Here is a 70,046-nt window from a genome sequence, read left to right as displayed (position 1 = left end):
ACTGGCTTTGGAGGTTTTGATGTTTCCAGGGTGATTTTATTTTAACTTTCTTCGGTTCACCAAGTGTTTCATGTTCTAAAGGCCTTCTAATATTGACTAAATGAACCATAAAGTAACTCCAACAGGTATTAAACATGTTAGGTGATGTCTTCTTTGTCTTTTTCTGGTAGTAAACAAGTCTGATATCGGCTCAGACCAGCGTGTGCTCAAACATCTAGCATAAAAATGTGTCAAGAAGTCATTAAAAGTATCCCATCTCTCCAGGTATGCCATCAAGACTCTGCTGAACCACGCATTCTTCCAGGAAGAGACGGGGGTCAGGGTGGAACTTGCAGAGGAGGACGATGGGGAAATGATCGCTATCAAACTGTGGCTCAGAATAGAAGATGTGAAGAAGCTGAAAGGCAAGGATTCGTAAACCTGTCGAGCATTAACTGTTCTGATTTCAGTGTGACAGCTGTTACGTGCTGCCTTAGTGTCAGTGGCTGACCAGCAGTATTTCATACAGGTAAATATAAAGACAACGAAGCCATCGAGTTCTCCTTTGACCTCAACAAGGACGTTCCTGAAGATGTGGCGCAGGAAATGGTAAGTTCAGGAAAACGAGGTGAACCGGTTTGGTTTTCTTGGAGGTGAAGTGGCTCGTGTCTTTCAACTCCCAAGGTGGAGTCTGGCTATGTTGCTGAAGCGGACCACAAGACCATGGCCAAGGCCATCAAGGACCGCGTGTCTCTGATCCTAAAGAAGAGAGAGCAGAGGCAGCTGGTGCGGGAGGAGCAGGAGAAACGGAAACTAGAGGCAGAACAGAAGCAGAAACAAGAGACATTCAAAGCTTCTCAGTCTCAGGTTAGTTGGTGCAGTTGGGTATCGCCGCAGCGTTTAGTTGTGTTTTTCCTGAAGTCCTCTCTTTGTTATCTCTAATCCACACGGGCCTTATTCTGTGGAGGTTTGTAGATTAATTCACTAAATCTGATAATCCTGACCCTTTCTGTGTTCCTACAGTCAAAAGCAGAGGAGCCGGAGCCGGAGCAGCACCTGATCCACCACCAGCAGACCAGCGTTTCTCACACATGTGAGATGTAAAAACCAGAAAGTCTCCTCCGCAGATGTCCTTGTTGCTTGATTTAGTTTGTTTAACCAAAATGTTTGTTTGTTTCTCAGCTGAAGGGGGCGTGGACAGCGGACAGGGCTCCTTGGTTTTCTCCTCGGACTCCCCCCACCTGGGTCAGCTGACCATGTCTTACAGCTGTCCCCCCTCCTCCCAGCCCCCTTCCCAGCCCCAGACCCCTTATCCCCCAACTCCCGCTTCTGCGTCGCAGCAACACCCAGGGTTTTCCCAGCCGCCGCAGCCGATGGTAAGTGACACTACTTCTGTGAGCTGTTGGATGTCTGTCAGCTCGCCGACGTGTTAGACACGAGTTTGTCCGTTTGAGGTGTTGTAGGCTGCAGTGAGTTGGAATGGAGTTTGCCGTGTTTGGAAGTGGAACTGCTGGAAGAGATTTAGCATTTTGAATTTAAAAAGGAGGAACAGCGATGCATGAAGTGTGCAACATTTAACTTATTCTAATAGACATTTTAACCAACAGGTAATCCAATCAACTGGTTCTTTTTTTTTTTACCCAGTTAGCTCGTTATTCACTTAGTTACCGAGCAGGTCAGATTGAGTCGGACATCTTTTCTTCAACTTCCAAGATGTTGCAACTTTTTTTTTCCGACATTTCAGAAATTTTATAATTTTCTGTCCACAAACTCTCCGTGACTGATTAGAACAAGACATTTATAGTTCTTTACTTACATTTTATTCAGTTGCTGTTTTGTTTTCTAACTTCAGTGTTTTGATTCTTTCGTGTTAAATGTTCATATAGTGAAAGATCAGGGATTTTAGTTCCTTATTTAGTGTTTGTTCTGATCACAATCTCTTCCTGGACAGTAAACAACTAGTGACGAGTCAAAGTACGGTGAGATGATTTTTGGTTCTGGTTGACGGTTGGGCCGATCGAGGGTCAGAGGCCGCCGGTCTTAAGAAGCTAATCGGGGTTTGACTCTTTCGCGGGCCGTCGTTAAGTAAAATCATGCAAACCATCAAAAGTTGTTTGGAGTCCACAAGGTTCAGAAAGTAGAAGATCTGTTTCCTTAGAAGACCTTCTCAATCCGTTTGGAGCTCTGATTTTTATTTATGGTGGGGTTTTTTCCCCCCTCCTGATTTAAAGGGGATTTTTATTTACCATTTTCTTCTTTCCAGGTTGTTTTTCTTTGCTGTTCTTGTATTTGTTTTTTTTCTATTCTTTAAAAGAATTGTTTTTACAAAGAAGAGTTCAGAACGTTTCTCTGTTGCCTTAATTTGCTGCTGAAGTGAGCAGATTTAAAGGCGTCCTTTAGAATTGGTTCATTTATTTTGATTCTAATGTCATTTTTTCCACACAACTGAAATGTTGATTTGTTAATATTTAAACGATTTATTTTTCTCAGTTAATCTGGGTTTCCCACTGCCCATTCTGTCATGTTCCCTTTCAGTAACTTTATTTTGTTTGTTGTTTTATGTTGGTCTCACCTTCTTCCTCCCCCCCCACACCCCCTCGGCCTGCAGCCTGTACCACACGGCAGTCGAAGTCGTAGCATGTCTATTTGCATCCCCCCATCCTCGTACTCCTTTTCTCATATTCCTTCATCTTTGGCGGTTCCTCCAAAACGGCCCGCCTCACCTCCTCCAGACCTGTCCTCCCACACCTCCGCCACCTCCCCCTGCGTACCTCTCGCAGCTGAGAGGGACACTTTTGCTGGCCGCCTCTCTAAAGCCCTGGAGACGGTCCTACCCCTTCACTCCGCCTCTTCTCAGCCCAGGGCCAGGCAGCGGAGGGCCAGCCTGCCTGCCCTGTTCTCCACCCCTGTAGGTTCACAAACGCAATCCCCAGTGGTGGTGAGAATCAAACAGGAAAGAGGGGAAAAGATGTGGAAGCTTTAACGCAGAAATTATTTTATAGACATTTTTTATTTGACCTTTATTTAACAGTGAAAAAGAGATTAAAAATCCCATTTTATCACAGAAAACACAATAAAGGACATTAAAGTGATCAAATATATAAACTCCAAGGAGTCAAACAACATACTCATGAGTACATCAACGTGAGTCTACGAAGTGGTCAGATTAGCAGAAATCATAAACAAAAGAAAAATCATTTTAATGATACTTTTAATCTCATTCAAGCTGTTTACGCTGCTGCTAACAGATTGATACACTTATATAAATGGTAAACAAAAACAGCTTTCCTTTTATTTCTCTACTGTGCAGAAAACAAGGAACAGGAACACGAGTATATTTTTATAAAGGGGTGAGCTAGCACACCTTGTTAATATCTAATGGCGTAATATTAGTAGAAATTTTTATTTTATACATTTTAAGGAGACAATTTGAAAGTTTTTCACATTTAAAATCACTTTCTTGAGCCGGTATGTGCTAAAATGACCCTTTACAGAGTAATGAAAGGCCACCCAGCCCCTATCTCCCCCCGTGGCCAAAATTTGTGCCGGTTCCGTCTGTTGGACTTAGAAAAAGATGGAGGTTACATACCTGGTGCTGCATTCTGCTTCTAGCAGTTTTCCTGCATGCTTTAGATCATGAACACAGCTGGTTTGTTTAATTTAGTGATGAATTACTTCTGTAGACACTAAGGAAGGCTGGGGAGTCGTTTCAGCTTTTAGATTAAGGTGTTAAAAAGACAAACGCACAGCAAGAAGATAAGTTTTGCTTTTGGATTTACAAACAGACACTAGGGGGTGCTAAAAGCAAGCCAAAACTGCCTAGTCTCCCTTTAAGTTTAAATTTTCTGCTCTGATTAGCAGTTTTTGTGTCAGGCTTCACAAAAATAGGACAGTTTTACTTTCTGAAATGTACATAACAAACACCCTAATACAGAGGCTAAAATCAATAAAATCATCCACTTTTCTTTAATGGAGCATTTTTTTTTTATTATTATTATTTTTATTGTTCTTTCAAACTTAATACAGAGAGGTTTATCCCAACCCACATGTGCTTTGGGGCATTTATTTCCCCAGAACTATCGATGTTCTTTCCAGAACTGCTTCAGATATTTCCATCGTAGCGCTCGTGTTCCAAAACAACGAGATCAGATCCATCTACAACGTGTAAAAAGGGAATTACGATGCTTCCATTTATCTTTAACTCTCTCTTCCTCTTGTAGGTCATCTTGTGCTCATGTTAAATTCAAACTGAGTGTCACAAGCCATAATTATGCTTGTTGGTACAGAAGTCTAATATCAGTTGCATCTACAATCAGAAAACTGCTGTTTTTCTGTTAAATAAACAAAAATCAAGCCAAATTGTGACGTAGGGTGAAGTTTTGTTTCATACATCATTCCAATGTTGATTCATTAGAAAATCTCAGAAAGGTCAACATTTTTCCTAATTGAAGATGCATCTGAATATTAAACTCAAAGACGACATTTTGTGTTTCTTTTAAAGCTTTTTACATTTTTTCTCATCTGTGAGCTTCTGGGTCTCTCCACCTGCCTGGCTTTTGTAAGGTCTGTCTTTGTGCTGCAGCTGTACCGGTGTTTGATTTGAACCATCTGTTTCTTACCTTTCTTACTGGCTTTTAATTTGAAGGATGAATATAAACCTTTTTAATTTGGTTTTCTTTTTATTTCCTACTTTTTGATTCTAATTTCTTTATTTCGTGTGGCCTTTGCTGTCGATTTGTCGTTCTCTTGAGCCTTATTTTGAAATCCATTGTATTTCGTTGTCACAGCAGCATTCAGTGCCACACCCCTTCAGTGGAGGAGCAAGCTCAGGTGGAGGAGGCACAGGAGGGAGCATCCCTCACCCAACCCATCCAGAACCTCCAACTATTTTCTTCCCTCCCATTCCTGAGCGCCCCATTTCCTTCTCGCCTCCTCCCACTGGGCCTCCAAAGGGCTACAACACCCAGAGACGCAAGAGCACCTCCATTCTCGAAGCGCATACCCGACACTTCCAGCCTGCCTACCCTCGCTACGGGAGCAACCTTCACCCCTTGGCGGGGATGGACTGTGCTGAGACTCCTCCTCTCTTTATGCTCAACCCCAGCTTTGCAGCAGCAGCTCAGAGACTCGGCGCTGGGGAACCTCTGCATCTACCAGGACAGTCTGATCCAAGTCTGTATGGGTATAAAGACATGAGGGCTGAACACGAGGAGGCAGTTAGGCGATTAAGTCTGAATCAAGCTGCCTTATTGGACCATTATGAAGCGATGGCGTATGGAGGATATCCCATGACTGCTCATCAGCTTGGCCAGTTGAGTTTCCACCATCAGAGGCAGGCAGCAGCAGCAGCTGCTGGTTTGGGCTTTGACTCTGGTCCTCCTCCTCAACCAGGATTCTTGCACCCCCACATTCTGCAAAGAATGAGCGCACACAGTCCAATACCTCCATCCTTCACACCCATGACTGCAGCAACAGGTGGCTCTGTTTCATCATCATCTGAAGGATGCTACCCACCACAGCATGCTTCCTCCTCTTCCTTCCCCATTTCTGCACCTCCAGTTATAGCGGATGCTCCTCCACCTACTGGAAGTGTCTTTGAGTTCCATCTAGCTGCTGCAGCTGCAGCCGCCGCTGGGGACCCTAGCCTCCTGGCATCCAGACTTTACCGAGCCAGAAGGAGCTCCATGGACCTCCCCCTGGAGGACAGCTCTGGGACAGGGTCTGGTGGTTCCGGATCATACAGTCGTCTCCAGCCAGTGACAGAGGAGCTGTACGCATATGTTAGTCCAGAGCTCCCATTACCACCTGGAAACCTTCTTCTTCACCACGCTGTTGGAACCTTGAAGGACAAAAGTCCCGAACCATCAAGTGACTCTCTGGCTTCCTCTGATGCCGGAGAGTTCCAGTCACCCCCTCCTCCACCTCTTCCCCCTCCTTTTGACTCCTCAGCAGCTCAGTCCATCCCTCGCTCTTCATCCACTTCACATTATGATTCGTCAGGCGGAGTACTTCATGGGGATCCCCAGGGACATCCGCTGTCGGTGCAGCACTTTTTTCCCCCCACCCCGTCGTCCGACCTCCCACTTGGGAGCTCTACATCGACTCAGCTGGAGTCTCTGATGCGGAGTGCCTGGCCTCGGCACGGAGGGGTGATACCAGCCCAACCTGACATGACGTACCATGAGTCATTGCTGGCCATGCAGGCTGCTAACCCCCCTCTGGTACAAAGTTTAGACCTCAGAAATACCCGCCAAACCTCTGGGTTACTTACTAAATTAAATCATTCAAGGGGCTTCTTTTATACTGCTATACAGGTTTAAAGGTATTGCTGAGGATTTTTCTGAATTTCAGGAAAGAACCAACCTCTCCACATTTTGAAAACATGCGCATAGGACAGAACACTCCGCTATCCTCGTGCACGCTCGGTTTGCAAGTAGCTGCCGGCCTTGCAGCACTTCTAGCAGTAATCTGACATGAATTTCTCCAAATAGCACGCCGAACTTTAGCTTACCTGTCGAGCAGAAATCTGGCAATGGAGGCGTCTTTGGAGAGCTCAACTTTCGCTTTCAGCGCACGCTATCGTTGAGAAGAGTCTCCTAATAAACTCTGGTCTTATTTATCACTTCGGGGGCCTTTTTCTTCTTATCATAGACTTCGAAGACACATTTTCTCTTGCGACTCTCAGCCATTTTCTAAAGAACCCGGTGAGAACAACTAGGAATGAAGGCATATTGCTCTACACGTAAACGGAATGAGCACGCGCAGGAAGTGAAAGCCAACCCAGGAACCAGCACGTACGACGACGGCGTTGCGTGAAAGCTTCGCCAGAATTATTTACAGTTAAGCATTCTAATGGTTCAGATGATCCACCTGGAAGAAAAAGATCCTCTACTTTACCTTTAAAATGAACTAAAGGAATGGTTTAGGATTTTTAATATTCTAAACGCACTCCTAACCATTCGTTATGGTTTTCCCCTTAAGGTCATCAACCACAACGGGAAACGGTAGAATCCGCTAAGTTAGACGAATCATTCCAAGAAGTAGCTTAATTGAATTACATTTAGTAATCTGACCCAGAGGCGGTATTACAAATCCCTGTTGTTTTACCCCCCACCCTTGACCCAACCCCCCCAAGCTATGCTTATTTGTCATCCTGTAGTTTCATTGTGATTTTAACCCCCTACAGTCAAATCAGCACCACAGAGAGAGTCTCACGGTCTACCATAATACTGTCTGACTTTAGGTGTCCTTTCAGTGTTTCCTTGCACTGGATGGAAATGTACAATGAGCTCAATGGAACGTGGCAGTCAAAGCTAATTTAATAGCTTACAGAAGATGACACAGCTCGTGCTGAATCTGGAAAAGACCAGAACATTTCATTTCATGTCTAATATAACAGTAATTATTGTTGATTAAACATAATAATCACTATTCAAAGTGTAGACTTTGAGATGTTCTCTGGTGGTAAAGCTTTAGACGCGGTCTAAGCCCCCTCCATGCTGTTCATGTTTTGATTTTTTTAGTCAGTACTGAGTAAGTAATCTTTTGTCTGTATGTTCATATATGAAAGTATATGAAAAATGTGTGTTTGTATAGGTATGCAGATTCTCTGTTATACTTACATTTTACTCGTACAAGTTCAAAGTCTGCTAAGTCATTAGTAAAGACTCAAACATGTGCTTCAGAAAAGATGAACGTCTTAAGTAAATACAAATTATTCACCATCCATCTAGGCCGAGGCTTTTAATGGGATTACTGAAGGGTAGTAAATCTGCAAGACTTTGTTGATTTGTACGAACAAACACACAGAAACATACAACAAAAACTGAGAGGGCTTAGACACAGTAAGCAGTGTAACCATGTAGAGATTCGTGTGTTATATTTGTGTTGGAAAGGCTGAGCAACCTGGCTGTTCAAAGCCTCTCTTTCATTATTTTCAGGCATGTTATGTTGCCATTTCCTGTCCAGACTGAAAGATTCAAAGATCACATTGAGCAAATTAAACCCTTAGAATGCTGGTGTTTGTTCTTCTATCGCTTTGATTTACTTTCAGCCACCTATTGTGACTGCACTTTCTTTAGATTCTTGTTTTTATTCAAAAAATAATAATTCAACATCAGTTTCATGTTTTTGTCTTGTTTTAATACCGTTTTTTGTACGGAGTTTGATTTTGTGAGCCTTTTCTCTGTTTACATTGTTGACCGTGGTGTTATATAAAGGTAGGTAGTGTCCGGTGCAACCTGCTGAACCTTTTTTTACACTTTAAAGTTTCATGTACAGCGTTGCACGCAGCCTTCTAAGGGTTCGTTTAACGTGTCCTGTACGCTGGCGTTCTTTAGAACCACAATCAAAACATTTGTCATCAGAAATGACAAAATCTAAAGGTTGTTCAAATATTTTAGGTCAGTTTCTCCCTTTTTTGTTTCAAGAACCACTTTTGAAATTATAGTCAGCCAAGATGAGGGAGGGTAGGTCAAACAGCAGGAAGTGCTTTAACATCTTCAAACATAGTTTTACATTTGTCTGTTTTAATACTGTACAGTACTATATTATGTAACCCCCACTTATTACTGCTGGCAGTCCCAGAAGTTCTTACCTGCATGTTTAAACTCCTACTGACACCCTGCCTAACCCCAGTACTGTCCTGTACCGTTGCTGTATATGGATACAGTAGATGTTGGTGTGCATACGACTGTTGCTGGATGGATTAGTGTTGTCTTTGTGCATGCGTGCATACACAAGACGAGGAGCTAGATCACTTGGAAGTACCTTGTGTTTGCACTCATGTCTACATTTTTGTGTTGGAAGCTACAAACATTGACTGATTGCTTCTTATTTTTTTCTTCTTGATATTTCTTGGTTTCTCACCTGCATCTTCCTTTTGTTTCTGCTCTACACCACACCATCTCTCTCTGTTCTTGCCTTTCTTTGAATCTGTTTCTTAGCAGCCGGTCCAGGTCCAGGTCCAGGTCCCCACCCCACAGCCTGGCCCCAGACCCCCTCTGGTCCCAGTCACCACCCAGTCTGATCTCCCTGGGACATCACAGCAGGTAAGAAAACGACCCAGAAAACATTTAATCATCCCACCTCCTACCTTGTACCATATATGTATGCAGAAAAACCTCAACCACATATTAGCAACTATTTACCATGTTTCAGAATGAGACTGTTTCCTGTTCTCACGTAACCCACCTCGCCTGCTGGCGGTGGTCGGAGGGACCGGTGGCGCCTGCGTACAGCAGACTCACCTCTGTCAGTGTGCCCCAGGGCAGCTGTGGCTACAATGTAGCTCATCACCACCGGGGTGTGAATCTGTGTGTGAATGGATGAACGACTGATTGCGTTGTAAAGCATCTTGGGGGGTTCCAGGACTCTAGAAGGTGTTATATCAAATACAGGCCATTTCTCAGTTTAAATAAACTAGAATGTATTATTTTGTTAGACTGGCAAACCCAGTCTGATTAAATTAATCATTAAGGGTTTCATATCATTATTTTTCCCTAGGAGTCATTGTTTTACTCGTTTATTTTTCCCTACCATCTGTTTTCTCCTGACACTGCGTTCTGTGTCTTCCTTCCAGGTTGTGTCATCTAGTCAGAGTGGTACATCTCTGCAGAGCCCCACACACACCCCTCTTCCACAGGCAACCGCACAGGTACTTGTAGTATTTATAGAGTCAGGTGTTTACTAGCATGTGCTAGGTCTTCATTAGAGCCTTGTTGTTTAAAGATGCTACATGAAAGCACGTGTTGGCATTCAATTTTATGCTTTTATGCACATTTACAAAATGGGAATTAAGGCTGGATGAGATAGAAAAACACATATCAATAAATTCATATTAATCAATATCATTAATTCTTGATTACTTAAAAAAATGTAGAATATATATTTTAAGTGCAGCCCTGACCATTTACGTCATTACAGTTGGTTGTGTTACCAGACCTGGTTTTGATCGATTCTCTGCAAATTTAGCAAACAACTGTTGTTGTTTTTATTGATTTATTTTATTTGGTTTGTTTTTTGTTTTAAACTTGTAAAAACAAAAATGTTGCCATGCTGGTGAACGACTGTAACCCCTTTTTTTTTGGACATTCTCCTCTTCTCCATTTGCTGTGACATCTTGTTTAAGTCACATGCCCTGTTTTATTGTCCAGCCTTAATGAGAATACACAGTGGGAAACCTGCATAGTCTCTAAATGTGTTCACATTTTAGTAAAAACACAATGTGTTTTGTGAAAGAGGTGGCAGATGGGATTTGATAACTTTTCAAATGTTACACACCTTGGAATATGCAAATTAGCAAATAAACTAGAGGCAATGAAATGAATGTACTTTCCTTTCATAAAGTTTGTTTGTGTTTTCTGCGTGTTCTGCTCACATCCACAGCTGAGTTCATTTCTTTTGCTTTTTTATCTTCCTGTATCTTACCTGGTTATGGTACCGCTGCCTGTGGTTGACCGTCGGGTTTGTTTCTCCGTGTTTTTATTTTATTTTTACATTTGTGTGTGTTTGTGTGTAGTTCTTCAGCCCCTCTCCCAGCATTGAACACCTTTATTATTTGTACCAAACAGCTCATCAAACTCTAGTTCAGGTATCACTGTGTCTGGTGTCACCATAATCAGGTGATTGTGTTTCCATTGTTGTGTGTCTGTGCATATGAGCACTGTTGAATGTAGTTGTAGATCCGTGTGATGTTTTTTTTTCTTTATTTCATTTTTCATTTATTGACATTAAAATAAAAATACAGAAAAAATTACTACAAGCCAAAATGAAAAAGGGGACAGAAAGAAGAAAAACCTATGTTATCTTCAATTGAATTGAATTGAATTGAATTATGTTATCTGCCCCTTTAAACTAAAATAACATTAATACAAAAAAAATTGAACAATATAGTTCCTGGACTGGTTGGCCCACACAATCTCAACCCATGAATCGAAAAAACAAGAGAAAACGAGTTACACAGAGAGAAGCATAAAGTTGTAGACCTCTATACATACATATATACACAAATGAATACATAGACTTGTTTCCTTTTTTTTTCTTTTTTTTTCTTTCATCCCCCCAACCCCCCTTCCCTCACACATTTATGTAACGGATCTATATAGGTTAATCATTTCATTTTTTATCCTTTTTTTTGAAAGTCAATATTGTTTTTGCATTCTTGATTTCAGTATTTAATTTATTCCACAATTTAACTCCATATATGGACACACAATGTTCCTTTATGAGTATCCGATGTCTAGGTATGTTAAATAATTCATGTCCTTTTAGATCATATTTGCTATGTCTTTTTGTAAATCTTTTGATTAATCCTGCAGGTACGTTCCTTTTGTTTGCATTATACATAAATTTTAAAATATTGTCATTCAATTTGTGCGATGGTGAACATGACACAATCATTCTTAGGTGCATGTTATTATAAATTAGAAGTAAATAATATAGACAAAACGAACCCTAAACCTGATCATCGAGATTAAACAGGACAGCTTTGCACATAAAGACTCTTTAACTCGGAGCTTTGGCAGAGTTTACAAATATCTATACAGCAGCATTTCTATGTATGGGTCTTTTTCAGATAGTTCCAGAAATGCCCGGCCCAAAAAAAGTTGCCACTTTGATTTAAATAGGCAAATAGGTAGGAGCCTCCTATTGGATCATTTTTGCTGGCCACAACTTATTTAACCCCAGCTGGCGCAATGAGTTGCTTCTCATTTTCTAAACAACCATGTGGAAAGTTAGTCCATTTGAGCAGGGTCAAATCATTGGCATCAAACAGAGAAAACGTCTGAGGAGGTTGCAGAAACGACTAAAACTGGGGTAAGAACTTTCCACGCATCATTAAAAACTGGTCTGATGAGTCCAGAAGGACCCTGTTCCAGAGTGACGGTGCATCAGGGTAAGAAGAGAGGCACCCATCATGCCTGTGGGGGCAGTGCTATGATCTGGGCTTGCCACAGTTGGTCTGGTCTAGGTTCAGCAACAGGATGTGCTCCAAGGATGAGGTCAGCTGACTACCTGAATATACTAAATGACCAGAGAAGACTTTGTGCAGCGGTCAGACTCTACCATCATCAATGCAAGATCTTGGTGGCACATTAATGCAACGCTGGATGGAAACAAGTCTGGTGACATAGCAGAAGCTTATTGAAACAACGCCACATCGAGTGGGTGCCATAATCACAGCTAAAGGCGGTCCAACAGAATATTATTGTGCAACCTTTTTTTTATTTGGTGGTGACTTTTTCTGGGCCAGGCTGTGTAGATCAAAAAGGCTAAATGTTAAGCTTAGTGTCTACTGTAGGGACTATTGAGCGTAGGTTTATCTACTTCCCTTTTATCCTTTTGGCATTGTTTCCTTTTTTTTCCTGGCTTCTCCTCCTTCTCAACCTCGTCTTTATTTCCTCTGCCCTTCCTATCCTTTTCTCTGACCATCCTTCCAGCCCAGTTTAACCCCAACGACCTCTACCATTCCCCTGGTGACCCTCCCTTCTCCATTGCCTGTTCCCATGGCCGTACCGAAAGCCGTCGTGGCCTCCCCTCCCTCTACTCTGCCAGTCCCTGTTGGGGTGGTACCTTCAGTTGTTTCCTCTCCTCTTCCTCCTCTTGTACCCACACCTGTACCTCAGCCTTTGGCCACTGTGGTGCCAGTCATCAATGTGGTCTCCGCCCCACCTGATACTCCCATAGAAGCCCTTCCCAAGGTACCGGTTATGTTCAAATCCACCACGTGGGTGTCATGTTGAGCACCTGTTAGAAGCCGTAGAGAATCCCGTTCTTGGCAGGTGGTTTCAGAATGTAATGGCAGTTAAAGGTGCTTCATGTGTGCTTTGTTAAAACATATTCTTGTCAGTATTTGGCCCAATTTGGATACATTTTTGTCATGTGTTAATTACTCTCCCTTAATTAACTTTGTTTTAGCCTTTTAAATAGTCTTCTTACAGCTACTTTTGTCCTCTTCTTTCATGAATTTTCTAATTTTTCACAATCCCCTGCTTTATTTTCTTTCCACACCATGGTGAAGAATAAAGCCCGGATGTTGTTATGGACATTTTCTTGTCTGTGTGTTTCAGTCAGCCTCTCAGTCTGCAGAGCTGTCGCAGGGCCAGCTACAGCCGCCTCAGGTTCTCTCATCCATAGAAAGGTAAGCTCAGAATTGCATCCAGTTCTGGGTCAGACTCGAGTTGTCTGATGCTGCCGCTCACGCTGGTTTTAACTGCACCTCAGCGGCCACTCCGAGACATCGGGCCTGAGTGACGGCAACGAGGGAGGAGGCGGCCGTCACGAAGGGCGCTCCACCAAACGACATCAGAGGCGTTCTGTGAGAAGTCGATCGCGCCATGAGAAGACATCAAAGGCCAAACTCCACGTCCTCAGTGTAAGAACACAGCTCAGACTTATTCAGATGACAATAAGAATTAATTTATTAAATAAAATATACCTACTGTACTCGTTGATTTCATTGTGTGTGTGTGTGTGTGTGCGTGTGTGTGTGCGTATGTGTGTGTGTTACTGAATGCAGATCTCCAACCGAGGCGACAGGGTAGCAGAGTGTCAGCTGGAGACGCACAACAGGAAGATGGTAACGTTTAGATTTGATCTGGATGGAGACAACCCTGAGGAGATTGCACAGATCATGGTAAACACAAAATGAATAACTATATTGGATCCTTTAATGTTTACTTAAAGGGATACTTTTCAAATTTTTCATATTTGCAAGACATTTTCTTGAGATAGTTTGTGCTAAAATGACCCTTTACAGGGTTAATGAAAGGCCACCCAGCCCCTATCGCCCCCTGTGGCCAGAATATGACACTTTTAACTGGCGGGCCGCTCTGTTGGGACTGTTTAATTTAGTGATGAGTCACTCCTGTAGACACCCAGGAAAGCTGGGGAGACATTTCAGCGATTAGATGAAGGTGTTACAAATAGCAAAGAGATGGGGTTTGCTTTCGGTTCCACACACGGCCACTAGGGGGTGCTAAAAGCAAGCCAAAACTGCTTAGTCTCTCTTTATGATGCAGGCTCTTTAATATTCATTTTTATTGTCTCTAATATATTTTTTAAGCATTCTGCTGTGATGTCCGAGACAAATAGATGGTATTTTAGTCTTTACACTATCTGACATCCAAATCAAACTCCAGTTTCACCTGGATCGTGTTCCACACACCTGACATAGATGTAACAGCTGTACTCTAATCCTTCCACCCTAATCGGGCGTCCGATTTCTTGGTGTCTGTATAACAATAATACATTAATTAAATAAGTATGTCATTTTAAATGAGTGTTTGTGTTTGTTCAGGTGGAGAGTGAGTTTATTCTGGAGAGTGAGCGGGAGTCCTTCATTGAGCAGGTCAGAGAAGTAATCAAGAATGCTGATGAGAAGGGTTTGGAAAGAGATGCTAATAGTCAGGTAAAGAGGGTTTTTGTTCCTTGCCAGTTTTGGAATTGTTTTTAAATGTGTTTGGTAAAAAGCCAAGTTCTGCAGCATCAGCCTTCCTGTTTCTCTCTGAGTTGCAAAAACATTTTCTGACTGATGTGCAGATGGTGGGCAGCTCAGAGCAGCACATTCCTGTGATGTCTACCCCAATGCCCGGTAAAAAATAAAAAACTTTAAAGTCACAAACACCTTGTGATGTAGCTTTTACTTTGCATGTATAAATTAGTATTTTCTCTGATACTCCTTTTTTCTCAGACATCCCTCCCAGTGCAACAGCACAAGTGGTTCATTCAGCTGGTCGCAGATTCATTGTTAGTCCCGTACCTGAAGACAGGCTGAAGGAACAAACGATTCCACCCTCACTTTCTCTTGCATCTCATGTTGAAGCAGGTAAATTAACTCGATCTTTGCTTTTAATAAAACATCCTCGTACCATTGTGAACTAAAATTTATGTTTACATGTTTTTCAGTTCGTCCAGCTCAGCCTCAGACTTCAGACCAGGTGTTGGGGCTGTCCCAGTCTGCAGGAACAATCACCTTACAGCAAGCCTTCTCTGAGCTCAGACAGAACAAAAATCAGTTTGACGCGGGTCCCAGCACGGCTCCAGCCTCCATCCACTCCACCCTTCCTCCCTTCCACCCTGCAGCAGCAGCAGCAGTCCCCTCTCTTAGCAGCACAGTGACTCCCACTGTGGATGCAGCTGATGGGATTTTAAATTTAAGTCAGACCAAGGAGCAGATCCTGGAAACCTCTCCTCCACCCTTTTCCATATCCTCCGCCCCCTCCTCTGTCCCTCCTGTCTGTCTCACTCCACCTTTCTCCTCATCTCCTCCCCCTACCTTGATACACCAGACCACCTCTCAGTCGCAGGCTCTTTCCCAGCCGATGATGCAGGCCGTGTCCCAACCACCAGCACAGATTCAGCCTCAGGCTTACACCCAGTCTCAAACACTTCCTGCTGTCACCGCCACATCACTACCTTCAACTTTACCAACAGCCAACATCGCTAGCATTCCCCCGACAGCTCTCACCTCTCCTCCCCCCAGCCAACCTCCTCCCGTCGTATCCTCGCCTCCTTCTTCCATCCTTTCAGCCGGTGAAGTCTCGTCAGATCACCCCTCAGCCTCTCCGACTTCCTCCCTGATATTTTCCCTCTCCCCCCCTCCCGTTATTCCCACCACCGCCATCCCTGGTCCCCAGTTTACACCCTCGACCCCTTCCCAAACCACTCCTCTTCCCTGCCCCCCCACCTTTGTGGGGCTCCAGCCGGTGACCTCAAATGTTCCTCTGGTCCAACCGACTTCGGTCCACTCCCAGCCACAGACAGCAGCCCTGCCGGGACAGACACACCAGACACACTGTGTAGACTGTGACACAAGGTGAGGGGTTTTAAACTTTTGCACATTTATAAATCTAAAACCTTTATTTGAGCATAGTTCAAATATGAGCAGCTCAGTAAACGATGTGTTAAAACTGAAGCTATTTAGTTGTAGTTTCATCATTAGCATCATTTCATCAGTTTGTTTTTGTTTGAACTCTTCTTTTGTCTCTCAGGAGCGACGCCTCCGAGTCCATAATCAAACCGGATGACATTCAGGCTCTGGATAAGAAGCTGCGCTCTCTCTTCATGGATCTTGGTGTAGGGGTGCCATCCACCCAGGGAGACATTCCAGCTGCCGATCTGGTCTCTGGAGCTCCTGTGACGGGTCCCACGTCCCCCATAGGCACCTGCTCTGCCTCCATCACGGCCGTCACAACTCCCGGTCCTCAGCCCCCCTCCAGCCTGACGCTGGGGTCAGCTGCACCAATTCAGGGTCCTGGGACGCCGATATCCACCCCTGCACAACCCAGTAAGTGTGTTTCTTCATCTGCTAAAGTTAGTTCTTCTGTTTTAGAAGATTTCTGACTTGATTTAAATCTCCAGTTATCCCGGCCTCGCCTTTGGTTCATACGACTCCATCAAAAACTCCCTTATCCAGGACATCAGTAAGTTCTGCAGCAGTTCAACATCAACTAAACCAAAGATAATACTTTTATTCATTTATACGTGTGATGTGCATGATTTAGATGAAACTGCTAAGTCATAACTAATGTAACTTGGGAGCATGCTCTCTTCCTCTTCACCAGGCATGAAAAATCCTTTTTAACATCCCACTCGTCTAATCTTCTCTGTTGTTTTTCTTTCTCTTACTTTCCTCTCATCACATCTTTTCCTGAGATTAGGCCTCTTCTCCTCCTTCAGAACTCCTGACATCCTTTCCTGGAGCTTCTCTAACACAGGTGTTTTGTTTTTGCTCGTTTTACAGTTGATAAATACTCTGCAGCACAGCAATTTTTATTTATTTTATTAAAACCTAATTTGGGGATCTGGTTTATGTGCTTCTGCTTAATCTTTTTCTGTAAGTGTGTCTTGTCAAACCTACTCCAGAGATCATTGTTTTGAAGCAGGATAATGGGAATTATCAGCGATTGTGATGTACGTTAGAAAGAAAAAGCTGCAGGATGAGAAACGGAGGTGGAAGACGCTCTAGGGCAAGCGGAGAGCAGACAGACTTTGATTTCCAGACTGTGTTGTTGCTGTGGCTGTGAATGTTGTGGCCTAAAAATAGATTAATTTTCATCCAAACTGTGCACTCATAAGGAAGACACAAATTCCAGCTCCTTTGTGAAAAATCTGACCTGTCATGTTATAAAATCCCTCTGCTTATGTATCTCCCCTGGGTGAGACTTGTCCTGTTTGATTAAGATAATCAGTCTGGAGCTGAAGTTTGTTTGGGATCTTGGTTTTGGGCTGGGCTGAATGATCTATTGTTTCTGGACCGAAATTGCGATTCCAAACAGCACGATCACAGGACCATCAAAGCTGCGGGTTTGTAGCGATTCTGACTGATCCGGGATCTGTTGTGTCAACTTCTTTTTTACATCGGGGTTTCCCCGTGTTACGGCTGCGGCAACAGCCGGCACGGGGGAGGGGGGTGGGGTGCACCATCTGGAGCCGAGCCCAATTCCACAGCTGACAGAGCTGCACATTTATGTTATTTTCTCAGTTTTATTTTTCTACACACAGCGCCGATAATGACACTGTAGGTGAGTTAGGGAGAGAGAGAGACTGTAGGTGAGCGAGTGAGAGAGAGAGAGAGACGGTAGGTGATTGATGGAGAGAGAGAGAGAGACTGTAGGTGGGTGAGAGAGAGGGGGGGGAGAAACTGTAGGTGAGCGAGTGAGAGAGAGAGAGGAAGGTGGAGAGAGAGAGGGGGAGGTGGAGAGAGAGAGAGACTGTAGGTTAACGAGTGAGAGAGAGGAAGGTAGAGAGAGAGAGAGACTAGGTGAGAGAGAGAGGGAGAGAGAGAGACTGTAGGTGAGGGAGTGAGAGAGAGAGAGACTGTAGGTTAACGAGTGAGAGAGAGGGGGGGGGGGTAGAGAGACTGTAGGTAAGGGAGTGAGAGAGAGAGGGAGGTAGAGAGAGAGAGAGGGAGGTAGAGAGAGAGACTAGGTGAGAGAGAGAGAGAGAGAGGGAGGTAGAGAGAGAGAGAGAGAGAGAGAGAGAGAGAGAGAGAGAGAGAGAGAGAGAGAGAGAGAGACTGTAGGTAGGTGAGGGAGAGAGAGAAACTGTAGATGAGTGAGAGAGAGAGAGGGGAGAAACTAGGTGAGAGAGAAAGAGAGAGAGAGAGACACTGTAGGTGGGTGAGGGAGAGAGAGAGAAACTGTAGGTGAGTGAGGGAGAGAGAGAGAGAGACTAGGTGAGAGAGAGAGAGGGAGGTAGAGAGAAAGAGAGAGAGAGGGAGGTAGAGAGAAAGAGAGAGAGAGAGAGAGAGAGACTAGGAGAGAGAGAGAGAAACTGTAGGTGAGTGAGGGAGAGAGAGAGAGAGACTAGGTGAGAGAGAGAGAGGGAGGTAGAGAGAAAGAGAGAGAGGGAGGTAGAGAGAAAGAGAGAGAGAGAGAGAGAGACTAGGAGAGAGAGAGAGAGACTGTAGGTGAGGGAGTGAGAGAGAGAGGGGGGGGGAGGTAGAGAGAGAGAGAGAGAGAGAGAGAGAGAGAGACTCGGTGGGAAAGAGAGAGGGAGAGACAGAGAGACTGTAGGTAAGGGAGTGAGAGAGAGAGGTAGAGAGAGAGAGAGAGAGAGAGAGAAAGAGAGTGAGGGGGAGAGAGAGAGAGAGAGAGAGAGAGAGAGAGAGAGAGAGAGAAAGAGAGTGAGGGGGAGAGAGAGAGAGAGAGAGAGAGACAGAGAGACTGTAGGTAAGGGAGTGAGAGAGAGAGGGAGGTAGAGAGAGAGAGAGAGAGAGAGAGAGAGAGAGCGAAAGAGAGTGAGGGAGAGAGAGAGAGAGACTGTAGGTGATTGAGGGAGAGAGAGAAACTGTAGATGAGTGAGAGAGGGAGAAACTAGGTGAGAGAGAGAGAGAGAGAGAGAGAGAGAGACTGTAGGTGGGTGAGGGAGAGAAAGAGAGAGAGAGACAGACGCTGCAGGTGAGAGAGCGAGAGACTCGTCCCACATCGAAGCAGGTTTAAAGCTTGGTTTATGTGTCATCAGCGTGCGTGCGGAGTCGCGTACTTTAGTTGACTTGACAGTTCAACTTCTCTTAAAACTGGTTTGAATTCTTCTGAGGGCGCACGTTATTTCACACAAGCTAACGTGTCAGAGTGTCTCTTTCAATGCGTGTGCATCTCTCTCACGGAGCCGACCGCAGCATGAACTAGGCTTTAGAGCGGAGTTTTAGCGAGGGAAAGACAGCTTTGAAAAATGTCCAGCCAGCCTGCCTTTGTAACGCAGAAAAACTGTGTGCACTTTTTGTTATTTAATACATTTGAAAGCTGTTTCTACCTTCAGAACATGTTTTTTTATAAAGCACCTCTCTAGATAAAAGTCCCGAGTTGCTTCACAAGCACATTAATAAACAAAAAAGATATAAATGTAATAATGGGAGAAAATATTAACTGTTTTTATTGTATGATTAGACAGTGAATATTAATGTGAACGATTAGTTGTACTAGATTAGAATCTAGACCATCTTCACTAATATGCAGGATGGCTCGGCAGGCTAGCGTTGTGACTTTGTTTGAAGAAAATCGTGAATTGAACTGAAATTGCAATTTCTGCTAGAAAAATCACAATTCAGTCTCTTCCTAAAATCGTTCAGCCCTAGTTTTTATGAAGTATTGTTTATTTTGGGTTAAGTTGCAAGAGAACAGAAATGTCACTGTGTCGCCGTTTGTTTCTGTGGTTTCTGGACGTATCGGAGCAAGAAAAGAAATCGGTAATTGTTAGGACGGAATCGTTTGCAGAGACACTGCTGCAGAGTTTTGTGCATCAGTGGGCGACGGTGGCACAGGAGTTAAGTGCTCGCCCCGTAATCGGAAGGTTGCAGGTTCAAGCCCAGCTCAGTCTGTCGCTGTCGTTGTGTCCTTGGGCAAGACACTTAACCCACGTTGCCTGCTGGTGGTGGTCGGAGGGACCGGTGGCGCCAGTGCTCGGCAGCCTCACCTCTGTCAGTGCGCCCCAGGGCAGCTGTGGCTACATCGCAGCTCATCCCCACCAGCGTGTGAATGTGTGTGTGAATGGGTGAATGACTGATTGTGTTGTAAAGTGCCTTGGGGGGTTCCAGGACTCTAGAAGGCGCTATATCAAATACAGACCATTTACCATTTACCATCAGGCCGTTGGGTAACCAGAGCTTTTGTAGTTTTAGGAAAACCAAAACTAAGAATGCATTTATTAATCCTGGTTAGTGTTTGTTTAGATTTAGCAGTAGCAGTGTGTAAACTCAGTAGAACGTTCTTATTTGTTTCTCCCTTTGAATTATTATTCTGTACATTAATGTATTTAATTCCAACTCCTTCAGTCCCAGCAGCCTCTGGAGGACCTGGATGCCCAGCTGAGGAGAGCTCTGAGCCCAGAAACTGTCCCTGTGAGCTCATTTAAACAAGAAAACCTTTAACTAGTGTACAGATCAGTGTAATGAATCTGCTCTCCTTCACCTCCTCCAGGCACCTCTCAGCAGCATACCTGCTGTAGGACAGACAGGTACGTCTAAGACAGGTTAGGCTGTTTTTGTGTGTAGAAAATGTTTATTGTCCTTCATTCAGTTCCCTTTTCTCCAGAAGAAGACAAACTATCTCCCACTGTTCCTCCTCCCGCCTGTGGAATTAAATTAGGAAGGTTTCAGGTAACGGATGGACTTTGTGCTTAAGCGTTTCAGATGAATGTTACACATTTGGGATTTGAACAATAAGACAGAATAAGTTGACTGTATGACGTCTGTCTGCTCAGGTCTCGTTAGCTACTGAGGAGCCTGCCGTCCTCCGCCCATCCCGCACTGAATCGTCGTCCTCCACCTCCTCCTCCTCCAGCCTTTCCAGCCCGGAGAACACTTTGCACAAAGACTCCTCGTCTCCTCTGAGAGGGGGAGGAGATCAAGATGTTGTGGATGGACTCTCACAAAAAACTCCAACAAAATCCCAACATGCCTCCCCCAAACCCACCACCACCATTGGTCGTTTTCAGGTGTTCACTATGTGCTTCTGTTCCTTCTTACTGCCATCCTTTCTTTCTCATCATCCATTCATTTGAGTCCATTTGTCCAATGTTACATTTTCCCATTTCAGGTCACCACCAACCCCGAGTCTCGCGTTGGAAGGTTCTCGGTAAGTCTCGCCCCGGAGAGTCTCGACCCGAATCCTCCTCCCGCCGTCCAGATCGTTAACGGACCCAGCGGCCTCGGCCAAGTTGTGTCACCCGACTCGACCCAGAAGGCCTCTCTGCCAAGTCTGAACAACAACTCCTTCAATAACTCCTACGTCAGCAGTGACAACGACTCGGAGTTTGAAGATGACGAGGACTTCAAACAGGAAGTCAGTCGCCTCAGAGAAAAGTGAGTTCTCACGATTAACCCAGGCTCTTTTATCTCACCTTACTGAGCATTTTTTCTATTGTTCTGGTTTTTATTATCTTAACCTACTGTTGTTTTTTATTTCCTGTTTCTTTTATTAGGCACATGCGTGAAATTCAGGCCCTTCATACCCGCCAGAAAGAGGAAATAGATCATCTGTTTACACGGCTGGGAAAGGTGACTTATGCAAGTTACTACCATCCAATCAGCTGTCACGTACAGTCCGAAACATGCTCTGGTGTTGGTGCAGGCTCCTCCAGCAGCAGTGCTCCCTTCACTCATCCCGCTGGCCGGCAGGAGGCGCAGACCGACCAAAAGCAAGTCTTCAAAATCGTCCAAAGCCAGCTCCGTGCACGGCAGCAAGAGTCCGTTACAGCCAGGTGAGCCCGTCAACAAAAACACACGAAAACTGAAATAGAAAGAGAAAACCCAAGTCTTTTTAATTTACACCCAATTGTGTCCAAAAGAATTACTCTGTTGTTGCACTCTCTCTGTGTTCATGCATTCTTGTGCATATAACTGTTGTGCGTTGATTGTTTTGTTCCGCGTGCGTGTCGGCGTTCGCTGAATCAGGCTTGGAGCTTGAACATTTCTGACTGCTCTTCTTTTCTGTTTTCTCTGTATTTTTCATGTCTTCTGTGTAATTTCTGATGCGCTTCTTTGTGATTTTATCGTCTCTGTCCGCTTTCTGTGTCCTGCCCCCTCCTGCCGATGCTTTGTGCGATCCTCCAGGCAGTACTTTATCCGCCCAGAGCGTCCCAGTCGTGTACCCCGGCCAGCTGCTTCCGCTGGCCCCCGGAGGTCTAGCTGATTCAGGCAGCAGCACCGTGCTCCAGCCCTTCAAACCCTCTCCGTCCGGTGACAACCTGTGTTCGGCCTACACCAGCGAGGCGGCCCTGTCTGTACCCAGCCTGTACGCTCAGACCCCAGGTAACCATGCTGCTGTGTGCTCTAGGCTGCAGCTTTGTCTCATAAGTCACACAAACAGCGTGATCGTAGCGTTAATAATCACTTCTTCACAGGAAAATCATCTTTCTTGGTCTGTTTGCTCTCAGTGTAAACAACGTGATGGATTCCTCGCCGTTAACATCCTTTCTGTTTTCTTACATCTTTTCCTTCGTTTCTATTGCCCTCCTCTTTTTGTGTTCTTGACATCCTTCTGCATCTCCCCTCCTGTTTTATCCTTCCTCCTCTCCTTTCTCCATCCTTCCTCTCTTCAGGCTGTGTAAAGTTCAGCTGGGGTTCCGAGCGTTTGGCCTTCAAGCCTGGCGGCAGGAGGACGCGCTTTCTGAGTACGCCCTGCTTGGCTCTTTGTGTGTAACGCTTTATTTCTTTGTTCTTCTCCTTTTATCCTGAATGACCTTGTTTTATTCTACTCCTGTATCTGTCAAGTCACGGCCATCCCCTCTTCCTGGGGGTTTTCAGCTTTTGTGGGGGAAACCCTCTCTGGATGAAACGTATATGACCTTCTGGAATTACTTGAAAATAAATGTGACCAAAGTCCAAAGAAAATCCTTCAATAATAAGAGTGGCTTTGTTCAGTTTGAGGATAACGTGCCTTTGCAGTGGGGCGTTCTATTTCTTCCTGCGTTTTTCTCTCCTCCCGTTTCAGTCTGAGTCTCGTCTCAGCAGAGAGTTACAACTTTAAGACCCAAATTCATCTCTTAATAGTAATAAAAATGACTGTCATCTCACCAGCTGAGAATCATCAAGCATAAACCTCAGCAAAACACAGCGTCTTGTAGCACATTTGCATGTACAGCAGATGTAGAAGACAAAATGTTTAGATGCTAATTGGGCTCCCATGTTGGGAAATAACTGTTTTTAAAGGGGCATTATGGAAGTTTGACAGCCAAAACATGTATAGAAATAATAAATCTCTTCTTCATACATTCTCCTGCAATGCCCTGGTCCTGTAGAATGAGCCCTGGCATTTTTACTGTGATTGCCTGTTTTTCTGTAAAATCACAGAAAAAGAGAGATGCTCGGGTCGAGCAGGCTGCTTCATGCGCGTTCACGCTCAGACATCGCCCGTAGCATTTGCTATCCGTAGCTTTAGCAGCAACGAGCGAGGCAGTGCCACTTTGTCGCTGTTCCTAACGCCTAGTGATGAACCTAGCTACATTTCTGAGGACCCTTAGCTACTTTCTTCTAGATATTTCCTGCAAATTAGCAACAAAATAGCCATTTTCGCTCCGAACCGTTCTTTGAACGTTGTTTCAGCTGTCATCAAGGATATTAATGTTACAGATACAAAGGACGTCACTGGCGCTTTAGCTCACCTAGTAAGACGTCGGACTCTTGTGCAGAAGACCCGGGTTTGATTCTAGATGTGAACATAGTTTATTTAGAGTTTCTGTTTTACATTAATGGTAAATTTTTTTACAGTAAGATGCCCAAATTTTTATTTGAGACTCTCTGAACGGCATTGAATTCACAGATAAAAAAAGATGTGGGTTCAACTTTCATTTTGAAACAATTTTTCAAGCAAGGGAAAGAAATGATCTGAGCATGCAGGAGGACTGACCCATCATAAACCTTTGTCGGCTGTGCTGAAGAGAAAGGTACAGAACCAAATTATTTAATTAATTAGCTGCGCGTTCTCCTGTCCTCTGTCCTCCGGGTCACACACACACACACACACACACACACACACACACACACACACACACACACACACACACACACACACACACGCACACACGCACACACACACACGCACACACACACACACACATACAGGACTGTCTCAGCTGTTATTTTCTTTAAGGAGTGTGCACGTACAGCATGCGCGCCTCGTGCACGAGCCTACTATTGAAGCTGCCATTATGCTTTTGGCCTGAGGGGGCAATCGCGAGCATAAAAATTCAAAACTCCGTAAAGTCCCTTTAATGCACTCAACAGAATTTTATATGTTAAAATATTAATGAACTCAGTTTAATGAACTCGCCTCTGTCAGAGCGCCCCAGGACAGCTGTAGCTACATTGTAGCTCATCACCATCAGTGTGTGAATGTGTGTGTGAATGGATGAATGAGACACTGTGGTGTAAAGCGCTTTGGAGTCCATAATCTGAGAGGAGCTATACAAGTGCGGGTCATTTATCATTTATGAAAATGAGAGTTTGTCTGTGAAAGTTTGGCTGCATGGAAACAATCCGGTCACATCTTAATGGTTCCGGTTCCATCTGATCACAAACATGATTCTAGGTGGTAATAAAGTCTGTGTTTTAATTACAGACACCAACAGCAGAGCAGCTGATGTGTCTGTTGACTGGGACTAAATAAAGACAGCCTCCTATAATAAAAGTCATCGGACCATGAGCAGCCGTGCTCTGATTTTAGTGCCGTGTGCAGCTTCACTTTTCCAACAACAAACCCTATAGGACTAAAACAAATGGACCAGTCGTTATTTATGCATTCCTGAGTTTTAAATAAGACATAAAGCTGCGTTTGTACCAGAAAACTAGTTAATGTTGTGAAAAGCTCAGCAGCTAAAAGTACAGGAGCTGAACGAATTGCTGCAAATTTCCATTTCTAATTCTTGTATTGATGAAAACAAACAGGAAGTGGTGACCTGGTGACTTGAACTCTGTTATGGGTAGCTTTGTTTTGGTCAGAAATGTTCTTTATTTAAATTGGGTCTACCGTTTGCTAGTTTTCCCCATATTGAGTGAATATCGAATGCTTTTTAAATCTATAGTGATGAACTGAATTTCTCTTTTCCGTTTTGCTTGATAAGAAGATGTTTGTGGAAGCTTCTGAACCCTCTGCAGCTCAAAGCCTTTTCTCTCCCTTCCCCTCTTTCTTTTCCTCACTCAGTCCTCACCCCCTTTTGACACCCTCCCCCTTACCAGTCCCTCCATCACTGCACTCTTAAGAAGGGAGAGAGACAGACCTGGGTCCTGGTGACCATCTCTGACAGACAATTTTACAGATTCTTGACTAAATTGGACTTTTGTAAGATGTTGGCAGCAGGTCAGAGGTTTGGGACCGAATCGTTTTACAGGCAGGAGCCCAGTTCTGGTAAAACCTGTTGAGCTGTAGAGAGGAGACCTTGAGGTTTGGTTACCCAAAAGCATCTTAAAGCATCAGACACAAGCAAATCCTTAGATTAGGAATAGTTTGTACTCTCAGCCTAAAAACGTCTTTTCTCGGCTGTTGCCTTGGATAAAGCTGTCTTGTGACTTTTATAGGTACTGTGTGCAAACACGAAAAGTAGAAAATAAGTCAGATTATCAATAAAAGCTGATTTTAAGATGCTAATGGTTAGCCAAACCCTCCAACGTGTTTTTATTGATCACTTCCAGTTCTAACAATCAGATGCACTGTTTGATTGTTGGGTGGGCGGGGCTTAACTGTGACTTTCTCCCAGTCCTCCAATTGTTGTCTTCCGGTCCCACAGGGAAGATGGTGAAAAAAGTCTGCCCCTGCAACCAGCTTTGTAGTAACTATCTCTCTTTTTGATCTTTCCTCCCTCCCTTCTCTCATCCATCCTCTCACCCTTCCTCACCCGCTCGGCAATGCCTCCCCTCCCTCCTGCCCTGTATGGAGTTAAAAGTGACTCTGGCACCGACGTGGCATCAGTTATTTCAGCATCTAAGATGAACTTTTAGTTTGAAATCCAACATTATTGGGGATGTTCTGTATTTCTGGGTTTAATGACTGAAATAACTGAAATCGTCCTCCTGTCATTAACTCACACTGCATGCACCTGCAGGCTCCCCCTAACACACACTCATTAGATTATACACACCTGAGCAGCTGCCCAGCCCCACCCCCATCCCCCGACTTGGCTTGACCGCATCGACCACATTCCTATTCTGCTGCTTGTGACTCAGCATCTCATTCTTATTTCCCGTTATTTTTCCAGCTGTTGATTGATTCCTTCCTGCCTGTCAGGTTTTCTTTGCTCATGTTTTATTTGATGGAAACCAGTCGTGCAAATGTTTCACACCCATGCTGGACCTGTCAGCACGGCTCTGGCCACTTTTTGTCTTAAAGGTTGCTGCTTTAGCTCTAACTCTGAAAGTCGGGGTGATTTTCTTTGCAAAATTCGTAAAGGAGAATATAAACGTAACATTTATTTGTGTTCAACCTTCTCAGTTACCCGCATGTTCTTTAAACCAGATTTTTCCGAATAAAACACGTTACTGGAACCTGACTTCTCCTATCGAGAATCTGGATCTGATTAAAAGATTAATCTTTATTTATGGGTTCATTTTCACTCGTCTGTTTGAGCTGATTTAGCTCCTCTTGCTCTCGCCAGTATGAATGAGCAGTCTTGAATCAGAGGGTTATAAGGCTCTTTTATTGTGTGCTGTAATTATGAGCTTTTATAGGCCTGCAGGAAGCCTGGCTGGATTGCAGTGTGTGCATTTTTCTGCAGTTTGTCTACATTTGATGCGACAAAATGCACAGGAGCTGCAGCGTCTGAGTTCCATCTAGTGGTTAGATGAGGAATTACTACTTAGAGAAACGTGAAACTCAAATCGGCTCACAATGAGAAGTTTGTAAATTAAAATTTGTGCAGTTTTTCTCATTTTTGTGTTTAAAAACGAGGTTTAATCATCTTTTATATCAGACGTTTGTTTCTGTAAGCATGTGAACCTGCTGACCTGCCCTAAAACTCCAACCAGACTGGGCCTGCATCCACCCTCATCATCATTATTATTATTATAATTATTATCTTAATTATGTCACTGTGAGCTTTCAGTTGAAACTGATATCATCTCACGTCATTTGCTCCTCTGCCCCTCCCCCTCCTTGTCTCTCCACTCAGGGACAAACAGCACCAACGCGGTGAGCGGATCAGGTGGTCTGGATCACAGCCAGGGGGGCTCTCAGTGTCTGGCGCCTAACTTGCCAGCCCCCCACCAGAGGAAGGGGACCTTCACTGACGACCTCCATAAACTGGTGGATAACTGGGCCAGAGACGCCATGAGCCTGTCCCAGGTTTGTTACCTTTGGGACGCGTTTATTTTAACAAGCTCATAATCGGTGATGACACCGAGGTGAGAGGAACTTTAAAACCACGGTTTAATAAACAAACAAGTGATTGATGACATAAACAAAACCACCAGCAAAGCCTTCTGGGCAGGGGCGTGTCCAGGGAGTGGCCTGAAATAGCACATGCCACCCTTGGAATCTGATTGGCCACTTCACTGAATTCCCTTTCAATAAGGGCTTGGGGTAAAACAAAACATAACCATAAAGTAGTGCCCCACCTGGGCCACTCCATTTTAAAAGATCTGGACACGCCACTGCATCTGGGATACGGATGCACCTTTACCTTTTGTTTTCATATCGCAGGAGTTTACGGTTAAGTCACTTCCAACTGAATTTTGTCTTTAAACACTTACAAATGTGTGTTATTTTAAGTTTCCTGATAAAAACAGGAAAGAACTTTTGGTCTGAGGAAAACTCGACTAACCTATTGGTCATTTTCATTACGTGATGTCTTACCCAAAGCGTTTTTAATGAAAAAAAAACAGACATTTTTTCTAACTGATTTGTTTTTTGATTGGGTCTGTTGAATTATTTTAGGGTAAAAGGAGTGCCAAACAGCAGCAACAGGTGCAGACACAAGGACACAGCTATGAGGTCAGTGTGAAAACACACAGTTGCCTTTTAGTTTAGTTAAAACCAGTGAGTTAATGTCAAAGATACTTTGTCGTTTCACTAAATATGCTTATCGTTGATCATGAAGTGCAGTGAAAATCTGGGAAAAAATAAATCAAAAAGAGAGTTTTGCTACTTGAGCAACTAGCTACTGACCCTAACCCTCCTAGGAAACTTTAAATGACCAGATTAAAACCGGACTCAGAATTAAAATGTAAAGAAATGAGGGACGACTAGAGATCTAGACCAATCGCAGTGCTGGCAGAAACTTTAGCTCTGCGGCCACCCTCCATATTTACACGGATGACACTGGAATGCAAACAAACTTTGCTCAGTTTAAAAATATTTCAATGTAAAATAATGTGTGACAGACTAATTTTAATCTTTTTTAAGTTTTCAAAAATGATATTTTAAACTAAATGTGTAGTAAAATCAGTGTTTCTCCTTAATCAGTCCGACAGTAGACCAGTGCTGCACTGGGGTGAACCAGTGTGACCGTCTCTTCCTCCACAGGTCACCCAGTCTGCCATTCTGGGCAGGAAGTTCTCGGCCCCCAGCCACCTCTGTCCCAGCAGCATGGGAGGATCCACCCATCTCCCTGCAAACCCCACCAGCGTCTCCTCCCTGGCTGCCCGCAAGAGCTCCCTGTGCCATCCTCCTGTCTCCTCCACTCCACCCCAACTCCAACCCGCCCAGTTTATCTCCTACCCGCCCTCCGCTGCCTACACTGCACAGTGGTGTGGTCCAGCTCACAGCATGTCCGCCCCACAGCAGACAGCGGCACAGCCTCTGCTGGTCAGCACCTCCCAGCCTCTGGGTCCTTACCCTACGTCACAGGGACAAATACCAGGACAGGGTCCTCTCCAGGCGTTCCACCTTCCCAACACTCTGCAGAAGTCTGTGAGCAACCCGGGAGGGCCCAACGTGAGGACCACATAGGGCTTGGTCTGAGGGCTGCTGTAGATGGCAGCCCGGCTGGACAGATGTGAGGTGGAAAGTTCTGAAACTGGAGGAGGAAACGGACAAATTAAATGCACTGGAGGGGAGAAATCCGGAGAAATGAATGAATCTGGTCACATTTACCTCCCTTTTCTTTTCACACAGTCCTGCTCTGGCCGGGTGGCAGCCAACCAAAGGATCAAAGCAAAAGTGTCTCGATGCAGTGTTCAAAGGAAAAAAGGTTCTGGCACAGAGCGGGCCGACGGTGTGTTTGTTTAGGCTTTTATGTCTGGGTCGCACTTGTTCCTGGTCATGTCTGATGTGATGAGTCAGCATACGTCATGCTAGTTGGAGTCAGGGCTTACAGAAGTTACCGTATCGATCCGGCCCACATTTAGAGGAGCCAGGGAGGATTACTGCTTTTTCATCAGGAAGCTGATGTGAGTGGAGAGAGCTGGATCACATATCAAAGAGGCTCCAGTTGGGAGAGCTTTTGACAGCAGATGAGTGCAGAATAAACATATCCTCATGATTAAAAGCACAAAACGCACCAAGATCTTCTCAAACAAAAGCATAAGGAGACCGCACGTAACCCAGCACTTTGTCTCAGTAAAGAACGGGTGGAGACAGACCGATCGGATCAAACCTCGTGTGTTTCACTCTCTCTCTCGCTCTCTCTCTCTCGCTCTCTCTCTCTCTCTGATCGCTCGCTTCACCACCACAACTACACCTCCTCCTCCGTCCCTCATCACCTCTCAACATTTGAAGCAATAACAGCGTTGACCTTTGAAAAGAAAAACCCAGACATGAGAGACCTCGGTGTAAAAAACATAAAAGAAGAAGTGGCCTTGTTATCAGAATAATATCAGAGTCCTTGTACAGTTTGTGTCTGTTTATTTTTTCAAATGTCAGTTCTGATGATTCCATTTTGTTGTTTACTCTGCTTTTGTTGGGTTTGTTTTGCTCGCTGCCCTCAGCTAGCAACCTCTAACACACACACACACACACACACGGTAGGAGGCGAAGCAGCAGGTGGAGCAACTCAAGCAGCGCCTGGTTTCTTACTGTTACTAGTTTCAACGTTTGGGTTGAAATCATGTACATTAATATTGTTAATGATTATTGTTCTATTTAAAAGAAACGGAAACAAACGCCGCGTTCTGTCAGCGGACCTGTTAAATGTGCACATCGCTGTACGATGTGGAGACACTGTGATTATTATTATTAGCTTAATGTTGTTGGACAACATCAGTTTTAGGGTGTTGTGTCACAAAAATGAAAGCATTCAGTTTCGGGGTCCCTTTTAACTTTCAGTTCAGTGGCTTTTCCAAATGAAAATGTGAAAGCTGACTTCCTGTGTTCTCGGTAATCGCCCTCTCGTCCACGTATGACCAACACAAAGCCTTAGCAACAGCCACCGCCCTCTGAACTGGTGGGACTGGAAGTGGACAGGGACCCCACACCGGCGTGAATGGCAGGATCGCTGACATTTAGATGATGAAATAATGCTAGCTATGTTTTCCTTTTTAATACAGTACTTGTATATCAGACACTTTAAACCCTCCCGCTCCCTTTCTGTCCCGTTTTTGTTGGATGAATGTGAATGTATAAACCAGTGGTGTCCGTTATAACGTACTTGAAACAAAAAGGTTTCATTTTCTCACGCTCTCTCGTTTCTTACCCTCTTTTTAGAGCCTCTGGTGAAAACGGAGGAACTTACAGTGCCTTGCATCCTTCCTGTTGCTTGGATTGAAGTTTGCCGAATGTGTCGGGATTTGTTTTCCTCATTTTTTTACAACAGACTGGTTTGTTGGTTTGGAATCGGTGGTGATGATTGGTAAGCTGCAGGAGCTTTGGCGTGTTTGATGTTTCTGATGGTCACCAAATCCACCCTCACTCCGCTGCCGTTCAAACCAAGATGGCTGCTTGTTGTTGGCGTTTTGTGGCGCTGCCTCGGTCATTAGAGCGTGGAGTTTGAAGCTTGGACCACTCTGTACTTACCAGGCCTGCGCCTGCAGGTGCAGCATGCGTTTTCTTACATTTTCAAGATGAATGCAAACTTTTTTTTTTTTTACCAACTTTTTCCGTCTGGTGTGTGTTTGACTCAAAGCAAGTCATTTTAATCTTCTAAATCAAAAATTCAAACTTAAACTGTTCTGATGTGTCTTTGGTTTTGTAAAGATCCAGGAAGTCTGTAAAATTAGTGGTTGAGTGCACAATTTTTGTTCAGTAAAAAAGTGAACATAAATCTTAAATAAGCCACTCCGTTTTATAATGGGAATACAAACTATTTAAGCACACTTTATACACAGAAATGGTTTAAAATCTGTCTGATAATACTGCTTTCATTAAAAAAAATAATATCGAGTCAACTATTGGGTCTGCCAGCTGTTTGTGAATGTTTTTATCCCACTCATGAATATATATTTTAAATGACAGCATTGGGAGATTTTAGTCACAGTAATGACTAAAACTTAAATGGATATGTGAAAGTGACGGGGTGGTGCTGTTGGTGGTAGGACATGTTGTAACTGGTGGTTTACTGGGGTTACTGGTGGTGAAAGGGGAGGAAATAAGTGAATTTAGACCCCTTATAGACTTATATTGTTTTTTTTACAGAGTTGATTTACTTTAATGGTTTTTTCATCATAATCATTTAGAAAAATTGTCAGAACTCAGTTTGACGTACTTTGTTGTTCTTTCTTACAAACAACATTTTTACTACTGGACAGGTTTGGTTGAAGCTGTGAATAATTATTGAGCCACTTTGAGTTTAGCTCTGAGTTTCAGTATTTCTCCTAAACGATTCCAACATACTGCCATTTTTCTTCTTAAAGGAAAAGTGTTGAAATAAACTTTATTGACCTGATTTATTCAACAAAGCTGCTTTAGTTGCCACATTTAGATTCTCACAGACCGCTTTAGGTGTGTCTCCACTTGATGACATCAGCGAGAGAAATCTCTGTGCAATAATTGCAATGCAGTCATTTTAAAGCGACCATAAATGAGATCCCTGCTCATGGTTTGGCGTTTGGCCCTAATCTGTGGAGTTTATTCTAGAAAACTACCAGTAGGTGGAGTTCTCGTTCAGTTTTAGAGGTTCACTTTAGGACTCATTTAAATAAAGCCTTTTGATGCACCGATAGGTTTTCACAAGCACACGTTATTGTACAGGAACCGATTACGTGTGTCTTGTTTATTTTTGTTTGTTTGTTTCTCCCTCCTGTGGAATGTTTAATCCTCCATCAGCTTCACCAGGCCTTTCTGATGTTTTATTACTCATTTTAAATCTCACTTGTTTTATGCGCCGTTTAAAAAGCCTCTAAAAAAGTAGGATTTAGTTGTTTTCTTTGGATCGTGTTGAACGTTGTAGAAAAACCTTTGCGTGAATGAGAGAAAACAACAAAATGACATTTGGAGTCACTGGCAGCCTTTGACGGTATGTTTTGCACTAAGTGTAGAGTGTTCAAGCTTCATGCTAAACAACAACATTGCGCTACAATACGATGACATTTGTTTCTTTATTTGTTCAAATAAAATAAAAGAATCTGAGATGAGACTGGTTCTGTGTCTTAAGTTGCTTAAACGTATCTCAGAGTTTTGGAATAACCCTTTTTTCTTTTGTTTTTTGTTGCTTTTGTCTCGTTAACAGTCAGCCACTTTAGCACACCTGTAGCTTGGTCTGTTCCATAAGGAGTTAGCGCTTAAAACAAAACGCCTACAGGATAAACGACAAAGGTCCTGTTGGGACCACACAGCAGAAGGAGCAGGTGAGTCTGCATCTCCTCCTGCAGTACCTTTCTTTTCCACATGGCGACACCACCCAACTATTTCCTATCAACTTCACACTGTTAACCCTTTATAGGACACTCATTAAAGTAGTTTACTTTTTTTTTCCAACCCCAAGGTGGTGTTGTGGTAAATAACCAAAGTATCTTTCAGTTTTATTCAAAACTATTTATTTTCATGCAGAAAATCTGAGAAAACGAAGAGATCAAATATCTGTGGCCTGTTCTGGTAAAAGTTATCCCACAATAAAATAACATGAACAAGTTAAATAAACATTATTGTTAAACAGTATAAATATAAGACACTTAAGAGTAATCTGCTAATGTTAGAACATATCACTGAAGAATAATACAAAATATATCACAATTATGAAATAATATAGCATATTTTTAGAAAAACAGATTAGGATATTTTTGAAAAGTTATTGAAGTATAGATACTATTTCTGATCAAATATAGGTTGTTAGAATATTTTATATTTGAGGATCTGCCTGAATGTCATCTTCCTGTTCGTCATCACTGATGGCGAGATTGGTTGGCGCAATAACTGTCCTCCATTTTCCAGAGAAATCGTAGTTTAAGACAGCAAAATATATTCCATGTTGTAATGGTTATTGTTACTTTCATTATGAATATTAAGATTATGTCTAAAAACAACAGATTTTACCTAAAAATATGCATAATTTGTGCACATGTGTAAGGTAATTTATTTGAGCTATGTTCTACTTTTAATGTTTTTACTAGTATTATTTTTTATGCTCCTTAAGAGAGAGAGTACTTTCAATTTTTGTTGTACATGTGCAATGACAAATAAAGACGTTCATTCATTCTTTTTACTTGTCCAGGGCGTATGTTCAAATATGGCTGCCTTGATTTTCATGGGTGATTTCACCAACCTTGTTGATTTCACAAGTAGTCAACTTTGTGATGTGATAGTTTCATAAACCTAGCATTTTAGTTTCAGAGATCTGACTGTAACCACGAGAGGAGACCAAGGAGTCTTCTGGCTCGGCAGACACACCATAACCACGCACTGATTGGTGGAATGGCGCCATGGCCCAAACCGTGACTAGCTTGATCTCTGATGATTGTTTTGGTGAAATCCCGTAATTCTAAAAGTGTGTGAAAATGCACACCGACATCCTTTATGATGTGAGTGGAAGTGTCTAAATATAGACGTTGGCCCTATAAAAACACCACCAATAGGTTTCTTGTTGAAGTGGAAGCCAGGAAGAATCTCATTACAAGCTGTGAATATTCCAGCTCCATGGATACACGGAAAACAACTCGGCCTGGTCATTAAAACGGAAGCCCGAGGAAGGAAAATGAGACTTACCGCCACATTAAAACAATAAACATCCCTCTAGCAGTTTTCCTGCTGTGCAATGAAAACCACACAGCTGGAGAAACGTGGTTCATCAGGGCAGCGTGGTGGTGCTGTAGGTGCCATTAGGCCTTGCAACGAGAAGGTTGCCGGTTCGAATCCTACTTTTCCGTGTGGAGTTGGCATGTTCATCCTGTTCATGTGTTGGTTTCCTCCCACCGACCAAAAGTGGCATATTGGGTTGATCAGCGACTCCCCGAGTGAGTGAGTGAGTGAGTGTGGACGGACCTTCTGGACAGAGAAGACAGATGGTTTGAGAGAGGAAGCTATCTATGTCAAACGGGAAAGACCAACATTAAACAGAGGAAGAGACCTCAGGTTTCACCTTTCCAGCACCTATGCAGCTCTAAACCTAACTCCTAATCAGCTTCAATTAAGTCACACCCTCCTGCTTAACCAAAACAACCATTCCAACACAATAGGACCTAAATGGCATCAACGACTCTTCAGGGGTAGGGAGGAGGGGTATTCATAGGTAGTTTCTGCTCGTTAAGCAACAATAAGCTTGGCTCTCCCATAATTCCACTCAGAACTGACAAAGCTCCTCAGATGAGAGCGAACATCTACCGAAGACAAATTCCATGTAAATGTACTTTTACTTGGCCAATAAATCTGAAATCTGAATGAGAAGCAAAACATCTTCAAGAAATCCAGTTGCCTTCACCTGAACCCCTTTGGTTTGTGTGACTGTATGTTGGTTGTTTGGCCCTGAGAGAGGCTGGTGGTCTGTCCAGGGTGACCCCTCTATCTTTATCACATGGAGTCGGGTTGCTTCAGACATATTTTCTCTTTCAATCAATAATATCCTCATTTAAAAACTGCATTTAGCTTTACTAAGAACACCTTTGTCTGATACTGAAATCTGCTCACTGATCATTGAACATTGTGCTCCAGGTGGTTTGGCATAAAATGATGGATGGGTATAATGAAGCTATGATTGATTCATGTGACAACATGGCATTATGCAACAGCCTGGCTGAAACAAACCACAACAGACCCATATTTTGGTCTGGACGTCATCCTCCAAGGTGAAAATGAAGTCAAAGTGTAAGTCTGTCATGTCCTTAAAACGCCTCATCCTTTGTGTAATGTAGATGTGTGCTTAACTTTTTTTTGCTTCATTAACACAAAATATTTAGTCTTCTTCAAGCTGCATTTTCAACCCATGAAAACAGGAGATGTTTGGGAAACTATGTGAAGAATTTGATGTAGAATATTCCTGCATGTGCATTTCTCAGCAGGGGAGTCTTCTGTCCTCACAGCTGCTGCAGAAACGTAGAAGACAGCTCTCCAACCGCTTATTTATCAGGCACCAGAGTATACATTCAAATTCTGCAAAAATGGCTATTAGACAAGTTTCTGTTTCTGGTTTTTCTGCAAAAAATAAATAATGCACACTAACTTGCCTAATTTTTAAACTAACAGCTGAAACATGTTCCTCTACTCCCATTCTGCTCATCCACCTTCAGGTGACCTAGAGTGAGACCTTTAACCTCCAGTTACCTGAGAAAACAGACCAGAATGCCACTGAGGAGAAGCATTCATGCTAACCTTTAATCAGGGTCAAACCTGCTCCGACTCTTACCCTGAGGAGGTGTGTGAGAACTAATCCATGGTTCTAAGGCACATAAAAGCTTTGAAGCTTACACAGCCTGACTGGCTTAAACAAGCACTTGATGTGCTTAAACTGTGTCCTGAAAACTAAATCAAAGTAAACACACGTTTTAGCCCCAAAATGTCTGAACTTGTCTGAAATGTCTGCAGGCTGCGCTATTTAAAACTCTGTTGAGATTATGAGAAAGAAAAAAAGTTGCTTTGTGGCAAAAGAAAATGGCAGCAGCACCGCATGCAGACCTGCAGCCTCTGCTTACACAGCTACATGATTACACTAAACACACAAAGCCTGCTGCAGCATCATTGCTGCTGCATGGGGGAAGCATTCCTGCAAAACAAGTCATCACTCAACCCTATTAGCAATGAGTATTAAGAACAACAGAATGTAGTAAAATAAGAATAAACAGACTTTCATTTGGTTTTTGGCTCTTCAACACAGTTGTTAATGATTCTAAAACCATGAAATAGTTGAAAAGTTGTTAGACCGCTTCTTTACATTCATCCTGAAACTTAATATATTTGTAAAAACTGTGTGGCACAGAAACCAGAAAATGGAAACTTTCAGTACTTAAAACTGTTGTTTTGTTCTTCCTGAAGAATCTTTTAAAAGATGAGCTTATGCATAGGTGGGCCCCATATGGGCAAACCGTATGGGTGCCAACAGGGTTTATCTGCAGTTTCTATGGTGGCCCCATAGGGATTTGCCTACATAGATTTTAGCAGTATGAATCAAACCATCTGGGTTCCTCTGAAAACCCATGTAGGGCCCGTTAAAATCTATGTGGGAAATCCCCTGGAAACCACAGACAAACCCTTTTGGCACCCTTATGGTTTGCCCATGTGGGCCATAAGTTAGATAATAAAGACCATCAGAATGTAAACTGAGCTATTTGAATTCATTTCCACACCAGCAACAGGATTGAAGGCTGCCTATGACTGAGCTGTATTTCCCAGATTCTTATGGGTGTGGATGTTTTTATGCTCCCAGGAACTTTGAACCCATCTGTCCTTGACGCTCCAACTTTCCCATTAGAAAGTATTCTTTATTACTTTCACAGGGATGGCCGAGAGCCACGTTTTCAGCCCGTGGGTGTGAGATCTGTTATCATTAGCCGAGCGGCAGAGCTGTAGCGTCTGCAGGCAGTAGAGCAGGATGATACTTTCGGCTTAGTGGTTATTGCAGAGATCAGAACATCAGATATGTTTATGTATTTAGCAGACGCTTTTGTCCAAAGCAACTTACAAGTAATAATCGGCATGTTGCCCTTGAGGCTAACAACAACAATAACAACAACAACTTGACATCAGTCATGGAGAGGAGGGAACAAGGATTGGACAGTAGAAAGGGGGGACGGGTGCAGGGAGGGTGCTAGTTAAGAAGATGCTCTCTAAAGAGCAGGGTCTTCAGGAGTTTCTTGAAAATTGAGAAGGAAGCTCCTGTTCTGGTAGTGCTTGGTAGGTCATTCCACATTTGTGGAACGATGCATGAGAAGAGTCTGGATTGTCCTGAGCGTGGTGTAGGCACTGCTAGCCGACAATCCTGTGATGACTGGAGCGGCCGGGCCGAGACGTAAGCCTTTGCAAGAGGATTCAGGTAGATGGGAGCCGTACCATCTCGGACTTTGTATGCTAGTGTTAGCAATTTGAATTTGATGCATGCTGCTAGCGGTAGCCAGTGGAGCTCAATGAACAGAGGGGTGACGTGTGCTCTTTTTGGCTGATTGAAGACCAGACGTGCCGCTGCGTTCTGGACCATTTGAAGAGGTCTCACAGTACAGCCTGGAAGACCAGTTAGAAGGGTATTGCAGTAATCGAGGCGGGAGATGACAGTAGATTGCACCAGGAGCTGGGTGGCATGTTGTGTTAGGTATGGTCCGATCTTTCGTATGTTATACAGCGCAAAGCGGCATGAATGGGCAACAGAGGCAACATGATCTTTAAAGGTCAGGTGTTCATCAATCACAACACCCAGATTTCGAACTGCCTTTGAAGGAGCCAGAGATAGGAAGTCAATTTGGATAGAGATATTGTGCTGCATGGATGGTTTTGATGGGATGACAAGTAGTTCAGTTTTAGAGAGGTTGAGTTGGAGATGGTGGGATTTCATCCATTTTGACATGTCAGAGAGACAGTTTGATATTCGTGCAGAGACAGTGTGGTTGTCCGGTGGAAATGACAGATAGAGCTGGGTGTTGTCTGCATAGCAGTGGTAGGAGAAGCCATGGAATCGAATGATCTCACCCAGTGAGGTGGTGTATATGGCAAAGAGAAGAGGTCCTAGTACAGAGCCCTGGGGGACTCCTGTGGCAAGATGGTGCATGGTAGAGGATTGTCCAAGCCAAGATACACTGAATAATCGTCCTGTGAGGTACGATTCAAACCAGGCGTGTGCTTTCTCTGTGATGCCCATGCTAGAGAGTGTAGACAAAAGGAAACCATGGTTGACAGTGTCAAATGCAGCCGATAAGTCTAGCAGGATAAGCACTGAGGATTTGGCAGTCGCTCTAGCTTCTTTTAAGGATTCTGTCACTGCTAACAGAGCAGTTTCAGTGGAGTGGCCCTTTTTGAACCCAGATTGGTAAAGGTCAAGCAGACAGTTTAGTGAGAGGTATTCTGTGATCTGCTTGAAAGCCACCTTTTCAATGATTATGGACAGAAAAGGGAGGAGAGAGATAGGTCGGTAGTTCTCCACATGATTTGGAGGAAGAGATGGGTTTTTTAGCAGCGGTTTAACCTGAGCATGCTTGAGAGAGAAGGGAAATGTACCAGATGTCAGTGAAGCGTTGATCACATGTGCGACTGCTGCGGCTACTGTAGGATCAATAGCTTGGAGCAGCTTAGTCGGAATGGGGTCGAGAGGGCATGTAGTAGGGCGGCTGCACGTGAGAAGCTTGGACACAGTTTTCAGTGGGATGTGAAAAAGAGGAAAATGAAGCAGTAGGGCTTGAGATGGTTGGACTAGAAGGAAGAAGAAGAAAATATCATTTCTATAGCACCTCTCAAGATAAAAATCACGAGGCGCTTCACAAAAACAAAAAAATGTTAAAATATAAAAAAGCTTTTAGAAAATGTTTAAAAATATATTTAAAATGAGCAAAAAAAGGAGTTTGTGGTGGCAAATGTTCAGGAGTGGCCAGTTGAGTAAACAGTTTGCTTATAGCTGCCACTTTGTCAGTGAAAAATGAGGCAAAGGTGTCAGCTGATAGATTGTTGGTAGGAGGTGGAGACGGAGGGTTGTGCAGAGTTTTGAATGTTGAAAATAGTTTCTGAGAGTCAGTTGAGCTGAGAATTTTGTCAGTGTAGAAAGCTTTCTTTGCATCAGTGATGCTGGCAGAGAATGAGGACAGTAATTCCTGAAATTTCAATTGATCACCAGGATCTTTTGTTTTGCACCATTTCCGTTCCGCAGCACTAAGATTGGTGCGTAGAGACCGGAGGGTATCATTTAGCCAAGGGTGCGACTGAGAGGATCTAGCTGGTCTAGTGGCTAAAGGGCACAAGTTGTTAAGACAAGAGCAGAGTGTGGAGCAGAGTGTGGAGCAGAGTGACTCGGTGGCATTATTCACTTCATAAGCAGAGAATGTGCTGGGAGATGGAAGAGTGGAAGCAACAAGAGAGAAGTGGTTGGGTGCCAGATTGCGGAGGTTGCAGTGGAATGAGACCATTGGGGAGGAAGCAGTGGTCCTAGGTGTGTTCTTGCTGTGTCGTGGTTCCATGCTGTCATTCTTTTTTTAAAACACAAACAGTTTCGTTACCTGTTTTCCCGCTACGTTTCGTCTGTGGCTGCAGACTTCCTCAGGCTGACGCTGATGGTGGCGTCACTTCCTTCTCTGTTTATCCGCAGGCAGCAGAGGACGTTGTCGCCCTCTGCTGCCTGCTCTCCCCTCTCTGATGATGCAGTCCCAGGCGCGGTCCAACGTGTAAACTCCATCGTCTCTGTTCATGGTCCCACATCCACGTCTCCTTATCTCTATTGCTTCTTTTATCCATCCTTTGCATTTTTGTTGTTCGGTGTTTATGATCCTTGTGTTGTCCCAGTCCATTATATGGTTTCCTCTTGTGCAATGATCTGTTACGGCTGACTTCTTTATTTTCTGTTTCTTGTTTTGCTGCTCTTGTGTGTTTTCAACTTGCCTCTTTCTCGCACTCCTTTCTATGTTCTATTGTTCGTGTGTTGAGTTGGCGTCCGGTTTCTCCTATGTATGTTTTATTGCAAAGTTTGCATGGGATTTTGTAAATGACTCCACATTTAAGTCCAGCTGATATTTTGTCTTTTGGGTGCTCTAGTCTGTTTCTAACTGTTGCGTATGGTTTTGTTGGTGTGTTTATGTTGTGTTTTTTCATTGTTGCTCTTATTTTTTCTGTTATGCCTCTGATGTATGGTAGGGTTATCACTGGTTTTGGTTCTTGTCTTTCTGGGTTTCTGGTTCTTTGCTTAGGTTCCCTAAGAACGACAAGCAAGAACGACAGCATGGAATTAGGAAGCAGTGGACCTCCCTTGTAGAGTCATGCTGAAATAGATGAAGTAATGATCGGAAAGATGCAGCGGTGTGACAGAGATTGTGTCTATGGCACAGTTTCTGGTGAAAATGAGGTCAAGTGCTTTTCCAGCTTTGTGAGTTGGAGGACTTTGTACTAGTTTTAGATCAAATGATGACATTAGCGACAGGAAGCCTGATGAGCTGGGACTGTCCAGGTGAATATTCATTTCTCCAAGGACCATTGTCGGACAGTCGTGCTCAGGAATGGAGGAGAGCAAGGTGTTGAGTTCATCAAGAAAGTCTACGAGTTGACCTGGTTGGCGATATATGACAATCAAAAAGAATGTACCATACCATACCACCTTTATTTATATAGCACTTTAAAAACACAGCCATACGGCTGACCAAAGTGCTGAACAGTCGCACAATAATAGAGATAAAAAACATAAAACAGTACTATAAAATACAGCCAACAATAAAAAAGACAAGCCGATAAAAAAGTACCAATAAAACCTTACAATGGATGATAAAATACGAGTAGTAAAAGCCAAACTAACAGCTAACTATTAAAAGCAAGGGTAAAATAATGTGTCTTTAGTCTAGACTTAAAATCTGCCAAGGTAGATGCCAGTCGAACTGTGGCTGGAAGTTCGTTCCACAGTTTAGGACCCGCAACAGAGAAAGCTCTTTGTCCGCATGATGTGATGACGTTTTTCGTTACAGTTACCTGGATGGCATGGTATTCAAAGGAGTTGTATTTAGTGACTGTTTATCCATTTGTTGGAAATTAACATGCCCGTTCCACCACCTCGGCCAGATGCACGAGAAGTGTGGGAGAAAGTGTGGTTAATTGAGAGAGCAGATGGGGTAGCATTGTCACATGGTTTGATCCAGGTCTCAGTGAGAGCCAGTGCATCAAGTGACAGGTGGTTTGCATATGCGGTAATGAAGTCTGCTTTGTTTACAGCTGATTGGCAGTTCCAAAGTCCCATAGACAGGTGGGTGTCTTCGGGAGGGGGAGTTGGTTTTAGCGAGCGGAGGTTTTGAAAGTTGCGAAAGCGGTTTGCTGTGTGTGACCTTCCTCTGAAGCCAGTGATCACAGGTAATGGCACATTTTGCAAGGTGTCGATGGAACAGTGTCTGGGTCGAGCTTGTTTTCTCTGTGTACCTGCTCTGTGGACACGCGCAGGTAGACACGTATGCCTTTAGCCCGGAGTGTCTTCACATCGGAGGGGCTGAGACACAAGGGCTGACGCTTCAGTTATGCCACCAAACTTATGCTGTGCAACTAGTTGGAAACAGGTGTTCATGCAGCAGCTGATTGCAATGGTTGAGACCTAGATCACCTGATGAGTGTTTTCAGGGAGGGGAGAAACGGCTCGTTCACAGCCCCTGACTGCACTTATTGTTTTCAGTTGGCCCACACCGGAGCTACTAGACAACAGGATTACCTACAGATGAGTTTCCTTCTCTTTCCCAATGGACGATAGTCGTCGTCATCTTCCTCCGCTTATCCGAGTCCGGGTCACGGGGGCAGCATCCCAACTAGGGAGCTCCAGACCGTCCTCTCCCCGGCCACCTCCACCAGCTCCTCCGGCAGGACCCCAAGGTGTTCCCGGAGCAGATTGGAGATGTAACCTCTCCAACATGTCCTGGGTCGACCCGGGGGTCTCCTGCCGGCAGGATATGCCCGAAACACCTCCGCGGGAGGCGTCCAGGAGGCATCCTGACCAGATGCCCAAACCACCTCAACTGACTCCTTTCGATCCGGAGGAGCAGCGGTTCTACTCCGAGTCCCTCCCGAATGTCCGAGCTCCTCACCCTATCGCTAAGGCTGAGCCCGGCCACCCTACGGAGGAAACTCATTTCGGCCGCTTGTATCCGCGATCTTGTTCTTTCGGTCATCACCCAAAGCTCATGACCATAGGTGAGGATTGGGACGTAGATCGACCGGTAAATCGAGAGCCTGGCTTTCTGGCTCAGCTCCCTCTTCACCACGACAGATCGAAGATAGTGGTGAAGAGGGAGATGGAAGATAGTGCAAAGTAAAAGTTTAAGAAGACAAAAACAGGCACTAACAGAAACCCAAGGCCCTTCGGTGCAGATTCAAGTTTGTTTGAAAGTGCTTGCAGTTGCTTTTTAAGCTTTGCTTCAGGTGAGAAGACAGCCCACCTAGACCACCTGATCAGTGTTTTCAGGAAGGGGAGAAACGGCTCGTTCACAGCCCCTGTTTGCACTTAATTTTTTTCAGTGTGCACCAGACCGAGCTGATTACTGCGGTGGAAGTCAGCTCTGAAGTCACGACACCTTATGAAAACTCCCACAGAGGTCATTTAGCCTTGTTTTTAGTGTATTGGTAGTTTGTGGTGAATAAAGCAGACTCTCGTGTAGAAGTGAAATCTGGGTCAAGCTTTCTGCTGAACTAGGTTAAACATAACCTGGTTTATAAAAGGTATTTCCTTCATATTCTAAGCCACACTGTTCTACTGATTTATTTATTTATTTATAGGAAGTTTGAGATGAGGGCTGGTGAATATGTCTGGACTTTCAACGCGACATAATGTAAGACCTTTTCTTTGCACGATTCAAATCTGCAGATGTGTTACAGAGGCTCGTAAAGAAAGTTAATGTTTACAGGACTTTGGCAAATTCCTCTAGGAAGAAAGTTAATGAATAAGAATCTGGTTCGAGGTCATTCTTCAGGTGTCTGACTTTTAAAACTTAGTTTTAGAAGAATGAGAAACAGCTTCAGCATCTTCACCTATCACATTGAAACCAGCTCCACCACTGGTCCTTGTATGGTTGCTGAACACTGTAAGTGGTTTCAGTCGCACCAGCCCAAAAAGTCCCTCCTCACAACCCCGGTCATTTTCTCACCAAGCAGCTTTGTCAGAATTAAACTGAATGCACTTAAGAAGTGACATACACATGATCCTAACTGCAGAATCTATGGATGCTTTATAACATCTTATCATCATCTTGTGCTTTCACGTTTGCTTCAAAGGTTGAAGTATTTCCTTTTTTGCTGACTGCTGCTGCACCAGTCTCCAAAATGATAAAAGAATGGATCGTCTTATAAAAGCATGTCTTTGATCACCCAAAAGGTTTTCATTTCTGGTTTTTGAAACCTATTTATAAAACAAACTAAACTTGTTTTAATTTCTGCAGCTTCATTTGAAGACAAGATGATCGTAAACACTTGAATTGTAAAGCGTGGTGGTGGGGGGTGTGAGGATGTGGGCCTTGAAGCTACCATTCTTTTTTCTGTATTAGACCACAACATTAATAAATACTGGTGGGCTAAAGAAGCTGTACATGAATAAAACCCTCATTGAGTGACTTTATAAAGAGGGGCGTGTTTTATTTTCCCAGTGAAACGTATGCATGAAAAGGAAGGATATTAAGTCAGTCATGGCGTTTTACTTCCTTTATTGAGCCTTTTCAGAACTATAACAGCAAGTTGTCAAACAACCACTTCCTCTCTGTCTTCTGTGGACATATGCTAGTGAAGATTCTCAGCCATCCGGTCTTAAGCAGGTTGTGTCGGTTCCTACCCACAACCAGTCTCATATTTTAGATTTAGTGATGTTTTATGGGATAAATGTTAATAATTTGTCTGTTGACGAAACTGTCATTTCTGATCATTTTCCAGTTTTGTTTGATTTTGATTGTCCGGTGAGCTTAGGTAACAGGTCTGTGGTGCTGCGCCAGACACGGGTTATTACCCCGGCTACAGCTGATAGATTTTGTGCTTCTTTCACTGAACTGCCGGCCTCCACTCTATTTTACACGAATCCAGATGATGCTTTGCGTGTTTTTCACTCAGCCTGTCTCATGGTGATGGATACCATTGCTCCTTTAAAGGTTAGACGCCCTAAACCAAAATTTGACCCTTGGTTAAACTCTCACACACATGAACTCAGACGATTATGCAGAAGGTGTGAACGCAAATGGAAGAAGGATAAACTATCCATTTCCCATGAACTTTTTAGAAATGCACTGGATGAATATCAGAAAGCAGTCAGGAATTCTAGAAATAAATACTTTGCCAGCATTATTTCTACCCATTCTGGGAACCAGAGGGCTTTATATAAAACCCTAAATGCAGTTTTGTCGAGTGATTACTCTCCTACGGTTGCAATCACAGATGATCTCTGCTCCCAATTTTTAAGTTTTTTCCTTGATAAAGTCTCCAATATTAGGAGTCTAATCATTTCCCCTGGAGAGGTTCTGCTACCTGCATCTGTTTGTACCGGACGCTTTGACCATTTTGAGCCGATCACACTGCCTGCCTTGGAGAGATTAATATCTTCCATGAAGCCATCAGGCTGTCCTGATGACATTGTACCAGCCAGACTCTTCCAGGAGGTTCTTCCAGTGGTAGCCCCTCATGTGCTCAACATTATTAACTCCAGCCTTGTTTCGGGAATTATACCCTCTGTTTTTAAACATGCCGTGCTTCAACCACTACTGAAAAAATCAGGCCTAGACCCAACTGACCTCGGGAACTTTCGCCCCATTTCAAAGCTCCCCTTCTTGTCAAAAGTGATGGAAAAGGTGGTTTATAATCAAATTATGCCACATCTGAACAATTTTGGGGTCTTGGATAAATTCCAGTCTGGTTTTAGACAATATCACAGCACAGAATCCGCTCACATCAGGGTTTTTAATGACATTATTTTAGCCACTGATTCCGGTTCCCATGTTGCCCTGGTAATGTTGGACCTCTCAGCTGCATTTGACACAGTTGACCATGACATTTTATTGTCCCGCCTTGAGAATTTGGTCGGTATTAAGGGATCCGCGCTTGACTGGTTCTGCTCCTACTTTGATAACAGGTCTATTAGAGTTAGAATGGACGACTGTTCATCTCCCGCTGCTGCTCTTCCTTGGGGCGTTCCACAGGGGTCTATCCTCGGCCCCCTTTTATTTAGCATTTATATTATTCCACTGGGACTAATCTTCAGGAAGTTTAATATTAACTTTCATCTTTATGCGGACGACTGCCAGATTTATGTTCCATTGAAGGCTTTTACCTCCATCCAGCCGCTCCTTGACTGCCTGAGTGAGGTTAAGGACTGGCTGTCAGCAAATTTTCTGCTCCTGAATGATTTTAAGACCGAGTTTATTGTTTTTACTCCTAATGGCTTGTCTTCCTCCGCTCCTGATTTTTCTGCTCTTCCTTTTAAAATTAGTCAAACAATTGTTAATCTTGGAATTAAAATGGATGTGGCTCTAAAAATGGACCCTCACGTTAATCAAATGGTTAAATCATGTTTTTATCAGCTGAGACGTCTTTCCAAACTAAAACCCATTCTGAATCGGCGCCACCTCGAGACAACCATTCACGCTTTCATCACCTCAAGGTTGGACTACTCCAATGCAATTCTGTTTGGCATTTCAAAAGCCGCATTATCTCGCCTTCAGCTGATACAAAATGCGACAGCAAGATTTCTGACCAATACTGGCCGTCGGCAGCACATCACTCCCATTTTAGCAAGACTTCACTGGCTTCCTGTGCACTACCGTATACGTTTTAAAATTTTATTGTTTGTTTTTAAGGCACTGAATGGCTTAGCACCACCCTACATATCTGAGTTACTCACTCCTTATGTGCCAGGCAGGACTCTCCGTTCAGGTGACCTACACCTATTAAAGATTCCCCGTCAACGCTGCAAAACCCGTGGTGAACGAGCTTTTTCTGTCTGCGCTCCAAAACTCTGGAATGATCTCCCGCTGCATATCAGACTCTCCTCCTCCATTGGGGTTTTTAAGTCTCACTTAAAGACTTACTTTTATTCTCTTGCTTTTACTACCTAGCTATTTTATCGATGGTTTATTTACACTGTTCTTTTACTGATTTTATTGACTTCTCATTGTTGGTTCTTTGTGTTTTGCTCTAGTTGTTTTATTCTTTTATATTATTCTTTTAACCTTATATGTTTTTACCCCTGTACAGCACTTTGGTCAGCTCACATGCTGTTTTTAAATGTGCTTTATCAAATAAATGGAATGGAATGGAAATGGTAACCCTAAGGGGTTTGAATGAAGGCAACTGGACTTCTTTGGTTTCTTGAAGATGTTTTGCTTCTCATCTGAGGAGCTTTGTCAATTCTGACTGGAATATGGGAGGGTCAAGCTTATAAACTGTAGCAACTATTGTTGCTCAAAGAGCTGAAACTACTTGTGAATAACCCTCGATGAGTCATTAGCCTCTATTGTGTGAGAGTCATTGTATTGATAAGATGCAGGAGGGTCTCTGCACATATTACTGTAATAAGTGTTGTAAGTGCTCCCTGCCGTAAAACACTCAAGAGTGCCAAACACCAGATATGACAATGTATTTATTTATAAACTTACTGTGTATGACTTGGTTTCGCTAGTCGTCTGGCGCTGATCCCTAACTGGCAACAACTTTGAAACTCAGGTGAGTTGGTAACTTTTTGCCCGCAGTAACAAAATTTGACCACAGGACGTCCTTCTTACTTCAATCCTACATGCTGCACCTTCAAACAATACTTGTTTGGCCATGCAGGTGACACTAACTATTGCTTCTCTCTCTCTCTCTCTCTCTCTCTCTCTCTCTCTCTCTCATGTCACACACACATCTCTCTCTCTCATGTCACACACACACACACACACACACACACAGCCTCTCGGTTTCACGCTGCTCACTTCCTCCCTCCTGCGCGCGGACAGCACAGCGCTGGAGCTCACGCGACGAACCTTCCGTGCGCAACTTCCTCACCGCGAAGAAGCTCGTAACCCTGACAGAAACACTTGTGAGCCTTGTGACGGTAACACTCGGGAGTACACCTGCTGTGAAAGTGAGCGAAGAGGCGACCAAGAAGTGAGTCAAAACTTAAATGATGTGTTGGAAACGTTAACGTCCTTCATGTCTTTGCCACCATTGGCTCATCTTCTAGCGTCACGTGTGAAGCTGTTAAAGCCCACCATGTCTCCCACGGTTGCTGTCAGTCCTACAGCAGGTCCTCTAGCTGTGGCTCCTGCCAACGCTGCTGGTAGACATTTATTTTAGCACTTGTCTGCTGCAGGGTTATAATTTCTCTGTTGTGTGTGTGTGCGTGTGCGCGCGCGTGTGTGAGAGAGATTATGGGTGTTCGTTTTCAGCAGTGATTCTGACATCTGCCTGCTGGTGTGTTTCTAAACAGGCTTTAAATGAGTTACTGGTTTAACTTACTGAAATATTCATGGAGATCTGGACAAGCACCCTCCATCTCCCTTAACCACAAGAGTAGAGATGTCAACATAACCTCTGTGCCCTTTAGCAAGCTGGTAAACCACGGTGTGTGTCAGTAGGAGAGATGCTTGGACCACTGTCATGGGTTGGGTTCACCTTGCTGTTCCCAGGTTGGACACATATTTACCTCCAGAACTGCCTTAAGTTCTTCGTGGCATAGATTCATCACAATGTTAGAAGCATTCATCAGAGGTCCTGATCCCTATTGACACGATAGTGTCGTAACTGCATCCATGATGAGAATCTGCTGTTCTACCGCATCCCAACTTGAGACTTGAGGCCGTTTGAGTCCAAGGAACTTGGTGCTGTGTTAAAAAAAACTGTTTGATATTTTTCGAGCTTTGTAACCATTTTCCTTCTTGAAGTGACCATCAGAAGATGAGTCCACTGTGGTATATAGTAGTAGTAGTTTATTTCCAACAAACAAAGAAAACATACATAATTTAATTTATGTGTCTCTACCCCTCTTATACATATCATCCTTTACTTATTATACCAAACTTAACACAAGCCACATCAAAACTACAAACTAATACAGATCACTCAGACGACCAAACCATACAGGACACAACAAACAAACAAAAAAAAAACATATCTTTAAACAATTCATGAACCAAAAGTATCTTTCTTTAGAATAAAAACAAAATAAATCATCTATTTTCCTCTCTACACTTATTTAGAATATGCTTTTTATATTTATGTTTAAACATGTTTATATTTTTACTTGCTTTAATTTCTTTTTCTAAGCTGTTTCATTATTTAACCTCTATGATTGTGGTACACATACTTTTTAAAGTTGTTCTAACATTATGTATCTTTAAATTTAGCTTTCCTTATAAGTTATGTCCTCCTCCTCTTTCTGTTTTGTATCAGGTATTAATTTATTTCTTACCTTTTATATAATTTCTGCTGTTTTATATAAGTCCTGGACCTTCATTGACTGTGTTTTAATTCAATTCAATTCAAGTTTATTTATAAAGCGCCAAATCACGACAAGAGTCGTCTCAAAGCACTTCACATAGTAAACATTCCAATCCAGGTCAATTCATTTAGCCAATCAGAAAAAAAATGTTTCCTATGTCAGTGACTTTACAGCAGTCCTCATACCAAGCAAGCATTTAGCGACAGTGGAGAGGAAAACTCTCCTTTAACAGGAAGAAACCTCCAGAGGATCCTGGCTCAGTATAAGAAGACCGAGCACACACACACACACACACACACACACACACACCAAGCAATGTGTCTATGGTTACATTGTGATTTCTTAGTAAATATTATATTTGGCGAGAGATAAACTTTGTTGTATTTATCGTAGTGAATCTATAATTATACGGGTAAACTAGTAGTAGCACTAGTAGTATTTTTTTTAAAAAAGATCATTTGTGTGATCCCAATATCCTGCGATTGATATTAATATGTACACTACTTTTGTACGTATTTTCCCAGACCTCTACACAATAACTCAAATATGGCAGTAGCATCGTATTGTATAATATGTAAAGTGCTTTCTGATTAAACATATACTTGTTTTCCCCATTATAGCAATGCCACGTGCAAGCTTCCCCCTAACATATTTAATGTGCGGCTTCCAACAGATTCTGCTGTCTATGATCACTCCAAGAAATTTTATTTCATATACTCTTTCAATATTTACTTTATTAATTACTATTTCTACTTCATTGTATCTGCTTTCATTTCATATAAGGGATGGACTTGGCTAGGCTCAGTAGCAACAATAAGCTCTGGAGCTTTGATGATGCGCATTGGTACTTAAGAGCCCAAAGTGTGCAACGAAATAGATGATGATCAAGAAAATTCTTCTAAAGTGGCTGTGATTGTAATATTCACTATCTCAATTTACTATAGCGCCACTTCATAGCAATAATAATCAGTAAACAATAAGCAACAAGCCCAGATAAATAAAACCAGGTTCTCATGTAAAGCTAGTTGAATACAAAGGATGGCTGGTGACTGTGGACAGAAATGACTGCTTTTTAACAAGATTGTTGTTTTTTTTTTAATGTACGGTTAGTTCTGGGTATAAAACAGCAGCTTTAGGCTCACGATCTCACCTCAAGTTTCTCTGGAACATTTGTTTTTACCAAAGTGCCTCAGCTGCAGATTCATGATGTAACAAGCACAGTGACACAGTCTTCTGGACCAGTGGATAGTTTTTGCTGCTCTGCAGGACAAACACACAACAGACTTAAATAACCCTGAATGACACTGTAAAAACAGACCCCCCCCCCCCCCACACACACACACACACACGCACACACACACACACACACACACACACACACACACACACACACACGCACACACACACACACACGCACACACACACACACACGCGCACACACACACGCACACACACACACACACACACACACGCACACACACACACACACACATATCCTAAAGGTCTGAGTGTGACAGCTCTGCCTGCATGCACGCTCTGCAACCTGAAGGCTAAAGCCACAACTGAAACGTTGAATCGGCTCACACACACACACACACACACACACACGAACATGTACGCACACACATGCACATGTTGCACATTGTGAAATTCTCGGAGTTTAGTAGTTTAAGTTGCATGATTTTGTTCATTTTTGCATGATTTCTGTTTACATTTGACAGTCCTTGTCAGTTTTGAAGGACGGGAGTACACCTGCTGTGTCGACTGTGAAGGATGACAGTTCTGCTCTCCCTAGCATTTCGTATTAATGCTGGTCCAGAACAAAATCATGCAACTTAAACTACTGAAATACAACAATTTCCCACTGTGCAACACATGCACACACACACACACGAGCATGCACGCTCACACGAGGATGCACACACTCACACACCTCCACAAACACACGCACACGCACAGAAGGGCTTTAAGGCAATACAAAGACCCTAGCTTGTTGATTTGGATTGCGCGTAGCTCTTGAAAAAACCTCTACTTTACCTGGTTTGATTTGCCTAAAATGTGTGTCACTCAATCTGTGTGTGTGTGTGTGTGTGTGTGTGTGTGTGTGTGTGTGTGTGTGTGTGTGTGTGTGTGTGTGTGTGTGTGTGTGTGTGTGTGTGTGTGGGCAGGAATGAACAGGGGGCATTTGAGTTTGTGGTCGGATCAAATGTCCGTCTCAGCTACTTTCCTGTAATTTGATTAGAACACTGTGTCTAGTTATCCAGACGTGCGTCTCAGATGGTCAGTAGGTTTACCTCATCTGTCCGAGAACTGCTTCCTGTTGCTGCAACAGTTTCAGTTAGGGTTCGGGAAATGTTTCTTTATCATTAAAACAATTATAGTTCCATCATGTACCACTGATATTTCCTGGTGATCAAAATATTTGATATATTGTCACACTGACTTTGAGGTCACACATGCACACCGTCCCTCCTTCTAAATCTAGCTTGATGTCGTCTTTAGATGCTGCTTCGCTGGTTACAGTCACACAGCGGTTGTTAGCCATCTGTCGGGGCTAGCATGGACAGAGAGGGTTCATTTAGGAGGTAAGAACACACACATGCGCGCACACACACACACACACACACACACACACACACTCACATGCACACAATCAGTGCACTTCAGCTCCAACACTCCTTTTCTCATGTTGCTCGGCTCTTTAGGCTCTTGGGCTCACAAAGGTGGATCAAACTGAAAAACACACACATTCATGGCCGTGCATTCCTGAATGACATCATTCATGCTTTCACTCATCCTCCTTTGTTTAATGGTTGGACTGCAGCCTTCCTGTTCAGTAGGGGCAAGCCTTCAAGTGTTTAACTTCCTGCACACATCTGATCTCTTTCTAATGTAAGACTAGACGACATCTCTGACCTGTCTACGCAGTTTTATTACTCAGTCATCCGTTCATCATGAGAAAATCGCTTTTACCTTCAGCGGAACAACTCTGAAACTGCTTTAAACTTTTTCCCCTCTCTTTCTTCCTCTTTCCACTTTTCTAATTCCTCTGATGTCCGTTCTCACCACAGCTGATCAGTAACCTCCGTAAACAGCTTCTGTTCCTTCTGGACGTGACACGGAGACACAGAGAGGAAGATGGAGTGAAATGCATGACACCTTTAAACTCTTCCCCCTCCCTCTTGGCAGCGCTTGAACCTCAAAGCGTTCCTTTGTTGCCCTGGCACAAAAGCACTCTTGGTCACATGGTGGCCAACATGGTGGCCAGCTGGCACAGTGTGGCAAAGAGGGGCAGAGAGAGCTGCAGAGGGAGGAGAAGTGCAAAGTTAGGAGGATTTAAATATAAAAGTAAGGAAGAGGTTTGGCAGAGGGGGTGTTTAGTTGAGATCAGCGATGCAGCAGGGATGTGTTACCCCTTCACGCTTTAGAGTAAGCCCTTTTTATCCGTAGAGAGGAAATGACTTTACTGTGAAATATTAAATGTTAAATTTCAGTTTCATAATCTTTTTTTTTATGTTTCTTATTCTCTGTCTCTCAGTTTACTTTGTGTTTATCGATCTTTTGTGTAAAAAATCAAAACTTCAAGGATGTTTGGAGTTTTATAAAATAACACCAGACATGACAGTTTCTTGATGTGTTTTTCTGCTCATCTGCTTCTAGTTTAAATGGTCTGATAACAGTATTCTGATCTGGCATTGACCAAGATAATTAATATTTGTTCTCTACAAACTATAAATATTATCAATATTAGCTTTCTGGAATTTACCTTAAAATTTAAATGTCTTGAAATTAAAAAGGAATTAAAACATGTTTTGTTAAAAAACAAAAATTCAGGTTTGTTTTTTTCTCAGCTGCTGAAGTGAAATAAAAAGCATCTAACTAATACATTTACAGTCATTTCAGATGATCTGCATATCAACATGTTTTATTACACTTCACAACATTAGTCTATATTAATGTTTAAATGTGTTGTCTTAGCAGCCACATTTCTGAACCTGTCGGACATCATTACGTTCTTTCTGCTTGCAGCGAAGCATTTTCTGTGTCCTTTTTCTTCTCGTTGGATTTCAAGGAGCCTTCACAGCAGACTGAGGTTAGGCACCAGCTCGTCCTCCAGCCTGACTGACCTCACGCAGGTGAAAAGTCCCACAGGGGGAGGAGGAGAGAAGGGAGGAGCAGCTGGAGGGCTGGCGGAGGAGGTAAGTCGGGACAAAGGGACCCAGCAGAGAAGAGCCGGTGCTAACGCCACCTGGAACAGGTCAGAACTTTGGAGAGTCGTGAGCTTGTTTTCAGTTGTTCTGAGTGTGTTCTTATTCTGTTATTTGCATTTATTTTTCTAAAAAAAAATTTTTTTTAACTGGTTTATCATTCTGCTGAAGGCCAACACACTTAAAGGGATACTAGGCAGCTTCAGCTCGCTTTTAGCTCCCTCTAGTGTTCCGTTAGTGAAACCAAAAGTGAAACTTATCTGTGCGTTCTTCTTTTTAACACCTTGATCTAAAGGCTGACATGTCTCCTCGGCCTTCATTAGCTTCTACAAGAGAGGTTCATAACTAAATCAAACAAATCAGCTGTGTTCATGCTCTAAAACGTGCTGGAAGCAGACTCCAGCGCCACCGTGTTTGCTCCACCTTACTAAGTCAACAGGGAGCAGCCCGCCACTCTGTAGTTGCAAGTGCGATATTCTGGCCGCAGAGATTGGTGTCGTTTAAGCACATACTGGCTGAAGAATATTATTTAAAATTATGAAAATTTGTATAAAAGTTTAAATTCATCCTTCGTGCTCCATCCCTACTCTCTCCTCCTCCTCTTCCTCCTCCTCCTCCTCCTCCTCCTTCTCCTTTCATGTCAGTCTGTCTCATAGTTTCTTACCTGTTTCCTGGAAGCGTGATGTTGAAATAGAAAACATTCACTAGACAAAAATAGATAAATGTATGCCTCCTGTATTTTTATTTTATTTTTTATGTTAACTTGAAAAACAGAAATGACGTGCATTTACATAGAGGTGGAGATGATAGTATTTTTATTTGTCTAAAGTCAGTTTTTGTGGTTCTTTTGCAGCATCTACAATGCAGTGATTTCAGTTTTCCAGAGGAAGGACCTGGGAGAAAATGAGCTTTACACTCTGAACGAAGGTGTCAGGTTAGCTTTAGAGTACATTTGGCAGTTTTTCCCATCTGTAACTTTAGTTCTTTAGTGTGTTGTAATGTTAGCAACCCTAACCTGAAACGACAGGTCAGAGAGGGGTCACTGCTGTGTGTTTAATTTCTGTGGAGCTGAGAACAGTTGAGACAGGCCTGGTGGCACCAGGCTGGTGCAAATATTACAGCAGATAAATATGCTCACTTCAACATGAGTTAGTGCAAATGTTCTCCTTGACCTGCGCATAAATGCAGGTAGGATGGGCTGTCTGCAAACACTCAGCTGTTCCAGTCATTGTGTGTGTGCAGCTGAAGGATTAAACTGCTGTTTTTTAAATGTTCTCAGACTCATTTCCTGAACCTGCTGCTGTTTAAACATCACTGTTTGCAGATGCAATCTCTCTATGCTGCAGTTAACAAGACATCTCCACTGATGCGTGTGTGTCCTTTCATGCGTACGTGTGTGTGTGTGTGTGTGTGTGTGTGTGTGTGTGTGTGTGTGTGTGTGTGTGTGTGTGTGTGTGTGTGTTTTACAGGCAGCTGCTGAAAACAGAGCTGGGCTCATTTTTTACAGAGTACCTCCAGAACCAGCTGCTCACCAAAGGCATGGTCATACTCAGGGACAAGATCCGCTTCTATGAAGGTACGCAAAAAAATGCATTTGGTTCTGAGGGGAGTACGTGTTTTTACTACTTATGTAAAGGAAATCTCAAAAACCAGTTCAAAGCAGGTGTCTCAACATTTAGAGGAATAGTTTTTACAGTTTATGGTCTCCTCTTTTACCAGTGGTGTTATAGTGCATTTATATACTGACACGCATTATTTAACCAATGCATCTGAATGCATTTTCTCTTTATTTGAGATAGAATGCACAAAAATTAATAATTACTAATTTAAACTTCGAGGATGAACCATTTTTAATCAGTCCCTCTTGAGTTTTTCATGCAGGCTGAACATGAAAATAGTCTCCTACACCCATCTCTTGCATTAGCTTCTGATAGAAAATCGATGGTGAAACTCTGGGATTAGTACATCCTGACAGATCTACGACACACCATCACTTAACATTCATGGACTCACCCATCTTGACTCGTGACGGGGAAGGCTGCTGTTGGTTTAGCATCCAGGACACAGTGGAGAACGTCTCAACTAGTAGAAGCTAACTGTTAGCATTAGCAACTCCACCACACAGCAGAACTCCTCCAGGCTTGTTATTTGTGGAGATAAAACATCTACGTTGGAAATCAAGCAGATTCGGGTAGAATCAAGCTGCTGTGGAGTTGTCAGGAAACAAGACTACTTATCTTGTCGTCTGAAGCTCAGCTCTGACGTGGCTCACATCTAGTTCCTGAAACGGGCGCACTGAGTACAACTTACAAGGCATTTATTCCTACCAGAGACCTCTCCAGATATATTGATTAAACGACTGAAGCACACCTTTTAACAAAAAGGCTGTCATTGATTTTGAATGGAACAACTTCAGTGTGTCCCAACATTTGGTCAAAATAAGGAACTTTTGAAAAGTTGTAGTTTTAACGTTTTTCTGTCTCAAATCAGCAAACCCTTCGATTAAGTTTTCACAGCTGGGTTGACTCTTTTAGAAAGGACTCCAACATCAGTGTTTTATCTAAAACTGTGCGAGCGAGCGAGCGAGAGAGAGAGAGAGAGAGAGAGAGAGAGAGAGAGAGAGAGAGAGAGAGAGAGAGAGAGAGAGAGAGAGAGAGAGAGAGAGAGAGAGAGAGAGAGAGAGAGAGAGAGAGAGAGAGAGAGAGAGAGAGAGAGAGAGAGAGAGAGAGAGAGAGAGAGAGAGAGAGAGAGAGAGAGAGAGAGAGAGAGAGAGAGAGAATACAGCTTTAGCGCTGCTGTGAATTCAAATGGAGGACATTTTCCTGACACAAACATGGATGGAGACACATTTAAAGGACAAAATACACACTCAAAGACTACCAAGCACACCAAGTATGACCCATTCTCAGCACGGTTGTCACAGAAACCAGACAGGAAGTGAACCTTTGCGTCAACGTCTCATTTAGACGGTGAGAAATTTTGGATATGTCAAACCACTGAAACTCACAGACCCGCGTTCGCGTTTGGGGGAAAGAGTTGCACGTTGAATAATTTATCACCAACAAAGACTTGAGATCAACTGCTATCATGGTTGCATCACAGGTCAGAAGCTGTTGGACTCTCTGGCTGACACCTGGGATTTCTTCTTCTGTGATGTTCTGTCCATGCTGCAGGCCATCTTCTACCCTGTGCAGGTTTGTGCACCAGCGCTCACATTCGTCCGCTAACTGCAGTATCGTTGCTATGGTGACACATTTGTTTGTGTCCTCAGGGAAAGGAGCCGTCGGTGCGACAGCTGGCTCTTCTCCACTTTAGGGACATCATCACCCTGAACCTGAAACTGGACGAGGCGCTGTCTCGACCGCGAGCCAGAGTCCCGCCATCCATCATACAAATGCTGATGATACTGCAGGTACACACACCTACACACACTTCCTTTCCTCATCAGATTAGTTTACATTCTTAATGATCATGAGAGCTAAATAAAGATCTGCTGGTTTCTTCTTTTCTGATTTGAAACATGAAGAGTTGTCCAGACAGCTTTATGTTTGATCTCTTCTGGATTTGTCTCTATTTTGAGATTAAAGTTAAAATCTAGAGGAAATAAATATAATAAGAAGAAGTGAAAACATCTAAATGTTGAGGAAGAAGGAAAATATTCAGAGAAAAGTGAAAACAGGAAAAATGAAAAGTTATTTATAAAATGAAAAAATGTTGAAGATAAATGACCAAATGTAGTAAATAAATATTAAAAATATTTTGAAAATGATCAAAATTGCCAGTAAAAAATGGGAAACAATTGTGAATATTTTTTACCTAAAGTTCACTAAAGTTACTATTAGTTGTTGGAGATGATTTTGATGTTCTGTTCTGGTCCTGCTGGACCTGACTGCAGTCTTTGACACTCTTGACCATCACCTACTGGAGAGGCTGAGAGACTGGGGAGGCCTGTCAGGAACTGCTCTGGAGTGGTTCTCCTCTTATCTGTCTGAGCGTTCCTTCTCTGTGGCCGTCTCGTTTCGGTCCTTCACCTTCCTTACCCATGGCGTCTCACAAGGTTCTGTGCTGGAGCCCCTACTCTTCTTCCTCGATCTGCTTCCTCTTCAGCACATCCTGAGCTCCTTCAAAGGAATCTCCTACCATCTTTACGCAGATGACATCCAACTGTACATCTCCTTTAAGCCCCATGAGATGTCTAAGCTGCAGCTGTTACACACCTGCTTAGACTCCATTAAAACCTGGATGGCTGGGAGCTTTCTACAGCTGAATGAAGATAAGACTGAGATCCTCATCTGTGCCCCAGACAAGCTGGTTCCCAAAGTTTCTTGGTCAGCTTGCTTCTCACACCAAACCCTCTGTCAGGAATCTTGGTGTGACCTTTCACCCAGCTCTCACCCTGGATTCTCATGTCAGTTCTCTTGTTCGCTCTTCCTTCTTCCATCTCAGGAACATTGCTAAGCTGAGTCCCATATGTTCTTCTGGCTCTTGGAGAGTACGGATGCTTTTTTCTCCTCTCCCTCTCTCTTATCCCAAGGCTCTTTGTCCTGTCTGTGCACGGCGCTTTCTGCATTTTTCCTGGAAACTGGAAATTATTAAAAATGGATCTGGTCAGTTGGTCTCTCAATGCGATTGACAAAATTATTTCAATGATGAGAATGGGAGAAGGGGCTCCCGCATGCCCCTCTGGGACAGAGCCAGCTGGGTATATCATGGACTCCTGGAAACAGTGGAACCTGATCTGCCTCTCTCAACTGTCTGTAGAGGATTCTGAAGATGTTTGGATATTTGCCGTTTTGGTGTCGGGATTCCTGCTGTTTGGCCTGAGCGGTTACCTGGCTTACCGGAAAATTAACGAGCTTTCGAGGAATATTGGCTCAATCCTGGAGCTCAGGGATGGAATGCATCGCGCTGTGAACGCACAAACTCATATAATTTTTGAGATGAGTCGAAAGCTTGGAACTTTGACTGAGATTCAGGCTCTGGCACAAAAGGTGGATTCTATCAAGGAGTGAGTGGACGGATCAGCATGGATTGGGATTGATTAATTACGCCATTATTGGATCTAGAGGGGTTGTAGACCAACAGAACACTAAGGCAAAGAGGAAAGTATCTCTGTCTGTCTCCAAAACAATTTTTATCTGAATCTGGTACATTTGAGCCTGTGAGGCTGAAGCGAAAACTCCCCCCTCAGAAGAAATGTGGAATGTTGCCGTAGCTATGGAAACTCTTTCTCCCTCTCCCAGCCTGGGCGGTACTGTGACCAGTGAAGGCAGTGGAACCGTATCTAGGAGTCAATGTGCTCTCTAACCCATTATCTCCCTCCCCTGTCCAAACAGAGGTGACGAGTGCTGCTTATCGCGGCTGCACGCACTGAAGTGAGGAGAGTCCCAACCCTACCTCCCCACCTAGTGGACACTTATGTTACGTAATGTCTGAAGTCTGTGTGCATATCTGTCTGTGGTGTTTTTTTGCATAGCAAAGCTACCCTCTCTGTCAGGGGTAACTCCGAAGTGCCTTTTTTTCCCTCCCCCTGACTCTATCCTCATATCCTCTTGATCTATTACGGCTGCGCGATTCAGGTTGCGAATGACCACAGTCACCAATTCTTGTCATGTGTCTATGTATGTATGTCTGATCTCAGAATTGTGCTCTGGGATCAATAAAGTATTTTTGAATTTGAATTCTGTCCCGCTCTGAACTTGAGACTGTTCTCCACACCTTCATCTCCTCACGCTTAGACTGCTGCAACTCTCTTTTCACGTGTCTGAGCAGAACCTCCCTGAACCGTCTACAGGTGGTTCAGAATGCCTGTGCTCGGCTTCTGACCAAGTCCTCCAAACACACCCACATCACCCCGCTTCTCCTCCAGTTTCACTGGCTGCCAGTCAACTTCAGGGTTCATTTCAATATCCTGGTTCTGGTCTACAGGGCCTTACATGGACAAGCACCATCTTACATTGGTGATCTTCTTAGTCCCTACACCCCCAGCAGGTCCCTGAGATCCAGTGACATAAGCCTACTGGTTGTGCAGCGCACCAGCCTAAAGACCAAAGGTGAAGATCATTTGCTGCTGTGGGGGTTGCAGGTTTCCATCCTGCTCTGTCTGTGTTGAATATGTTGTGTCCTTGGGCAAGACACTTCACCGTCCTTGTCTGCTGGTGGAAGTCAGAGGGACCGGTGGCGCCTGTGCTCAGCAGCATCACCTCTGTCAGTGTGCCCCAGGGCAGCTGTTGCTACGATGTAGCTCATCACCACCAGTGTGTGAATGTGTGTGTATGAATGGATGAATGATGCACTGTAGTGTAAAGTGCTTTGGAGTCCTCGCGCTATACAAGTGTGGGCCATTTATGAGGTGGTTTTAATAGACTGAGTATAAATGAAATCTGAAGAGTTATAAAGACCCCCCCCCCCCACACACACACACACACACACACACACAGGAGGGCTCCTGCAGCACCTGGATAGACAACTGGCTTCTACAGGACTTGATGTCGTGTGGTGATGTTCCGCAGCAGTAACTCTAGATGGAACTGGAGGATCACTTCTTGCTGGCTAGAGGAGTCAATTGGGACAGAGGGAGTGAAAGAGGGTCGTTACTTTTTTAGGCTTTATAAAATCCATTCATCCATTTTCCTCCGCTTATCCGGGGTCGGGTCGAAGGGGCAGCAGCCTAAGCAGAGAGGCCCAGACTTCTCTCCCCAATCACTTGGGCAAGCTCATCTGGGGGAATCCCAAGGCGATCCCTGACCAGATGAGAAACATAGTCTCTCCAGCGTGTCCTGGGTCTTCCTTTAGGTCTCCTCGCTGTTGGACATGCCTGGACAACCTCACCAGGAAAATAAAATCCCATAAAGTCAAGTCTGGGTCTTTATCCATTTTAATGGATTAATTATTAGACATGTTTCCATGTTGCAAAGTTTCCTTCTCCACACGTCAACTAAGAGCTTTTAACAGCTGATGTAGAGTTGTGTCTGTTTTGTCCATCAGGGTGTCCATGAATCTAAAGGTGTAACAGATGACTATCTCCGTCTGGAGTCTCTCATCCAGAAAGTGGTCTCTCCCTACCTCGGGACTCATGGATTATTCTCCAGAGATGAGCCTTCCAACCAGCACTGCTCATACTGCCTCTTAGGTACAAAGTCTGTGACTGTTGGTGCTTTGGTTGTTTCTTCTTCTGTTTTCTTGCATAATTTATTATATTAAGACAAAAACAACCCACTTTTTTATCTCTGTTTGTAGAAAAGCAACTGCAGCAGTCCTGGACCCCCAAACCAAGAAAGTCCCCCGCTGTCAAAAGTCGAGTGGTCCGTTCTAAGAGCTACAACGTTCCCTTGCTAACCCCGGTTGTTGAGAACGACGCCGACCCGTCTGTAGGAGGAGGCACCAGCGTCAGGCGCCACTCCGTCTGTGAGATGCCGTCTTGTGTGGAGGAGAGCAGTCCCAAGGTCAGATCTGCTACCAGGACAAAAGACACCAGCGCTACCTCCAGCTCCTCTCCAGCTTCTGCTGCACTAACAGGTAGATTTTAGTGCAGCATCAGGATGTCCTCATTCAACTAGATCTGAATTTATTCAGGCAACTGATGAAAGATGATGCAATGAGCTCTGAAATGTTTTTTTTTTTTTTGTGAAGGCATTGTGTCGTCCTGCCAGGACCCTCAGCCAAAGGAAATGGACAGAGCGGCATTGTCTCGCCCTCTTCATCCGCAGCATCACTCGCCCTCCATCCTCCCAGAGCCTTCTCCATGCGAGGAGGCTCAGAGCGCCGGCTCGCTGGAGTCCGACTCCTCCCCCAAAGCGCTGGCACAAGACACGAGCTCTGATCCCAGCTCGACGTCCAGCATCGAGATCATCACAATGGACCTGAACAACGAGTCTCTGGAATCGGAGCAGGAACATGACGGTATCTTTGTAGACTTTACACGCCATCGTCCTGGAAACTCAACACACAGCCGGGACAGCAACAGGCAGAGAGTCGTCTGACACACACACATCCACACACACACCACTTATTTAAGACATAGATGCTGCTGAGTCATGATAGACTTTCCCCTCCTGGTTGCTCTACATCATCAGGGATTCTTTCAAACTGAATTATTTTTCTACATAATATTTTATCACAAAGTAATCAGGACCAACATCTTTTTTAAATCTGATTTTAACTTCGTGAGTTCTGAATCTTGGGAAAAACACAGAAGCTGCAGAGACGGAGACCTGCTTAAATTATGTTGATGTGCAAAAACTCAGGCTGAGTCAGACTTTACATTTCTGATTAAACAAAATCATTTTAATACTTGTTTAAAAAAACACAAGTTCTTGAATGTAAATCTGGTTTATTGTCATAAAGCATTTCCAACTGCATCCTTCCGTTTTTTGGCTTCTTCTATCTACTGTCTTTGTTAATATTAGAGCTGGTCCCACTTCCAGTTCATTTATCAGGAAGGTGAAATCTGCTTTTCATTAAACAAACAATAAAATAACAGAAAGACTTTGAAAAATGACTGAATCTGTGGATTTAAGGTAAGTTGTTTTGGTCCTAATCCAACTAAACCAGTGCTGTAGAACATAACCATGGTGGTAACAACGTGAGCTTGTCCTGTTTTCACAAATCTGGGATTAACATCAAACATTTCCTGTTTCTGTGTGCACAATTATGTCAATCAGATTTTTTATTTTTTCTTATGAAATCAGACTCTTTAATGTTATTTTAATTAGTTTATTACAGGGTATCCGTGGGTCCTTAAAAAGTCTTAAATTTTCTTTTCCAAATTTAAGGTCTTCAAAATCCTTAAAAATGACAAATAATCCTTAAATACAGTTTCCAAAGGTCTTAAATTACCGAAGACCCAATAAACAAGATTCTTTAATTTCTATAAAATTTTCGTGAATTTCTAGTTAGTGTTTAGCATTTTTGGTGTATGATGTTGGCGTAAGCGGAACCGTACACATTCAGTTGGTTATGAAAGGGGACTATTTTTAGATGAGCACATTAGCTGGTTAAGCTAGTGGGTGCTTGAGCCATGGGGAAGTGCAAGTTTAATGGTAACTGGATGGCTAATCCCACGTTCGCGACGTGGTTAGCATCAGTTCCAGGCAATAGCTGGAAATTATAGCTTAAATTTGGTCAAAGTGGCCTTAAAAAAGGTCTTAAAAAGTCTTAAATTTGGCTCCTTTAAACCTGTAGATACCCTGTATTAATGGCCTCCTAATTATTAATGCATCAATATTCAGGAGACAGTTTTTAACTTCCTGTTTTCACTTGAATTTGGTTAAATCCTCAGAGAAGGTTTTGTTTTGAATTCTTAGTGGTAGCTCTGCTTCATCTGTAAAGTATGTTTTGTTTAGTTATTTTCATGTACAGAATATGGTGAAATAGTCACAGAACCGGCTTAGACTGCGAGACTATCTAAAGTCTCAGGAATGCTTTGCGGGTCTTCTGGATTCATTAACTGACACTTTGAGTCTAGAATATTGAAACTTTTCACAAATTGAGATTTTCCACACGCTGAAAGCCATAATCATCACAATTATAACAAATAAAGTATTTGGTTTAGCGTAATGAGTCCGTCTCGTTAAACCAGAAGGTTGCTGAAGTGTCTTTTATCGAGTTGTTCTAAAACAAAAAGAAGAACTAGTTGGGAAAGAAAGCCTTTTTGTTGTGTCAATTTTATGAATTTAATATGCAAAAACATGTTTATGTGCCTTATTAGGGATTTTGCTGCAAGCATGCAGCTACAGATTTATAGACAAAAGCCATTTTTACTTGTCTGATGGATGCAAACCAACTCTACTCTCATCACAAACTCAAAATATTGTCCTATACAGAAGGTTGTGAGCAAAAGGACATGGGTGTCCCTCTGATTTTCCACTGACGAGTGGGAAATCCATCTGATGAGAGCCTCCTAAACAGTTCTCTCCTGCTGCTGTCGTCGTAGAGAGCAACCTCCTCCAAGTGCTCTTGGATGTAGCCAAAGGCTGCAGAACGCAGCCTGGGAAGGAAGGTGGTAAAGGTGAGCCTCCAGATGTCGATGCAGTTGTCTGGGGACAGCTGCGTTATCAGGAAGTTGCTGCAGGCTTCGATTAGCTCCACATAGTTCATGAATTCAACCGCTTCCAAAAGTTCTTGCACATTGCTCTCTGTGATGGCGAGTGAGCAAGTGTAGATGTAGTCAATGATGACCCGCATTATCTCAGCTGACAAGAAGGACAGCTCATAAACCCGCTGTTCTGGGGGGGAGCGTGTGAAGAGTGATCTGGAAAAAGACACATGGATGAATTAGTTTTATTGTGTGACAGTAAATGTTCTCACTTTCATCTCTTTTGATGATCCCCTGGAAACAGATGCCACTTTTTATCTCGTCTGTTATTTACAGTGCTGTGGAAAAGGGCAAGAAGAAGATGAAATGATCTTTTATTTAACGCCTCTCGGGATAAAAATCACAAGGTGCTTCACAAAAACAAAATTAAAAATGATTTAAAAATATTTTTAAAAAAAAGTAGTTGGTAGAAACAGCAGCATGAATAGAGCTCCGGACCCCACGTGACTCTCAGTTAGTTTTGGCAGGAAAATAAGGTAAACAAACACGGATGTAACCATGAACGTGAACGGGATCCGCTTGGATTTTACTTCGTCGGAGTTTACTTCACACTTTAAAACCGAAGAAATCGTTTTATATAGTCAGAAATTAAATAGACTAAACATCTCCGACCACCGTGCCCCTGGGATACTTTTTAAAAACGCCAGAAGCTGTCGGAGTGGACTTCTTACTGGACCTGGCCGGGGAACTTCTTGGGATTTACCCGGAGGAGCTGGCTCCGGCGGTTGGGGAGAGGGAAGTCAGGGCCTCTCGACGGTACTGGCCCCGCAACCCGACTCCGGATAAGCGGATGAAAATGGATGGATGGATGGACAAATAACAGATTTACACGTAAGTAGTTTAAATAGAGTGCTGTGAATGTATAAACTGAACTCCAAGAGAAATCACTAGTTTGATTTTTTTTTTTCCGTGAATAAAATAAATATGTCAGGCAGGAGCGTCTCAGGATCTGTCTGAGAGCTGTCTCGGTGAGACAGATAATAGCAATCCAAAGTGCTTTTTATGTGTGATCTGACAATTGATCAACCATTGCTTAAAAATTAAATACAGCTTAGCCGGTTAATTGCTTTGATCATAAAGCACGTAAACGGCAGCACGCAGAAATCCCGAGGCAACGTTTTACGTGATGTTTACTTGTTGCTATGAGTAATAAGACAGAAAAAGCCACGCCTAAATAAGTTTAGGAAGCCCACTAAGAACTGTAATAAAAGCATTTAAAATAAATACCATACACAGTTGAGGAAACGTTGGTTTAAGTACCTGATATGAAGCGGTCGCTGCATAAGCGAAAACCTTTACTCTCGGGATCCCACAGTTTCATTTTAGCCCGGTCACTAGCGTGTTTTATTACAATGATCCAATGTTTGCGGCGCTCCGGATCTTGGGGAATCCCGTAGATGGCTCATTCCTTATGTCGTCCGTGTCTGTTCTGCATCCTGGGGCACAACGGGAATCTACCATATTTCCCGTTTGATTGAGTTTTCTGACAATAACAAATAGCCCAGCTGCCGGCTTCTGCCTGCCTAATGGCGCCATTTCGATTTGAACTGTTGCATGCCGGGAAACGTGACGTAAACTCCCAGAGCTCTATAGAAGACCGTGATGAAGAAGACGATGAACAGGAAGTCGCACCAAAGCCAGCCTGAAAGGTTTTCAGATGAACAAGAGAGCTGACATGAGAATCCAGGGTGAGAGCTGGGTCAAAGGTCACACCAAGATTCCTGTCAGAGGGTTTGGTGTGAGAAGAAAGTTGACCAAGAGAGTCGCTGACTTTGGGAACCAGCTTGACTGGGGCACAGATGAGAATCTCAGTCTTATCTTCATTCAGCTGTAGAAAGTTCCCAGCCATCCAGGTTTTGATCTCATGGGGCTTAAATGAGATGTTAAGTTGGATGTCATCTACATAAAGATGGTAGGAGATTCCTTTAAAGGAGCTCAGGATGTGTGGAACAGGAATCAGATAGAGGAAGAAGAGTAGGGGCCCCAGCACAGAACCTTGTGGGACACCATGGGTGAGGGAGGTGGAGGACTGAAACTTGGAGATGGCCACTGAGAACGAATCCTCAGACAGATAAGAGGAGAACCACTCCAGAGCAGTTCCTGATAGGCCTACCCAGTCTCTCAACCTATCCAGTAAGAGGTGATGGTCAACAGTGTCAAAGACTGCAGTCATGTCCAGCAGAAACAGAATCTTATCTTCATTCAGCTGTAGAAAGTTCTCAGCCATCCAGGTTTTGATGGAGTCTAAGCAGGTGTGTAACAGCTGCAGCTTAGACATCTCATGGGGCTTAAAGGAGATGTACAGTTGGATGTCATCTGCATAAACATGGTAGATTTCTTTAACGAAGCTCAGGATGTGCTGAAGATTAAGCAGATAGAGGAGGAAGAGTAGGGGCCCCAGCACAGAGCCTTGTGGGACACCATGGGTGAGGGAGGTGGAGGGGGTGACTTGCTTTTGTTAATTATTCTTCTTTCAGCATATTTACTGGATAAACTTTATTAAAATGGCAGTGTGATTCAGTCTTCCCCTTTAATTGTTTTATGACTTATGATTCTATCATTCAAACTCTTAAATAAAACAAAATATATTTCTTCTCCCTCTAATTCATCTGAGGACCAACTCACCGGAAGTAAGGAATACAGTTGAGGCAAACCTTGTGGACTTTAATCTCCAAATCCTGGACTTTGATGACCGCATCCATGAAGTCTTCATTCAAGTTGAGATCAAACACGGACTTAATCCTGAGGCTGTGTTCAGTCATCTTGATGTCTTGAAAATATCTCTGATCGTGGTTTCTGGTCTGGGAGGCGAGTGGGAGCAGATGTTTGGTTACATCACACATGCAGAATGGAAACTGCATTTCTACGACCAATAACACAGAAATTTGCTTTGACTTTTAAAATTATGTTTCCACAAATTAGTATTATGAAGTCCAAATTAACATTCCACAGCACTGATTAAACAGCATTATTCAACGTCTCTGTTTATTTGTGTGTGAAGTGTGTTTCTAGTTCAGGTTGATGGAAGTTGACATTTCGAAACATCAGAAGAACTTACCTTTGCCAGGTTATTCATTTATGATCCTGTTCTTCCAAGGGAGCAGTGCACGCTGGGTAAATGCTAGAAGAATGTAGCTAGGTAACAGAAAATAATTTTTTAGTTCTTTAGATTTGTTTTTGTTTTGTTTCCTTTCACCTTTGACTTAGTTCATCTGAAAATAATGCATGAGACCAAATTTCCCTTTTAGATTATCTAAAAGCATCACGCCAGTGACAGTTGGTCTTATTTTTGTTCTTCAGTGAACCAGTGATCAGCAATGGCAGTACGGCTTAAGAATAAAATAAATTGTGTACTTGCTTCCTTAGAAATATTTGAAAAAATAAGTGTTAAACTCTGCATTCTGGTGCTTTTAGACTGCAATTTTGGCCACTTTTTACCCTGATCAAAAAAAAAAAGAATGTTGGTGAACAGGGCTATAAAAGTTATTTTCTTGTCTATCTGGGCTTTGCCTTACGCCCTGAGTCACACATATGTTGTACTTCAATTTAAATTATACTTATGTGTCTTTCAACTGTCTGTCACATAATATGAGATTTATTAGCTTGTAAAAATTAATTATTAAATCAGTATTTCTTTAACTTCTTATTCATGTTCACTGTTTTCATATTAGAGAGCAAGAGCAGATGAAGTTAAGCAGGAAACAGCTGACAGTGAGACAGGGAGAGCCAGACCTGCTGAGTTACAGGTAGGTACTTCAGTGAAGCAAGGTGATTTTAGATAGCTGAGAAAATGAGAAAATAGTATGCTAAATGTTTTCAAAAGCTACCTTTTCACCACTTGGTAGATTTTGTCTTTGAAAGTCAATTGGCATTAATATAACCGAGTAAATGTGAACATACAGTAATGCTCACCATACAGTTACTGCGGATGGATTCATGATAACTCCTGCACTCATCTGTGTTAGATCACAGAGCGTAGACAAATACTCATATTTAACCAAAAAAGGAAAAATAGGGGTTCCTGCTTGTAGCAACTGCAGTCTCTTTGCCTTGTGTGACATTGTTACTGTTTTCCTTTTTAGGATGTTCAGAGCAGGGACAGACAGCCGAGAGCTACTGAAGTCAAGGGACAGTGGACAGAGCCATATCAGCCACACCCAAAATTCATTGACACTCAGGTTTTGTCTAAAAGAACTCTCTCTTTCCAAGAGCAGTGGTACAAGGACTTCCCCTGGCTACATTATGATGCAGTGCAAAAGGCGTTTTGTGTTTTTATTGCATGAGAACTTACCTGGACAAACTTACACCATTTGCTGTAAAATCAGAACCTACCTTCATCACTTCTGGATTCAAAAATTAGAAAAAAGCAATAGAGAAATTTAAAGCACACGAAGGTAGTCATACACACCGTCATGCTGTCTCTGTCACTGCGCAAGAAAATCACCCTATGAATACACAGTTGTCCAGTGTTTTGGCAAATCAACAGGCAGACAACAGGCATTGTCTAGAGAAAATTGTAAGTTCTATCAAATATTTGGCACGACAGGGACAGGCCTTGAGAGGACATGATGATGAAAACAGTAATTTTTTTCAACTCCTAAAAGATAAGGCAGAGGATGATGTCCTTTTAGCCAAATGGTTGCAGAGGTCCCAGAAAGAGTACATCAGTCCACAGATCCAGAATGAAATTCTGTCAACAATGAGCAACAACATTGTTCGTGGAATAGCCGATATAATAAGAGCTCAACCAGTTCTTCAGTATGCAGTTATTATGGATGGAACACAAGAAATTTCCGGGCAAGAGCAAGAAAGTATTTGCCTTCGTTATGTTGACAAAGACCTAAAACCACATGAAGAATTCCTTGGTTTGTATTGTGTCCCAGAAACAACAGGAAAAATCCTTGCTGAAGTAATTCAAGATGTGCTGCTGAGACTAAACTTACCTAAGCAGGGTTTACGAGGTCAAACTCATGATGGGGCTGCTAACATGGCTGGGAAGCACGCTGGCGCAGGCTCGAATAAAACAAGAGCAGCCGCTAGCACTGTACATTCATTGTGGAGCCCACTGTACTAATTTAATAACACAGAAAGTTTGCTCAGCCTCAGTTCTGGTCAGAGACTCATTGGATTGGGTCAACCAGCTTGGAGTCCTTTTGTCTCATTCAGGGAAGTTTAAGGCAATCCATGCAGCAATAGCACATGCAGAGAATCCGTCATTCACTGCAATAAAACCTCTGTGTCTGACCAGATGGACGGTACGGGGCAAAGCCTTCACAGCTGTTTTGTCACAGTATGGGTCAGTGCTGGCTAGCTTCTCTCTCCCTCTCTATCTCTCTCTCTCACACACACACCTTAATCAACATTGTTTTGTTTAACTTTGTGTGGGAAAATGCCAAGAACGTTAAGAAAAAATCAGTTTAATCAAATTCAAATTTAAAATATACATAAAGTTGTGTCTGGTTCTAGTATTTCATATTTCCTAGTTCCTACTGCATGAGTTCAGATGTATTAATCCATGCACTTAAATATTAATGTTCTGATTTGACTGAAAAACTTGTTCTGTAATAGTTCCTTTACTATTGTAATCAAAAATATTTCATCTCAGTTCTGAGGCTGCTCTGTAAATAGTTTTCAAATAAACAATACACATAGCAACTTCTGATCAATCCATATCAATTTAGGACTTAAAATAATATATTGATGTAAACCACACCCACTTCCAGTTAAACCACGCCCACTTCCGGGGTATGCCACGCCCACTCCAAGTACAGATACAGATAATTTAGATGGTTGAACAGATACAGATAGTGGTGTACTCGCTCATCCCTATTTAGTACATTTGTTGACATAAGTAGGACGCCATGTTTGCACTCTGGGGGCGATGACGTATATTGGTTGCTCTTGGGAGAACAGCAATTGACGCTGGTGTTTGTTTATGCTCTAACCATATTAATTATTAAGTAAAATGCTGCATTGTGCTGCTTTTGGATGTAAGTTCCAGTCAGAGGGCAACAAGGGGAGTGATGTGAGTTTACAGCTATCCCACTGGCAACAAGAGGAGAAAGCAGTGGGAAGATGCCTGTGGATGGACACAACTTCCCAAAGATCCGCGGCTGTGTTCCCAACATTTTACTCCTGATGCGTTTGAGGTTTATAGTCAACCACGACTACTTAAAGAGCTCACCCGAGTGGCTGGGTATAAGAGAAGGCAGAAACTAAATGCTTTAGCGACCATTTTCCCACACAAGGAGCCTAAACGCCCTTGGAGGGACGAGAGACGCTGGACGCTGTCCTGAGCCGACAACCCGCTCCTGCAGCTGCCGCTTCTGTCACGTTCAGCCAACCATCGGACACGCCACTCGTCACGGATGAAGCTGAACATTCACCTCTCCCGTCAGTAAAACAAGCAGTAAGTGTAGCAACACAGTGTTGTCCACATATATAATATCTGCAACAAAGACTAAAGTAGTTTCACTGAATATCCTAATCATCTATGAAGCATACTACAGCTCTGGATGCTAAAATTCTCCTAAATCATTCATCATTGAATAAGTCTGATCACACGATAGCTTACACATAACTTCTGCTGAGACAAATGTGAGCTCTCTCCCTCTCAGTTACCATGGAGACGCATTTGCCGCACACACGCCACCGGTTCTGTCCTGCTCTTGCTTCATCCCGCCCTTCTTGCGCTTAGCTGCGTGTGACTGATGCAGAGTTCGTTCTATTTCGTCTAGTCTTAGCCCTTAAGCGAGCTGCTATTGGAAGGGTGATCTCAGCATCAGCCAATCATGAAGAGCTTAAATGTACGCCCACCACGTGGGCACCCCTTGTGGGTTATATAAGTGGAGCGACTCCACTGTTCGCCTCCGTTTTCTCTTCACGCCAAGCTTAAGAGCTTCTTTTAAGAGCAATTATACAAGAAAATCTACTCACCGACCATGTCCAGCGACGCCAGGACCTGCCCGGCCTGCCAGATGGGCTCCATCTCCAGCGGCGACCTGCACGCCAAGTGTGAGGTCTGTCTCGGGGCTCACCACGCTGGCCTGGCCTTGACCCCCAGGCCTCGTGCCCGTTTTGTACCGCTCTGCCCGTGGCTGAAAAGGTCCGCCGGGTCGAGTACTTCACCCCCTCCACTGACGAGGAAATTCCGGTGGCTGGCACATACTCGCTGGACAAGGCGTTACGGTTCTTCAACGTCGGCCAGGAGCCGGCTGGCTCCTACCGATTGGACGATGTCATCGACAGCGAGGAGTACGACGAAGCTGGCTTCCATAGCCCTTTTTCCCGACAGTACAACACGGAGGTCGACGAGCCTCGTGAGGAGCACGACGAGGCTGGCTGCCGCAGCCATTATTCCCTCCTGTACAACACGGAGGTCGACGAGCCTCGTGAGGAGCACGACGAGGCTGGCTGCCATAGCCCTTTTTCCC

The 70,046-nt window shown here is 43.4% G+C and overlaps 3 protein-coding genes across 19 annotated transcripts in view; 2 read left to right on the top strand and 1 right to left on the bottom strand.

Annotated features, from left to right (window-relative positions):
• The window catches only part of wnk1b (WNK lysine deficient protein kinase 1b), a 103,856-nt gene extending 74,764 nt beyond the window's left edge, over positions 1-29,092 (top strand). The window contains exons 6-37 of one of the 15 annotated variants that reach the window (XM_070548975.1): positions 265-404; positions 509-588; positions 664-846; positions 1,003-1,072; positions 1,162-1,355; positions 4,770-6,200; positions 8,925-9,029; positions 9,560-9,634; positions 12,420-12,680; positions 13,050-13,120; positions 13,204-13,354; positions 13,499-13,615; positions 14,279-14,389; positions 14,521-14,572; positions 14,672-14,806; positions 14,887-15,796; positions 15,972-16,267; positions 16,342-16,403; positions 16,641-16,697; positions 20,255-20,320; positions 20,400-20,436; positions 20,514-20,578; positions 20,683-20,916; positions 21,018-21,283; positions 21,403-21,478; positions 21,552-21,681; positions 22,034-22,231; positions 22,522-22,614; positions 25,705-25,746; positions 27,082-27,254; positions 27,846-27,902; positions 28,434-29,092. In XM_070548975.1, coding sequence (XP_070405076.1) covers positions 265-404; positions 509-588; positions 664-846; positions 1,003-1,072; positions 1,162-1,355; positions 4,770-6,200; positions 8,925-9,029; positions 9,560-9,634; positions 12,420-12,680; positions 13,050-13,120; positions 13,204-13,354; positions 13,499-13,615; positions 14,279-14,389; positions 14,521-14,572; positions 14,672-14,806; positions 14,887-15,796; positions 15,972-16,267; positions 16,342-16,403; positions 16,641-16,697; positions 20,255-20,320; positions 20,400-20,436; positions 20,514-20,578; positions 20,683-20,916; positions 21,018-21,283; positions 21,403-21,478; positions 21,552-21,681; positions 22,034-22,231; positions 22,522-22,614; positions 25,705-25,746; positions 27,082-27,254; positions 27,846-27,902; positions 28,434-28,859 — 6,364 coding nt within the window. In that variant the 3' untranslated portion in view covers positions 28,860-29,092. Of the gene's footprint in view, positions 1-264; positions 405-508; positions 589-663; positions 847-1,002; positions 1,073-1,161; positions 1,356-4,766; positions 6,201-8,924; positions 9,030-9,559; positions 9,635-12,419; positions 12,681-13,049; positions 13,121-13,203; positions 13,355-13,498; positions 13,616-14,278; positions 14,390-14,520; positions 14,573-14,671; positions 14,807-14,886; positions 15,797-15,971; positions 16,268-16,341; positions 16,404-16,640; positions 16,698-20,254; positions 20,321-20,399; positions 20,437-20,513; positions 20,579-20,682; positions 20,917-21,017; positions 21,284-21,402; positions 21,479-21,551; positions 21,682-21,874; positions 22,232-22,521; positions 22,615-25,704; positions 25,747-27,081; positions 27,255-27,845; positions 27,903-28,433 lie in introns of those variants that run through there. The other 14 variants (XM_070548976.1, XM_070548977.1, XM_070548978.1 and 11 more) reach the window with 14 other exon arrangements.
• A 12,045-nt stretch (positions 29,093-41,137) lies between these two features.
• LOC107385139 (proline-rich protein 5) lies at positions 41,138-60,725 on the top strand. Of its 2 annotated transcripts, none has more exons than XM_070548989.1 (10): positions 41,138-41,228; positions 50,812-50,894; positions 52,382-52,567; positions 53,371-53,451; positions 53,987-54,093; positions 55,620-55,711; positions 55,789-55,929; positions 59,505-59,649; positions 59,757-60,035; positions 60,150-60,725. In XM_070548989.1, the coding sequence occupies exons 2-10, from the start codon at positions 50,869-50,871 to the stop codon at positions 60,497-60,499; spliced, it is 1,407 nt and encodes a 468-aa protein (XP_070405090.1). In that variant the 5' UTR covers positions 41,138-41,228; positions 50,812-50,868; the 3' UTR covers positions 60,500-60,725. The 2 variants fall into 2 exon arrangements, with proteins under 2 accessions (XP_070405090.1, XP_015814313.3); XM_015958827.3 differs by lacking the exon at positions 41,138-41,228 and adding an exon at positions 46,784-46,976.
• A 1,514-nt stretch (positions 60,726-62,239) lies between these two features.
• LOC107385152 (kelch-like protein 10) lies at positions 62,240-69,275 on the bottom strand. 2 transcript variants are annotated; one of them, XM_070548990.1, is made up of 3 exons: positions 69,188-69,275; positions 65,239-65,414; positions 62,240-62,769 (listed from the first exon to the last, which is right to left on the bottom strand). In XM_070548990.1, exons 2-3 carry the CDS (start codon positions 65,373-65,375, stop codon positions 62,334-62,336), a joined length of 573 nt encoding a protein of 190 aa, XP_070405091.1. In that variant the 5' UTR covers positions 65,376-65,414; positions 69,188-69,275; the 3' UTR covers positions 62,240-62,333. The 2 variants fall into 2 exon arrangements, with proteins under 2 accessions (XP_070405091.1, XP_015814325.3); XM_015958839.3 differs by lacking the exon at positions 69,188-69,275 and having other exon boundaries at positions 65,239-65,663.
• Positions 69,276-70,046: the final 771 nt, after the last annotated feature.

Source organism: Nothobranchius furzeri, chromosome 1, assembly GCF_043380555.1.
Source record: "Nothobranchius furzeri strain GRZ-AD chromosome 1, NfurGRZ-RIMD1, whole genome shotgun sequence".
In the NCBI taxonomy this organism is placed as follows: domain Eukaryota; kingdom Metazoa; phylum Chordata; class Actinopteri; order Cyprinodontiformes; family Nothobranchiidae; genus Nothobranchius; species Nothobranchius furzeri.
Note: the sequence above shows the minus strand (reverse complement) of the source record. Positions and strands in the feature narration are given on the sequence as shown.

What these genes read in the sequence shown, in the direction of transcription:
- LOC107385139 (XM_070548989.1), top strand. Translation starts at nt 50,869, where the DNA reads ATGGACAGAGAGGGTTCATTTAGGAG. An exon ending in AAATGCTGATGATACTGCAG is followed by an intron (nt 55,930 to 59,504) that starts GTACACACACCT and finishes TTTGTCCATCAG; the next exon opens with GGTGTCCATGAATCTAAAGG. An exon ending in CTGCTCATACTGCCTCTTAG is followed by an intron (nt 59,650 to 59,756) that starts GTACAAAGTCTG and finishes CTCTGTTTGTAG; the next exon opens with AAAAGCAACTGCAGCAGTCC.
- LOC107385152 (XM_015958839.3), bottom strand. Translation starts at nt 65,474, where the DNA reads ATGCAGTTTCCATTCTGCATGTGTGATGTAACCAAACATCTGCTCCCA. An exon ending in AACTGTATTCCTTACTTCCG is followed by an intron (nt 62,770 to 65,238) that starts GTGAGTTGGTCC and finishes GTCTTTTTCCAG; the next exon opens with ATCACTCTTCACACGCTCCC.